Below are 72089 nucleotides of genomic sequence, written 5' to 3'. Positions count from 1 at the left end.
TGTAAGAATTGATTGCACCTTTGCAGGATCCATCTGCCCCACTTCTCTAGAAATCTCCTAGGCAGCAAGATCAAATGCCCCACTTTTCCAAAAAAGATGACTGAGAACCTTTGTAGAGGTTTTCATTCATCCAGGTCATGGTTGTCCCAAAGATGCTTTTTCAAGAGGCAATTGGACTTTCTGGTGTTTTTTTTCTTTTGAAGAAGTTTTGCTTCTCATCCAAGAAGCTTCTTCAGCTCTGACAGGATAGTGGGGAATGGAAGGATTTATATTCCTTGCAGACAGCTGGTAATCTTTTAGGGGGTCATTGAAGCACTTGGAGGTTTATCTGTGTTCTCAGGGTCATCTGAGTAGTTCTCAGTCATCCAGCTCATGGTTGTCCTAAGTTGTATACTAAAAGTCTGTAGAATCTCTACAGAATTTTAGCTATAGAATTTGGGATGAACAACCTTTGAATGGTGTGGGAGTAGGAATGGATTTCCAGAGGGAAAAAAATTGCAGACTACAGGAACCAGGAGCGCTACTCAGGAGATCCTGAGGACACAGATAAACCTCCAAGTGCTTCAGCGACCCTCTAAAAGATTGTGGGAAGTTATCATCCAGCCTTCTCCCAGAAAAATGAAATATCCTAGGAAATATTGAAAAGGCAGAATATTTCTCTGGATATGAAAAGAAAGAAACATGTTTTAAAAGACAGAATAGTTTCCTGTAGCTTCCTCCCCATCCCCACTGTTAATGGGCCATTAAGAAGGCCAAGCTAGTCCCTTTTACATAATAAAGACTTCTCCACTGCAGCCCCTGGGAGGATGGGAATAAAGGCATGATAATATTGGCCCTTTACTCAACTGACCACATGGCATCTGAGAAATGAACTAAACCTGGATTCAAAACACAGCCCAGAGAGTTGCCCCTGCATGGCCCTATGGGAGTCTGACAACCAATCAGAATACATTTCTTACACAGGAACAGGAAACAGAGAGGTGGGACTGAACAGGTTATAAAAAGCCTAGCAAGCCCTTTCCTCAGCCCTTCTCTTCTTCTCCACCAACATCAAAGCATGTGATCACCTTTTCTGTTCAGGAGCTCAAGCCATGTGGCCCTGTCCAACAATAAACCATCTTTCCAAGCAGCCTCCATGTCTCCAGTGTCTTCTTCCCCACTTAGAGCCGAACCCAGAAGGACATTTCTTTCATCAAGATTACCAGCTGTCTGCAAGGAATATAAATCCTTCCATTCCCCACTATCCTGTCAGAGCTGAAGAAGCTTCTTGGATGAGAAGTGAAATGTCTTTAAAAGAAAAAACAAAGTTCACTCGATGCCTGAAAAAGCACCCTTGGGAGGCTCATTTTTCGAACGTATCATAAAGCTTCTCTTTGCGTAGGCTCTTTAACGCATGAGTAGAATTCAGAAAAGGGTGTTTTGAAATAAGGAAGATGTCAGCCAAGTAAAGTACTACACATTTGTCCACAGAATATCTCTTTCATGAATCTGGAAAAGACATTTGGAGACTTAACTAGATCCAAAGGCATCACCATTTATTCTAATATGCCATAATGAATATCAAAGATTGTTAAGTATCAATGACTCTCCAAACAGTATGCTGCTTTCAATACAATTTAATGAAGACGCTTGACTTCTGAAAGTAACCCACAACACCTGAAATGAGAGCAATGGGCAGTGGCCTCTAATAATTATCAAATTGAGAAGTTGATGGTCAAGAAGTCGTGTTGAAGAGTTTCCTTTCTTTTTTTTTCTTTTTGTATTTGTATTTGTATTTGTATTTTATTATTTGTATGCCGCCCTTCTCCGGGAGGACAATTCAAAAGGGGGGAAAAAAGGGGAACATAAAAAGACAAAATACAAATAATAAAAGTAGACAACAGTCGCACAACCATACATGTCGAGAGGGGAGGGAACTCATCACCCCCAGGCCTGCCGGCAAAGCCAGGTTTTGACGGCTTTTCGGAAGGCCTGGAGAGAGGTGAGGGTCCGAATCCCTGCGGGGAGTTCATTCCAGAGGGCCGGAGCTGCCACAGAGAAGGCACTCCCCCGGGTAATAGCCAGGTGGCATTGGCTGGTAGATGGCACCCGGAGGAGGCCAACCCTGTGAGATCTAATGGGTCTGTGGGAGGTAATTGGCAGCAGGCGGTCTCTCAAGTACCCAGATCCGATACCATGAAGGGCTTTATAAGTTACGACTAGCACCTTGAAGCATATCCGGAGACTGATCGGTAACCAGTGCAGCTCGCGGAGGATAGGTGTAACGTGGGTGTACCGAGGTGCACCCACAATCGCTCGCGCGGCTGCGTTCTGGACGAGTTGAATTCTCCGAATACTCTTCAAGGGCTGCCCCATGTAGAGCGCATTGCAGTAGTCCAGTCTTGAGGTCACGAGGGCGTGAGTGACTGTTGCGACTGTTTTTTAAAAAACGGCACAGATGTAAGAGATAAAAAAATAGCGAATACATTCTTTCTTCAGATTGTAACCTGGAAATTCCTTTAAAGCTGCTAATACTTGAATAGCCATGGGCTGTTGTTATTTAACTGGGATTGGGGCTTGGTATAACAAGTTGGTAGTACAGTCGCATGCCTGGCTGAGGCAGCTTCCTGTTCTTAAACATTAGGAAAATTTGCATGCTTTTCTGGCAAGAAATGAGGTCTGGGCAACAGTTCAAAGGGGAGAGAAAGAAAAAAAAATCTAATGCCTGCAAGGGATATTGTTGTTGATATGATTGAGGAAAAAAAACTCCCTTGCTTCCAGCAAATATTATTTTTCTGCAGCCAGTTTATTGCCAAGACGAAAGGAATATGCAAGGAAACGAACAAATGCAGCTCCAAGAATCGTCTGAGGCAATTTCTCCTCAACCGCAGAGGAGATGGACTTCGCATCAATGGGGTTTGCCATTGCTGAATTCTGTTTCCCTAGGTTTTTCCAGTGATTGTGTAAGCAACTCAAATGGTGAGTCAGCGGCCTCATTGATACAATTAGAAGTTAACCCAGAGTTCAAGGGGGCTGAGAACTGGATCTCCAAGCCCTGTGACAATGCAAAGTCCAAAACACAATTGCATTGTGTAAAATATTAGAGTTACCTTGAATAGACTGAGCTCCCCGTCCCCATCAACCTCTTGAAGTCAAGGCTTTAAAAAGAGCGAGAGTCAGTTTGGTCTATTGGTTAAGTTACCAGGATAGAAAGTAGGAGACCGTGAGTTCAGGTCCTGCCTTAGCCATGAAAGTTGGCTTGGGTAACTTTGGACTAGTCTATCTCTCAGACAATTCACCTCACCTGGTTATTATCAAGGGGGAAAATATGTTTACCCCCTTGAGTTATTTATAAAAATAACAAAACAGGATACAAATAAATAAATAAATAAATAAAAAGAAAAAAAAACCGAGGTGACTCAAATTGTTATGCTTGAGATTTTTCAGCTGATTCAGAGTAAAGAAGTTTAATGGGGCAAACCGTGTGCAGTGTAATAAAAACACAACCCAAAGTTTCATCTTTGTTGTTTCTTTGCTGCGCAAAGCATCCCGTCGTGGCCCCTGTCTGCTTGGGCTCCCTGATGTTGATGTCTGACGAGGAAGCACAATGTTGAAATATTTCTTCCAAGATCTCCGGTGTGCCCTGTCGCATTAATTTCATATGTATAAGCACTCGTATCTTCAGTTTTTCTTGATGCTTGTCATTAAAATTCTCACTTATGAGAAGTATCATTTTGAGAGTTAGTTTCATGTCTGTCCAGGTAGACCTCGAGTTATGACTGCAATAAAGCCTGCCTATTGCCATTGCAAGTAGTCATGGTCATTAAGTGGGATGGCCTTGCTTAATAACCCTCCAGCCCTTACTCTCCCTGATGTGGCCGTTAAATTAATGCTTGAGTTACCAAGCATAGCATGGGGTGTCTCAGGGTGCAGGAAGCACTGGGAGGCCTAGCGCAGGGCCCTATTTTTAAGGAAGCCCCATGAACTATTCTATTATGTCATTGGCTTCTTAGTCAGGTTTGCCTTAAGGGGCTAACATCATTTGAGAATGCTTAGCAGGACAGACTCTTTGTAACCCCCATTTAGGAAAGAGTGGAACCACCACAAAATAGTGCCCTCTACTCTTAAACCAGTGTCAGTGGTACTGGATGTTATGTCCGTGGTTTTCGCCAATGTGCCCACATAAGGACGTTGCTAATTGACTAAGAGTTACCGCGTAGCTGACGTCATCAACAGCGCGACAACAGCGCGGAGACAGAAGCACGCTGTAAACGCTAAACCTAAAATTAACCCCTAAACCTAAACCTAACCCTTAACCTAACCCTAAACCTAACCCTAAACCTAATCCTAACCCTTAACCTAACCCTAAACGTAACCCTAACCCTTAACCTAACCCTAAACCTAACCCTAACCCTTAACCTAACCCTAAACCTAACTCTAAAGCTAACCCTAAACCTAACCTTACCTTAAGTTGAATCGGCTTGCTTTCAAAGTGCTATTTAAAGGGCCCTTCTTTCTCCGCGCTGGCTGTTGTCGCCCTGTTGATGACGTCAGCGACGCAGTTTAATCGGGAGCGGCTTAGTCGAGCGCGTTTTTGTCGTGCCACAGCAATGTGATTGGTTACCCATTTGACAGACACTATATAAAGAGCTGTCAAATGGGTTTTTCTCTCTTGCCAGTTACTTATCTTGGCTCTAGTGCTTTGTTAGCTGTTACCCTAATAAATGGGCATTCACCTCAAGCACCTCCTGATTCCAATTCTCAACCAGAGACTCAACTGAACTGCCTGATAAAAGAGTTAGGGGAAAGTGGCAAGTACCTCTGAATCCGCTAGGGCCATCTTAATTCTGCAGCTATCCATGGAGATTCTCGGTAGTGTAAAATCTAACCTGGACAAGAACGTGATCAAAACATGGCAAAGAATTCAGGGTATTTTCCATTGCAGATCACACATAAACCTATCTGGGACCAAAATGAGCTCAAGTACATATATTCAGCTATATGCATTAGGCAGAGATGATTTGGGATAAGCACATGGCTGTTGTGGAGATCATGAGCCTACTGAGCTTTCCCAGATCTCTAACAAGGCATTGATATCAACAGAGGTAGGGATCAATCCAAAACGGAGGTTGAGGAGCTCAGGAGGCATTCATTCAATGCCCAGAATGCACTCCCTGACTCTGTTATTACATCCTGAAATCCCTATACCTTTAACCTTAAATTGTCCACTGTTTTGACCTCACCCCATTCCTAAGAGGTCAGTAGGGGTGTGCATAAGTGCACCAGCATGCCTAATGTCCCTGTCCTACTGTCCCCACTTATTTGTACCCATTTTCTGTGTTCTTATTCATTTTTATTCTTATTCCTGTTATCTTGTACATGAGGGACAAACTAAATAAGTAAGTAAGTAAACAAACAAATAAATCTTGCAGAAGGCTGATCAATAGAGTATATGTCCAGAATCCTCAGGTTGACCCTAAGCTCAGTTTTATACACAATTATATGCCATCACCCCAAGAGCAGGCCTTTTGCTCATAGCTAAACAACCTCTTAAGTATATTGCCACGTTTAATCCTTTTGCTGTGACATCCAAGCTGCTGTAGGATCTAAAATTCAGAATGGTAAGGTAGATGTGATTGATTGATTTGATTTGATTTGATTATATTTCTATGCCGCCCTATTCCCAGAGGGACTCAGGGTGGCTCACAAACCGAGTAAGGGGGGGGGATACAAACAGGAAGAAAGACAATGGACAAACAACAACAACAATTTAAAAACAATCAACAGCCACACAATTCGAGTGGGGACGGGAACTCGTCAGCCCCAGGCCTGTCGGAACAGCCAGGTTTTAAGGGCTTTGCGGAAAGCCTGACGGGTGGTGAGGGTCCGAATCTCCACGGGGAGCTCATTCCAGAGGGCCGGAGCGGCCACAGAGAAGGCCCTCCTCCGGGTGGTAGCCAATCGGCATTGGCCGGTGGATGGAATTCGGAGGAGGTCTAGTCTGTGGGATCTAATCGGTCTGTTGGAGGTAATTGGCAGCAGGCGGTCTCTCAAGTACCCAGGTCCAATACCATGAAGGGCTACCATGAAGGGCTATAAAGATGTGCACCTTTACCCAACCTCTTTTTATTATATACTTATTTATATTTCATTTTTTTTCTTTCTCCTCCCCCCCCCCGCCTCCAGTGATAAGACATTGCTTAGATCCTTCTTGAGAGTGCATCTACACTTTTGCACGGAAACTAAGTGTTTCTGATTTCTGTCTTGGAAGATCCATGAGAATTTTTCTTTGATCTTATTTGAGATTATGATAAAATTCTGATTTATAGCTAAGGTTGTGACTTAATACATACTCGACTTCAAGTAACATATATATGCATAAAGTAGACTTTAATTAGCTAGTAAATTTCCACATTATGTAGAGAAATGTTAAAAGTTCTGTTCTTTGATTTCACTACCCTGTTTCCCAAAAAATAAGACCTCCCTGGATAATAAGCCCAATCGGGCTTTTGAGTGTATGCACTAAAAGCCCTCTCCTGAAAATATTGTAACATAGCAGTAGCCATGAGGTGACCATGCTCACCGCCTCATGCACCTCAAAAATAATAAGACCTCCCCAAAAATAAGGCCAAGTACTTATTTCGGGGGTCAAAAGAAAATAAGACCCTGTCACAGTGCTTTATTTATGTCTAAAGCGGGGACACTGATTCATGTGAGTTACTCTGATTGTAGGTTGATGAAAAAAATATTACTGGCATCACATCTCAATCTATGTTCAGAGATGGCACCTTTGTATTTAAATTTTGTGCATTTCGGAATTAGCTCTAAATAGTTTGATATTGCAGTCTTGTTTAGTTTGTGAAGTTTATTTCTACTCTAATTTATAGAGAACTGCAGGAAAGCTAGTATATTCTTTTGTGGCAATTCTTCATATTGTGCGCATAATCAATGTTCCTATTCATGGGAACTCTTGCTGCACCCTATCACCAGTGGTGGGATTCACATTTTTTTTACTACTGGTTCTGTGGGCATGGCAGGGGAAGGATACTGTAAAATCTCCATTCATTCACACTCCAGGGGAAGGATACTGCAAAATCGCCATTTCCTCCCAATCAGCTGGGACTTGGAAGGCAGAGAATAGATGGGGGTAGAGCCATCAGAGGTGGTATTTACCAGTTCTCCAAACTGCTCAAAATTTCCACTACCGGTTCTCCAGAAATGGTCAGAACCTGTTGAATACCACTTCTGCCTACCACCCAGTCTCTTGGCTCAAACTATCTTTCATTGCACTCTTTCCTTCACCTTCCCTGGCAAAAATTAGGCACCTTGGTTTGAGACTTTTTCATTCAATAAATATATTTATAACTTTCCTTTTCCTTCCCTAATATAGCTACTGGAGCAAATGTAACCATAATCAATGGCTGACTGTAAAATTGCCAGAATCATTTCACTTTTGCAAGCCCGAGAAGCATTTTTGAGGGAATTGGCAGTGCGGCAGCTAGAAACATTTAAAGAGTTTCAAAGTTTTTGTTTATTTTTTCCCCTCAGAACTGTGGAAATCTTTGAAAGGGATGGCAAGATCTGAGTGAAGCTGGTTCACAAAGCACCATGCCTCTTGCTTCTAGGAAGAAAGTAAAGTTACTCTATTATTTCATTTTGTTCTGTTTCATGGCTTTCTTCAGCACAAGAATTGACAAAAGCCTCCTCTGCTGGAGAAGTTTGAAACAGAGGTGGTATTCAGCACGTTCTGACCAGTTCTGGAGAATCGGTAGCAGAAATGTTGAGTAGTTCAGAGAACCGCTAAATACCACCTCTGACTGGCCCCGCCCCCATCTATTCGCTGCCTCCCAGCTGATCAGGAGGAAATGGGGATTTTGCAGTAACCTTCCCTTAGAATGGGGAGGTAATGGAGATTTTACAGTATCCTTCCCCTGCCACGCTCCCCAAGCCACAGCTGCCAAGCCACACCACACCCACCAAGCTGCACCGCACCCACCAAGCCACACCCACACAAACAGTAGTAAAAAAAATTGAATCCCACCACTGATTTGAAACTATGCTGTCTTCTTTAGAGCCGAGGTGGCGCAGTGGTTAAATGCAGCACTGCAGACTACTTCAGCTGACTGCAGTTCTGCAGTTCGGCTGTTCAAATCTCATCGGCTCAGGGTTGACTCAGCCTTCCATCCTTCTGAGGTGGGTAAAATGAGGACCAGGATTGTTGTTGGGGGCAATATGCTGACTCTGTAAATCGCTTAGAGAGGGCTGAAGCCCTATGAAGTGGTATATAAGTCTAACTGCTATTGCTATTGCTATTCTTAAATTTCTCCAGTAGGGCTTGCTGAATTTGTGGATAATTACTTAAGACAAGTTGCCTTACTTCTTTGCTTTGATAAAGAAAGCAATATTGAGTCAAAACTCCCCTTTCCTAGCTTCCCCTTATGGCAAATTTTTAATTTTTTCTCATAGTCAATATTTATTAATTATTGTGTACCATTCTCCTGGTTTGTGTATTGTGTATCCAAAGTTTTTTTTTATATTCATGGGTGGATCTAATATATTTGCAACATACCCTGAAAATTTGTTGTGAAACTGATCAGCTGAAGGAAATCTCATTCATTTTTATTACTCAACCCCAGGCATATATAAGCAAAGCTATTATGACAAATTCTCCTTAAACTTTATCAGCTGAAACAATGGCAAAACTATGCAGGGAATGAGATAAGAGATAAGATAAAACAATGTGGACAAAAAACTACTACAAAAGGCACACTCAACTGTAGTCCTCAATGGAACTGCATCTACATGGAGGGAAGTATGCAGTGGAGTACCCAAGGCTCTGTTTTAGGTCCAGTACTCTTCAACACCTTCATCAATGATTTGGATGAGGGGATAGATGGGGAACTCATCAAATGTTCAGAGGACATCAGCTGGCAGGAATAGCCCACACTCTAGCAGATAGGCTTAAGATACGGAAGGATCTTGACAAACTTGAACATTCAGTGTTTAAGAACATTGAGCAACAAAATAAAACATAAAGATAACAGTTGCAGGAAGTGGGTATGTCTAGTTTAATAAAAAGAAAAATTCAAGGTGATATGATAGCAGTGTTTCAATATCTAAAGGACTGCCCCAAAGAAGAAGGGCTCAACCTTTTCTCTCAAGGTATGACGAGAAGCAATGGATGGAAAGTAATCAAGGAGAGAATCAACCTAGAACTAAGGAGGAATTTCCTCACAGTTAGAACAATTAATTTCACAGAAGTTGTGAATTCTCCAACACTGGAGGTTTTCAAGAAGAGATTAGGCTACCATTTGTCTGAATGGTGTAGGGCAGTGTTGGTGAACCTTTTCAGCAACGAGTGCCAATATGGGAGCGTGTGTGTGTGTGTGTGTGTCAGAAACTGAAAGAGCAGCCGGCCAGTGTGCATGTGCATGCCATGAAGATGATCTTCCGGTTTCCAGCGTGTGCATGCGCACCGGCCACCCGGTCTTCTGGTTTCTGGCATGCATGCGTGTGGGAAGACCAGCTGGTTGGTGTGCATGCGCATATCGGAAACCGAAAGATTATATCCCGCGTGTACATGCGCACCAGATGGCTGCTCTTTTGGTTTCCGGCGCTCCTGCGCAAGTGAAGACCCGCTGGCTGGCATGCCAGAACCTGGAAGAGCAATGGGCAATGGCTCGCATGCCCTGAGGGATGGCTCTGCATGCCACATCCTGCATGCGTGCCAAAGGTTCGCCATCATGGGTGTGGGGTTAGTCCCCAAACGTCCTTTCCAACTCTGTTATTCTGTTTCTGTTATCTCCTACAGGAAACCTTCAAGCCAACTAGTAACTGGCTGGTTTTTGTAGGGCCATCATAGATGAGTCATTCTTATTGGCTAATGCAAAGATGTGCTGATTTAGTATCTCATTTAAAAAACTGTGGGCACCACACCTGCTCCACATTTCTGAAGAATGTATGCAACTGGACAAACATATAATTTGCTAGTTGATAAGATGATGGCTTTTACAACTCAGATCAGAAATTGCATGGGAGTGTTAAAAAAATAAAGATTTGAAATTTGCATATATAATAACTGCACCCGATTACATCTTTATTAGGTAACTTTTTTGATGTTACATTTGGAGCGTGTGTGGTAGGATAATACCTTCCTGTAATATTTTCCCAAAAGAGTATTTTTTGTTGGACCAAGATATAGCCTAGGAAAGTGTTAAGGATCTCAAATTTGTTCTGCTCTTCTTTTTAGAGGTGTCAGCTCATATATATGCAAAGCAACACAAGGATTTCACAATTAGTGTTGGGGAGACCACAATAAAATTACATTATTTCAGTCACTCCCGATTATCAGATTACAATGATTTCTGACCATGGGTACAATTATGTAGTCAGTGCAATGGTCGGACTCTGTATGAGGATATCAAAACTGCACAAAAATTTACTTGGCATTGCTGACATCTTATAGATTTGGACAATTTGATTTATGTAATTATTGATTATTTAAACATTTATTTTCCTTGACTAGGTGCTAGCATCTTTGAAGCTCTTCAGTTGGCACTCATATGTGCTTCATGTTTAAGGTGTGCTCTAAGGAAGGGTGTCAAATTCAGGGTGTTGGATGCGGCCTATGAGGTGCATAGATCTGACCCACAGGGCCATCCTGGAAATCGTGGCACGACAAAACCGCGCTCGTCAAAATAGCGGTGATAAAACCGCGTCGCTAAAGTCACGATGTCATCACCGCGACGTCATCACCACCGCGACAACAGCGCGGCGACAGAAGGGCGCTTTAAACAGCGCGGTGGCAGAAAGCCGATTTAAATTAAGGTAAGGGTTAGGATTAGGTTTAGGGGTTTGGTTTAGGGTTAGGTTTAGGATTAGGGTTAGGGTTAGGTTAAGGGTTAGGTTTAGGATGCTGAGTGCTTTGGAAGGCGCGGATTTGCCCTCCACGGTTATGTCATCGCAGTAGGGTTGCCTTTTTCCTTAGCGCTTTGGACGGTGCGGATTTGCCCTCCGCACTTATGTCGGCGCGGATAAGGGCTTCGCGGTTTTGTGGGTGAACCCCTGGAGAACTGACTAATGGTGCCCCTGCCAGCAAAAATGGAGCTCGGGAGAGCTGTGTGTGCAGCCCTCCTGACCTGTTTTCACTGGCAGAGGATTGCAGGAGGCTGTCGTAGCCAAAAACAAAGCTCGCAAGCCCATTTTCGCTGGCAAAGACTCAGGTTGCCATAGGCACCCCCAACATGAGTGACATTGAGCTGGCCATTCCCACCCTGCCCACGCCTACCCCAAACCTGCATGCAGCCCATGGGGAACTTAGATCTGGCCCACAGGGCTGCCCTGGAAACAGAAAAGGACTGGCCCATGGTGCCTCTGCCAGCGAAAACGGAACTCGGGAAGGCCATGTGTGGCCCTCCCGAGCTTCGTTTTCATTGGCAGAGGGTTACAAGAGGCCGTCACAGGAGAAAACAGAGCTTGGGAGCCCATTTTCCCTGGCAGAGCACTCAGGCTGCCACAGGCGCTCCTGACATGAGTGACATCAAGCTGGCCATGCCCACCCTACCCATGCCTACCCCAACAAATCGATTGTTACAACATCTGGAAAAACGTGCTACAATTTCAAAATGATGTGATGCTGTAACATACATTGAATTCCTTACTAATGGCTGTCCATTATCTTGGGTAATTAGTACATCTTAAAAATTTCAGCAATGTCAGACATAGCAATAGCAGTTAGCAATAGCAGTTAGACTTATATACCGCTTCATAGGGCTTTCAGCCCTCTCTAAGCGGTTTACAGAGTCAGCATATTGCCCCCAACAATCCGGGTCCTCATTTTACCCACCTCGGAAGGATGGAAGGCTGAGTCAACCTTGAGCCGGTGAGATTTGAACAGCCGAACTGCAAAACTGCAGTCAGCTGAAGTAGCCTGCAGTGCTGCATTTAACCACTGCGCCACCTCGGCTCTTAATCATGTAATAAGGATATGAAGCTTTCTGTTACCGTGTTTTCCCCAAAATAAGACAGGGTCTTATTTTCTTTTGTCCCATGAAATATGGCCTTGGAATTATTATAAGGGGAGGGCTTATCATTTTCTGGGGCAGGTGGGAAGCGAGGTGCGCCTTTTGCCATTCCAGCCCCGTCGCGTTCCACGCCATTGTGCTCAGGGAAGTGGCTGGTAAAAAAAACACCTTCTCGCAAGTTCAATCAAACTTCTTGAAATCGTGAGAAGGTGTTTTTTTTTACCAGGAGCTAACCTGAACACAATGGTGAAGAATGCAATGGAGCTGGAAAGGTAAGAGGTGCGCCTCATGGCCCAACACCACCAACCTCGCCCTAATGGTAAAGGCAGCCTGCCTGGTTCCCTTCCCCGCCGTCCCTTTAGCGAGGGGTGGCAGGTGGGAGGGGGAGAAGCGAGGCGCACATCTTATCGTTCCAGGTCTGTTGCGTTCCTCGCCCTTTCGCCCATTGAATCCCCTTGTAAAAAAATACCTCATGAGTTCAACTCGCGAGATTCAACTGAGACCAACTGAGATTCTTTCATCCCAGACTACATTCTGAGCTAGCAAAGAAAAGCCAATACTGTACCTTACCCACTAACTCTTACTTGGCTAATTCAATTAACTAACCCTCAGGGCAGGGGTAAAATACTACCGGTTTGGACCGGTTCGCCTCAACTGGTAGTGAAACTGCTACCGGTTCCGGTGAACTGGTTTTTCCAACCATCAGCTGTGATGGCCCAATTTCCTGCTTTCTAGTTAATCTAAATTGTGTGGCGTAGCGGATTGCCCCCACCTGCTGTTCACTTACCTTTTCAGGCGCACTCAGTAGCAGTCTCCACCCCCCCGCCCAGATGTCATCATGTCTGTTTTTGACGCTCTGCGCATGCATGGAAGGTCCTGCGTATGCGTGAAGGTGGCACATGTGAGCAAAGCGAGCTCACCTTGCTATTGAACCCGGTAGCCAAGGTAAGTGAATTTCACCGCTGCCTCAGGAGAACAGTTAAGTGTCTCGTTAAGTTGATAATCCCTCTATAAGTATTGTCCTAATCATATTTTTGCAATACAGGATTTCCAATCCAATGTTTTTCTTCCAAAATAGGTCAGCTCTCTTAAGCAAAACTAGGCCCATGATTGCTGTCTTATCTATTGTTCTATAAATAAATCGGTTCCTTGGTGCTTTCTGAACTTGGTTGTTTTCTTGCAGACATTTCATTACCCAAACTAGCAATAGCAATAGCAATAGCAGTTAGACTTATATACCGCTTCATAGGGCTTTCAGCCCCCTCTAAGTGGTTTACAGAGTCAGCATATTGCCCCCAACAATCCGGGTCCTCATTTTACCCACCTCGGAAGGATGGAAGGCTGAGTTAACCTTGAGCCGGTGAGATTTGAACAGCCGAACTGCAGAACTGCAGTCAGCTGAAGTAGCCTGCAGTGCTGCACTCTAACCACTGCGCTAATTACATTGTAAATCAGAGTAAACATTGGACTCTGCACAATTCAAAATAAGTACACCTTTCTCACATCTGAGATAAAGCTCTTCTCATTCAAAACTCTAGACAATTTCTCTTTATATTTTTATAAAAAGTTAATCTGCTACATTTTAGTAATAGTATTATTTTAATAAGAGCTCATGAATCAAATAATAATACCAACAAATATCCTTAGCTAGTCCTCAGTTTAAAGCATCCGTACTTAATTGCATAGGTCAGTAGAACAATAACATAGCAGAAATATATAACTTTTCTCTTGTAAATAGACACATTTGCAAAATGTAAACTGAGTATTATAACCGAACTAGAAGGGGGTGGGGGTGGAAACCACCTTTTCTCCGTTGTTATCGAGAACCATCACATTCTGAACATGCTGTGACGTATCATATATCACCATCCAATCTGCTCCTGGAGAAAAGTATTTTGAATGTTCAAGAATGAAGGGCCAGACAGCTTGACTGCTCCTACCAATAGAAATTACTCTCAGTAATGTATGATCACGGTGTGTGTGTGAGAGAGGGGGGGGGGGAGGGGAATTCAAAAAAATTACTACCAGTTCTGTGGGTGTGGCTTGGTGTGTGTGGCATGGCTTGGTGGGCGTGGCAGGGGAAGGATACTATAAAATCTCCATTCCCTCCCCACTCCAGGGGAAGGATACTGCAAAATCCCCAATTCCTCCCGATCAGCTGGGGAGTCGGGAGGCAGAGAATAGATGGGGGCGGGGCCAGTCAGATGTGGTATTTAGTGGTTCTCCAGAACTAGTCAGAACCTGGTGAATACCACCTCTGGTGTGTGTGTGTGTGTGTTTGTGTGACTTTCTTGGTGTCTGTGGTTAGATTCTATCGTAAGGCAGGCCTTGTCTTCATGTGTAAGTGTCAATCAGCAACCTACTCCCAATATATTGCAACAAACAAACAAACAAACAAATAACTGGCAAAGATAATATTTACTTCTGTCAACCCATTCAGCAGTGTCTGTAAATAAATACAAGTATTTTTAGCATCTTAACTTACTAGATTCTTCCAGGAAATATCACCTTCTTGTAGCCCATACATTCTTTGGATTATGGATCCTTCCACTTATTAATATTGGTCCTTCTGGGATGATGCAGGATATTGCTTAATTATGTTTAGTATATTAAATTGAAATTTAGTTGCTCACTAGGATTCAATAAATTTATGAGACACAGGTATTGAAAACTTTGTTCCATCCTAGCGTTTGTGCAATTACGGCAGGTGCTAGAATTCAAATGCACATAGCCAGAGGGACTGTGTTTATCACTGTAGTAAGTAAAAGCACTTGTCCGTGTCCATGAAAAACACTTCAACAAAGCAAAGATCTTAACATAAACACCAGCATTTCAAATGATTATGGACATGACAATGTATTTTGAAATGACTTCTAGAGTACTAATCCAGGCTGTCTGTGTATCGATAATCTTAAATGAAAGATATGCACTGGGACCGTGTCTTTACGCACATGCATACATCCAACACGGAGTGCCTGTAAATGATATTTAGGTCTGTACAAAGCATTCGTAAGAGTACTTTGTGAAATGAAGCTGTGCATGTGGGAGATTTCTCCCCCAAATAGCCTTAAAACAGCCACAATAAGCCTTCTGTGGGGAGCAGGGACAGGGACAAATAGTTTGCATAGCTCTTCTTACAGTTCTGCTGAAATATAAGATGAAGTGCAGAATTATACCGGAAGGATGTTATCGATGTCCTTAAGTATTTTGTCTCATTTTTGTTTTGTTTTTGTTGCAGATGTTTCATTACCCTAATTAGGTAACATCATCAGTACTAGTAGCACTATCTAGTTAGGTGTTCTGTCCCCCCTTCTCCGCTCGTTAAACAGACGACAGGCAAACAACTTAAAAGGAACTCTCTTTATCAGTTCTCGGCTCAAACTGGCTGCGGGCCCAAAAATAACATAAATACAGTCTCTGCCTGAAGATAACGGAATGAAAAACAAATCTTTCCTACGGCAACACAAGTTGAACAAAACGAAAGCAAAGCACTTCTTCCAAAGTCTCTACGAATCAGGGTTACAGAAATCAAAGCACTTCTCCAAGTGTATCTTCTTGAATCAGGGTTACAGAAAACAAAGCACTTTTCCAAGTGTATCTTACATAAACCACGACTGATGATCAATCAATGTTGAACGAACCAAGGAACGTTGACTCCTGAAACTAGGGCGTGGCACCATCCATCCTTTTATCCCCAGAATATGCCCCTAACGAGCCCCAGCTGCATAACTAATCTTGCATCTCGAAAAGACTCACAGAAGACTGCTGCTGAGTCACAACAGTTAGGGTAATAAAACATCTGCAATAAAACAAACAAGATCAGAAAGCACCAAGGATCCCTCATTTCAACCCTGAGCTACACGTATTCTCTTTTATTGGTATTTTGTCTCACTTAACAGCAGGGGCTGCTTGTTGTTATACTTTACTTCCTTGTTCTCAAAGCAAAGTTATCAGTGCTTGATGAGACAAGGGTTGTGCTTTTTTTAAATTAGTGGGCTTACCGCAAGACACAAAATCACGCAGCCACCTTCCTTTCATACCTAAGGCAGGATTGCAACCTTGGTCCCTACCTTCTTAATCCAAGACCTTAAGTACTATACTATGCTGCTCTTTATATAGGAAGAATACTGGAATAATTTTCCATTGTTTAAAGGTGGAGAGAGCAATCCCAAACCCCAAACACACTTCTATCTTCCGGGCCAGGGGTCCCAGAATTATTTTACCTTTCAGTACAAAAAAAATAAAGAAGAAATATTAGCTGAAAACCAAATAGCAATAGCAGTTAGACTTATATACCGCTTCATAGGGCTTTCAGCCCTCTCTAAGCAGTTTACAGAGTCAGTATATTGCCCCCAACAACAATCCGGGTCCTCATTTTACCCACCTCGGAAGGATGGAAGGCTGAGTCAACCCTGAGCCGGTGAGATTTGAACAGCCGAACTGCAGAACTGCAGTCCGCTGAAGTAGCCTGCAGTGCTGCATTTAACCACTGTGCCACCTCGGCTCTAACATGACCATAAATATACTTATTCTAGCTGGTGACATTACAGACATAATATGGGCAGATACACCAAGGTTAGGTATAGCCTTCTAAAACTCCATTAATATGAAGTCAGGTTTTGTTGTTTGTAAACACAGTGTATTTTGGTATATGATTTCTGTCACGTTCTATTGTGTTACAGTGAAGCTTTAACCTCGCCCCATCCCCAAACACCATCAATATAGTCCCTTGTATATATTGTCACTTGCAATATAGCCTTAATGGCAAACCTATGGCACGTTTGCCAGAGATGGTATTCAGTGCCCTCTCTGATGGCATGCGAGCTGTCGCCCCAGTTTAAGCTCCGCTGCGCATTTGTGCGTGCCTCTCACCAGCCAGCTGGTCTTCAGGTCTGTGGAGCGCATGGGGGGGATACATGCGGGTGTGTGTGTGCATACATGGGTGCTGGGATGCATGCAGAGGGACACACACACCCACATTGCATTTTGGGGGTTTCATGTGCACGCCCAGGCTTTGGGCAAAAGTTACCCATCATCGCAATTTAGTCACTTGTCCCACATAAATAATGAATTATTGCTCCCAACCAAAATTGCATTGTATCAAAACTGATTTGGGCTATCCTGTGCATGCCCAGCATATATCATCTAACTATTGAGATGGGAATGTTGTTGATCTGTCAAAAGTGAAAGATTAAAAGATCTTCAAGACACAACTTGTGCATGTTGGTGCTGCATTTTCCTCCCCAGCTAGTGGCAAAGAGAATGTGAAAAGGTAAGGTTGTTACAGGTTGAGAATTAATAATAATAATAAAGCTCTAGAAAAAGGAGTAAGTAGGCAGGATATTATAGGTACTTTAGGAGATTACTTGAGAATGTTCCAGAGGTGGGTTCCTATCAGTTCACACCTATTCAGTAGAACCAGTTCGTCAAATCTACCAAACCAGTTAGAAGAGGTTCCACCAATGGACCCGGAAAGCAGGCGACACCTACAGAAGAGGTTCCAAAAATTTTTGAAACCCACCACTGGTATATTCCCTCAAATCTGTTCTCAAAAGTTGTGGAGAACTGATGGGAGCCTAGAAATATAGAGGCTCCAGTATTGAACAATCAAAACATCGGGGTAGGTCATGTGGTATCTGGGGATATTTCCATCTACCTTAAGTTTTCATCAAAAAGAGCTTATTTTATGTATAAAGTAGGTAGCTAGGAAACTACCATCTGTGGCATTGTTTTTATTTCCAATGAAACCTTAAGCCTCACATCCTTTCCATATTGTTAAATAACAACACAAATAGGGGACTGTAGTCCCATGTTTGTTTTTAAAAAGTGCCCATCTACCCAGAAAAGACACAGTGGGAAAGGGAATAACCTGATAGGGTTGAACTGGTGCCAGGGTCATGGTTTGCCACCAAGCTGTTTTGTTCAAATAGGCAAACCTTTCCATGAGATCTATTTATGGAGTTATCTATAAGATGTCCTTTAAAGGTCTCTATTGGCCCCAAATGGTCATTTGTTCTCATATATTGATATTTAATAGAACTGAATTTCCGTGAGAAAGAAAATAATAAGATCAAATCAACAAATGCAAATGTTGTCTTTTTAGGCAAATTCAAGGATGCATTCACAAGTAAATGGTCAATGGGTGGTTTTCTAGCTGTTGTACCTCAATATTGATAGTCTTCCATAGTAGATCCATAGTAGAACTTGTCCACCACTACATTTGTAGGTTGTGGTTATAAAGCAGGGGTGCCAAACTCAGTCCATGGGGTGCTTAGAACTGGCCCATGGGTCAGCCTGGAAATAGCAAAGGACCGGCCCGTGATGCCTCTACTAGCAAAAATGGGCCATGGGGAGACCCCACACTCCCCCTCATTTTGGCCAGCAGAGTGCTGCAGGAGGTTGTCCAAGCCAAAAACAGTTCTAACCTCTTCTATAGAAGAGGTTCCACAAATCCACAGTGCTGTTTAGAACCGGTTCCAGCTCCTTCCTACATTGAACAGCGCATGCGCATGCAGTGCACACATTGTATGCCAGTTGCGAACTGTTGGTAAAACCGGCAGCAACCCACTCCTGATCTAAACAAATTTTACTTTATTTCCTGACACCTAAGTCTTTCTAGCTAAAATTATGCACACCGACGTCCTACTGATTTCAGTGGAAGAACTAAGGAACTTTAGTGAAGGAACTAAAGAACCAAGGAAAAAACTGTAATGCCCCTTCTCTGAAAACAACAAAAATTCAAGTTATTAGTATTTGGTTCCACATCAGTTCAGATCATAGAAGTAAAATTGAATTTATACAGATTTACTGCAGCGTATATGTATGAGAGAATTGAAGCTCATCAGTATTTTATTGCTAAATTGGATTACTATGGGTACAAGTCTAAAAGTTAATCTGTTACTACCTTCAAAGCCAAGCTATTTACCTAAATTATATTTGCATTTGAAAATTTTCAAGTCAGAGACATTATGAATATCAAGAAATGTGATTTTGTTTTCCTGTTGTTTATTGTAGACAATACAAGACAGGTAAAATAAAACAGAATATTCTGTGAGCTTCTTTCTCAACTAAATAACTTTATTTCCATGATATAAAATATGCGGCTAGAAAGAACTATTTCTGAAAAATACATGAGGAGTGGCTCTTGTATTTAGAACGGAGAAATCTAAAGACTTCTCTGGGTGATGCAGCTCTCCCTCAAAGTCACTCCAAGCCGGAGCAAATCATGACTTCTCTCCAAATTGCTATGGCTGTGGAAATGAAGAGTCATTGCTGTACTTTCTTCATTGTAGTGCAATATAATGTATGTAGTTCATAGTAGAGAAAAGCTTGAGGTACTCTCTCAAACTTTAGAGAGAAGCCACAATGGTGCAGCAGAAGGAATGAGAAGAGCATCTATGGAAATAAGACTTAGAGAAGCTGATATGGAAAGAATAGAATCTTACCAAACCATTAATTGTTCTTGCAGGGATGCGATTGCAAGAACCATCATTACATGCACAGAGCCTGTTTTAAACACATGAGTCTGGAGGTTTTACAGTACCAAAGACCAAGATTATTGTGTGAATGAACAGTTCACAACAATATAGGTACAGTGCATCTGGTCATGGCATTGAAGTGGTTGCTGCCACAATTAGATTCCAGTAAACTGTGGATTTCAAGCCTTCCAATGCGAAGTTCTTTATAATTATGAATCTCTCTCCTCTTTATATTGAATTTGTCCCATGCTTAATAAGTAGGCCATTAGCAAAGTAAAAAAAAAAAATGAATTCTATCCTTGATCCACCCACTATGTACAATCTGACCATTGAAAAAGCATCAACACCATGCATTTCGTGCAATTGGATACAAGAATTGTTAAAGATGTTCAAATGTGGTTTTAGGCTTGTTAATAAGAAAACACATTTTGTGAACGGGAGACAAATTTTTTTCTAAATAATATATTACGGGCTCCTTATTTCAGAAATGAATATTTAATAGTGGTTGTTATTTTTTTACCAAATAAAGAGGTAGGTGTATTTTCACACAATGAACAACAATGTAACAGGGGAAATTAGGGGGAAATTAGAACAACCAAATACAGCAATACTGCATAATTTAGATGAAGAAACTACAAATTATTAAAAAAGAGAGCAAACTTCCCTCTCCATATTTTCATCGAGGGCTTCTTTCTTTTGCTTAAAAACATTGATTAGAAATGGTAGAATTTGTAAGCTCTCTTTTTCGAAAAGATGCCTGTTTCAATAAATCAATTGTATCCATGGTTAATGGCAATTTTAACCGCTGGATTGACAGTAAAGAATATTTCAGCAATTCTCTCTTACGTTACCAACACCCGCAGTCTAAAAGTTTACATAAAGTTAACGAATCTCAATAATTACATAATTACAATAGGATTTTGTTGTTAAAACAATCTTCATAAATAATGTTTTCTATCTCTTCAACAACCTAAAGGTCAATTGGTAAAGACAGGACAGTATTTCCTTTTCTTTTATTATCAGATTGAAGAATCCTCACTGCTCGTAATGTTTAAGGCTTGGATCAAGTTACTCTCCTTTGGCTTTCTTCTGCACTTTTCCGTTTTCCATAATTGCACCGTTTTCTTGTTTGCATGTGCCATTTGCTATTACGCCGTTGGTGATCTTGCCGTTCTTTTCTTTTTGCTTGAGGTCCTTGGGCTCCTTGGGCATCTTGTATGTCCGATAGTAGAAGTTACCAAACAGAACAATAAAAGTGCTGGCATAGAAAATGACACCCCAGTGCATCCATTTAGGAAAGGGGCAATCAATATAAATAGACAGGGCGGTGTGGCCAATAGTCACGTGGAACTGAAGCTGAAAGGCAGAATAACAGAAGGTCCATTAATCCTGATTATTAAATTTCTCTTAAGAGTTTATGTGAGTCCCTCCCTCCACCAAAAATGTGTCTGAATACCAGGGGTGGGTTTCAAATTTTTTTTGAACCTACTCTGTGGGTGTGGTCTCCTTTGTGGGAGTGGCTTGCCAGCCATGTGTTTTCTTTCTTTCTTTCTTTCTTTCTTTCTTTCTTTCTTTCTTTCTTTCTTTCTTTCTTTCTTTCTTTCTCTCTCTCTCTCTTTCCTTCCTTTTGTCTCTCTATCCCTTTTTCCTTTTTTTTTCTTTCATCTGTCTCTCACTTTTTCTTCTTTTTTCTTTCTTCTTTATTTATTTCTTCCTTCCTTTCTTTCTCTTTCTCTCTCTGTGTGAGTCTGTCTGTCTGTCTGTCTGTCTGTCTCTCTCTCTGTGTCAGTGGTGGGTTTCAAAAAATTTTGGAACCTCTTCTGTAGGTGTAGCCTGCTTTCCGGGTCCACTGGTGGAACCTCTTCTAACCGGTTCGGTAGATTTGATGAACTGGTTCTACCGAACTGGTGCGAACTGGTAGGAACCCACCTCTGCTGAATACCATTCGTACATTTCTTTACTTTACTTAAAACCATTATGGACTCTCTAATTCAGAGAGGGGATTTAGCCAGTTCTGACTGGTTCTGGAGAACCGGTAGCAGAAATTTTGAATAGTTCATATTATATCATATTATATTTATTTAGTAGATTTATTGGCCGCCCAATCCCAGAGGGCTCCGGGCGGCTTACAAAACAAAAAGAAGATTAATTAATAAAAAATAAAAGAAAATAATTTAAAACATCACACATGCACTCAATCTGATGCGGGCTGGACCTCAACAATGAGGTCAACGGCCCCAGGCCAGCCGGAATAGCCAGGTTTTAGCAGCTTTTCGGAAGGCCATGAGAGTGGGCAAGGTCCGGATCTCTGGGGGTAGTTCATTCCACAGGGTCGGAGCAGCCACAGAGAAGGCCCTCCTCCGGGGAGCCGCCAGCCGACATCTTGTTGCCATTCTTGTAGTTCTCTATGTGCTGATAGCAAGAGTGGGTGGTAGGGAGTTTCTTCTTCCTTTATCTATATGAGTTTCCTCATGTTGGAAAAGATAGTCTCTAAAGGTGGTGTCTATGTTATTACTTTCAAAGTTCTCACACTGAAAAGACCCAAAATTAAAAATAACTGATTTTTTTTTAAAAAAAACCCCAAATATTACTTACTAATTGCATTATGGTCAAGTATCGTTTCCACCAAAGGTACTTTTGGATTTTTGGGCCACAGGCAGCTAGTCCATAGTACATGTACATGACAACGTGAATGAAAGCATTCATATGAGCTCCAAAAAATGCTGTTGGATAGAAGAAACAAAAGAAGCACATTAAGGAAATCATTAAGGCATTCAATATTCAATGATGTTTAATTTTTCTCACCAAAGAGAAGAAAGCACAATGCCTCAACAACAGTTTCCCTCATCATTTCTTCTTATAATTTTTGAAAAGCTATAATTTCTCAGGACTAGATCAAAGGACAAGAAGAAAAAAAGGAAGAGACTCCTCTTTTAACACATATAAAGGCCCACCAAAGGGACTCTACTTGAGAGACCGCCTGCTGCCAATTACCTCCCACAGACCCATTAGATCTCACAGGGTTGGCCTCCTCCAGGTGCCATCTACCAGCCAATGCCATCTGGCTATTACCCGGGGGAGGGCCTTCTCTGTGGCAGCTCCGGCCCTCTGGAATGAACTCCCCGCAGGGATTCGGACCCTCACCTCTCTCCAGGCCTTCCGAAAAGCCGTCAAAACCTGGCTTTGCCAGCAGGCCTGGGGGTGATGAGTTCCCTCCCCTCTCGACATGTATGGTTGTGCGATTGTTGCCTATTTTTATTATTTGTATTTCGTTTTTATGTTCCCCTTTTCCCCCTTTTGAATTGTTCGCCGCCCTCCTGGAGAAGGGCGGCATACAAATAATAAAATTCTATTCTATTCTATTCTCTATAGGTAGCCACTCTATAGCTTGAATGAGTTGCTCCAATTTTATTGCAACCATAAATTGTTACAAGTATTGGAGAGTGGAATCATATTCCCACATCACTTGTTCTACATGATATTTGTAATTTTACTAAACAACAGCACAACTAAGAGTAGAAATGTTTGGTGATTACATGTCCATTTTCAGTCCAACAAAGGATAAGCAATGAATAACTCTTCCATATTCCTAGTTGTACAGGTAGTCATTGACTTTGACCACAATTGACATTTATGTTGCTAAGCAAAACAGTTTTCTTGTGCTGGACTGAACACGCAAATGTAACACTTGATCAAGTCAGAAAACTGATATTTGAGATGGCTCATTTTTCTAGACTTGTACTGGAAGGATTATTGATTTGGGGTAAATGTGTATCCTTTCAAACTGTTATCGTTTACAACTATAAAGTATATAGGGACTGCAGAGTCATATGAACGGTTATACTATATAATAGAAATTATGAATTTATTATTTAATAAGAGCAAAAAATATCTAATTTATCAGGCAATCTATGGAAATGTATACACAGGGAAACATGCATTATTAAAGACAGAAAAATGAAAACTATGGCCAAGATTCTGATTTAAAGTAAGAGAGTTGTATGACTTAAGAAACCATAAATTAAAAAAAATGAAAAGAAAGTGTGATAAGTATTACAGTCTGATCAAGGGTGGGTTCCTGCCAGTTCTAACCTCTTCTATAGAAGAGTTTCCACAAATCTACAGTGCTGCTTAGAACTGGATCCAGCTCCAAGATGAAGAGCGAGAGGAGGAATTCTGGGAGTTGAAGTCCACAAGTCTTAAAGCTATCTAGTTTGAAGACCCCTGGGGTATTTTTTTCTAAAGGGTTAAGGGTGCAAGGGTCTTGTAACTTGACTGCTTTAAGACTTGCACACTTCAATGCCAGAGTTCCTGAGCCAACATGACTGGAGGAGGAATTCTGGGAGTTGAAGCCCACAAGTCTTAAAGCTATCAAGTTTGAACACCCCTGGGGTTTTTTTTTTCTAAAGGGTTAGGGGTGCAAGGGTCTTGTAACTTGACTGCTTTAAGACTTGCACACTTCAATGCCAGAGCCAAGATGACTGGAGAAGGAATTCTGGGAGTTGAAGTCCACAGGTCTTAAAGTTTAAACACCCCTGGGGGTTTTTTTCCCCTAAAGGGTGAGGGTCTTGTAACCTGACAGCTTTAAAACTTGCGTGCTTCAAATGCCAGAGTTTCTGAGCCAACATTTTGGTTGCTAAGCAAGAGCGTTGTTAAGTGAGTGTCACCACATTTTACAAGTTGGCCATGCCCACCCAGTCACATGGCTGGCAAGCCATTCCCACAAAGCAGGCTACACATACAGAAGAGGTTCTAAAAAAATTTGAAACCCACCACTGAGCCTGATATAATCTTTATGTACAATTTTTATTCACAGAGTAAAACGAAGCAGTTAAATCTAGTTTTTACAGTACATAAAAATAAAATAAATACAGGTGTTCCAAGCATAAATGGAAGTTATTGAATTTATTATGACTTGGTCGACTAGATTCTTTCATCACCATGTTAATTAAACAAGGCACAATCAAAAAATTTATCTGCCTGTGGTTGCAGAATTTTAGTTAGGCAAGTTAGATCTATCTGTTGCTTCATGCAGTTCATAGACCTAAACACAAGGGGAAGAATATGGATTTAAAATCTGAATCATGCACTTATGCCAGTGTGAAAAGTGTTTCACAAGATTATAGTAATATATTTTTCCTCCCCCTCATTTCCCAGACAAGGAAGAATATACCTTTAAACTGTTAGCACCACAGAATTAATCCAACTTATTTTTATAACTGTAGTATAGAAAATATGTGCATGCTAATACTCTATATGAATATTCATTATCTTTTCAATATTCACTTTCCACTTAGTAGACAAGTTTACTCACCTTGTCCTCCTGCAACCCATTTGATGCCAACCCACCATAAAGTAAACATAGTGAAATGGTGATAGACATGAAGAAAACTGATTTGGTTAAATTTCTTTCTTAGGATGAAGAATATTGTGTCCAGATACTCAATTCCTTTTGATATGTAGTACCACCATAAAGCTCCTGCTATCTGTGAAACGAAAGAAGAATATAAAGACAAGATCAGACCAATGAATCACGAAAGACAAGATCAGATTAATGCACCATGTAGGATAGGATGTGCGTCCCATGGAATCTTTAATTACTCAATTTGTTCTTCTGGGTTAAGAAGTTCCTGCACAATTTGCACAGTATTTATCTCTTTTCGTTGACTGTTTGTCTCAGTTAGTAGGTATTTAAATAAAGAGTTAAATATTATTTTGTAATGCCAAGACAAGAGATGTGAAACCATTTTGTATATTATTCTCCCCAAAAAGTATTTAAAAAAAATCTCCCACATTTTCCTGAATTTAGCCATTTGAAGTCTTATTTGGAACAAGCATCTTTCATGACTTGGAAATTAAGATAAAATCAGATATGCACACAACTTCATCAGGCCTAGCCATCTTATACTACAAGTGCAGAAATATGATTAATATTCTTATTTTCATTTATTTATTTATTTATTTCATATTCACAAATATTCTCTCTCTCTCAAAAGACAATACTGTGTGTGTGTGTGTGAGAGAGAGAGCGCGGGTTGTGGGGTTGGGTTAATGTGTGTATATAATTTGTTTTTATATTGCTATTTTGATTATTTGTAAGTCACCTAGCATCACTCTGGACAACAACATGGGCAGCATATAAATTACATAGTAAATAAATAAATAATGCTATTGAAACTTTCCAAAACAAGAGAAAAATACAAACAAAAAAAGAGAGTAAAAATGAAAAAGGAAGAAATAAAAGAGCCAAAGTTCAAAAAACAAAGGAAAAAAAGGTAGAAGAAAAATAGAAAAGAAAAAAAAGAAATAAAGAAGTGGTTTCGGATCTTCTTTATAGCAGCTATAAGTATAATTGTAGATTCTTAAAGTTACACTATGAATCTATTCTGTCTAGTCTGGCCTATTTAAACATTAAAACCATACATTTTTATGTACATAAATACAAGGTTACAGGCAGCAGCAAACAGATGCTGTCTTTTCTCTAATGAAATTAAAGATACTTCAGTGTTCTAATCATTGTGGTTATAACTTCTTAACTGTTTTATGAACCAATATTAACTGCTTAAACATTTACTACTTTTCAGTTTCTGCTCAGAGTATAATAACTCAGTGCTCTCAATTTATAAAGTGAGTAGGAATGATGTTTATATATAACACGGTACCACTATGTGAAACTACATATATTTTAAAAAAATATGAATTCTAACACACTATGCACGTATTTAAAACTTTCAGGAATCTATAAATATTTCTGAAAAATATGAAGTAAGAGTAGAGAATATAAGATGTTATTTAAGCAGTATCTCTAAAATGTGAGTCTTTCCACAGTGGACAACTGAGAGCTCTCTTTTTCTTAAAAACATAAAAGTTACAGTTTCATATTCTCCCAATGGAAAGCACTTGATGATGATCTTTCAACTTGTGATTTGCAACACATGAACTAGAAGAAGCAACCATGCTTGGGAACCCGCAGGGAACACAAGAAGGGATGAAATGGCAAAATGTGTGCAATAGCATCATTCAAATGTCAGAACTTGTAACTTGCATCAGATGCTGGCGTGCAAGCAAGTAATGGGAAAAATCTGTACAATGCTACTGCACCCATGTTGTAATTTTGCTGTAAAGATTTACTATGGACAGTGTTGCAATTACTCTCCCACCTTAGGATGTGTTTCTAATAATATTCAAATATCATTTAATGGCACAATGAAGGCACAATTAATCCTAATCATGGGATTATGAAAAGAATACTGATAAATGGATGAATCTTTCCTAAATATTCCATGTCTCAGAAGACAAGTCTATTTAATTCTGATTATTTTATTTTAGGAAAGCATTATAAACAATTGGCTTCTGCTGCTCCCTGCTCCTTGGAAGCACACTGCATGATTTTGCCTTCAGTCAATCATGCATTAATACCTTGCCTAGTCATAATACCCAATTATGGTTGAACTGCTTTGAAAGACAATTCATGACTACACAAATGGCTTCTTGGGCACTTGTCAGGACTACAGATTTATGACCACAATTAGGACTGAAACTTCCATTGTTCAGTGAGATGATCATTAAGTCAGTCGTGATGATTTGACCACATGACCATAGAGGTGCTGCGATGTCCATAAGCATGACTGGTTGCAAGTCACCTTTTTCAGCACCACTATATCTTTAAACAGATATAGATATAGAAACAAATGGTCATAAGTCAAGGACTACCTACGAACATTTAGAACAGGTTGTATTATACTGGTATAGCAATAGCACTTAGATTTATGTATCACTTCATAGTGCTTTTACAGCCCTCTCTAAGAGGTTTATAGAGTCAGCATATTGCCTCCCGCAACAATCTGGGTCCTCCTTTCACTGACCTCGGGTGGATGAAAGGTCTTGAGCCGGTGAGATCTGAACTGCCGAACTGCAGCTAGCAGTCAGCTGAAGTAGCCTGCAGTACTGCACTCTAACCACTGCACCACTTCAGCTCAGTATAATATTCAGAATAACATATTGTGTTATTTTGTATTAATTGCAGTGGGATTAATGCATTTCTGGCGTAATCTAAAGCAGATCTGGGCATTTTACGGCCCCTGGGACATATCTGCCCTTTGACTATCCCCATCTGGCTCACATGGCGTCAATTGGTCATCAGAAATCAAATGTAAATAAATGTATTGCAGGGGGCAGGAAAAGCATCCGAGTCAGGCCGAACTCTGTGCAATTGCTTTGTACCCCTTCAATCAGCTAGTGGTCACGGGAGGGGGAGGGCTCACCCCCCCACACACCTAGAGCAGCCTGAGGAGTTGACAGAGTTTGAGGACATCAAATCAGGGTATACATTGGTTCGGCCCTCCACAACTGTCCCAGTTTCTCATGTGGCCCCTTGGGAAAATAAATTGCCCAGCCCTGATCTAAAGGATTACTACATTTGTAGAAATATATTTTTTAAAAAATTAAGATTGGTATCAGAGACCCTATTTGTTGCTTTGCCTATTATTCACATGTCTTATAATTCCTTGAACGACTGACATTTTTCAGTTTTAAGTACTGTAGTTTTTAATTGAGATGATGCTATTCAACATACTGCAGAGATTAAAACTAATCATCTGCATAATAATTTTACCATTCTCAACTTTTGAATGAATGATTCTATGATAGCGAGCATCGGTTTCAAGTTGATTTAAAAAAATACTAAATTTGTTTTATTGTTGTACTATTTAAATGTTCATATATCCTTGTTCTAGGTTGGTTTTATTATTGAACTGAAATAATGTTTTTATACGTCTGTAAACTGGGTTGAACTAGGTAGCCTGGAAAGACAGCATGAAAAGCATGTGACTAAACAAATCAAGTTTTCCAGTTATTACACAGCAATCTAGAAAGTTGATGTTCTGCTACTATTTGAAAAAAGCCGAAGTAATCTCTCCCTGCTTTCTAAAACAGTATTTCCTAGCTAACAATATTAATACACAAATGAAGGCAAATATATGTGTCCCCGGATAACGTTGCAGGATCCAATCTGGGACGGTCACGGGGACCAGTCTTCCAAGCTTTCTGACTCATGTTGGAGCCCATCTTCAGGGAACTTCTTTCCAACAGAGTGTATGCTTTGGGCTATTCTGTGTGTGGTATTCATGTGGCGCCTGTTGTTATACGGCTTTTTAGATGTTGATTGGGCTGTTGATATGCCAGCTATGATTGACCACCAGCTAAGGAGGTGAGGGCTTGGCAGCACAAGCAAACAACAGCCAGTGGCTTAATAGCCAGCCATCAACACCCCAATCAACATCTAAAAAGCCACATACAACAAACTTATGGAGATTGGATCCTGCAGTATTAATACATCCCATTTTTTTCAAATGTAAAGATAGCCACCATGAAACTGTAGAACATGCTTGTTGGTTTAGATCAAAATCTTCCAGTTCAGCACTCTGTTCCCACATTTGCCAATTCAAGTGTTGCCTGAGCTGTTGCCTGAGGGAAACAGCCAAGCACAACAGCAGAATAGACTCTTCCAATTTGTATTTTTTCATCAACCGGTATTTAAAGGGCAGAGTGCATCTGAGACTGGAGGCAAGATACAGCTCACACAAAATAATAGGTATTTTAGGTGCATTTGCTCATTGCAATGAATTATGTGGTTGACTGGCTTGGGTTTTTTTTTATTAGAAGGGCATGATTTCCATCGTTGGTTTGTCATTAACAATACATCAGCAAGCCACAGAACAGTATTTTTGAAACTGTATTGAACTCAACTCAAATCCCTTTGAGTTTAAACTGACAACTTGTTAGTTGGGATCAGGGAGAGAAGGCTGGCTTACAGTCCCACCCCCCCAAAGGAGTTCCATCTGGAGGCATCTGCAATTATCCACAAACACTATGCAATGACCCCTGATAATTTTTTTTAGCAGGGTAGTTTGATGGAATATTTGGGGGGATATTAACTTTGGGCCTGTTAAAACAATTCACAAAATACAATAGTGGTACTCTCAGATGAGGAGTATCCCTATAGTCCCATTGTGGTTTGTTGTTTTAAAATTTCTCTTTCTATGCTATACAGAATTGGTAGGCATGGTACGGCATGGCGGAAGGAAGGGAGGGAGGGAGGGAGGGAGGGAAGGAGGGAGGGAGGGAAGGAACGAATGAACGAAGGGAGGAAGGAAACTGCCATTTACCTTCCCCAGATGAATACATTAGGGAAATTTTTCTCTTTCTCTGCAGATTGTAGTTTGATCAGTCTCTCTTTCAAACATGACTATTAGTTTGCTAATTCCCCACCCCCCTATCAAATTGGGCCCTTTATTGTTCTGTTTTTTTCCAAAGTTTATATTTATACTGCGGATAGTTCCTGATATCGCTGTAAGGAATGCAATAATTGCATGAAAAATAGTTTATGCTTTTGCTTAAATTACTCTTCCCAACCTCAAAAAATGTCGGAAATAAATTATATAAGGAAGTTCAGGACTTTATCTGTGTCTGTTCATCAGCAAGGTAACTCTCCAAGAAACACAATGAGAGAGAGAGAGAAGTACAACAAACATTGAGTTAAAGAACAACAGACCCAAGAAATTCATTGTGGAGAAAACCACAATTGCTCCCTTCTAAGCCCCTCCCTCCTGGTCATGTGATCCAAAGAAAGCATGCACAGTCTATTTATGCTAAAGCGCATACACCCACAAAACACAAAGACACAACATACAGAAAAAGCAGAAACACACAGGTTACATTATAGAGTAGAAAAATACTTCTATGACCTCTGCTATCCTCCATGGTTTCCGTAATTTATTTTAGATCAGATACTAAATGGTTGCTACTTGTCTTAAATATCTATGATACTGATTTTCAAAACTATTGTTAATGCTATAACAAAATAACAAAAAAGGCAAAATAACAAATATGGCACAATAAACCTAAAACTAAATAAAAACAATAAAATTAAAAAAATCAACAAATTTAGAAAACAATGCCTCTACTGATCATAAAGAGAGACCCAATTTAATCTTTAAGGAACCTGGAAACTCTCAATTGAGAAATATACTTTATGTGCATTGACTAGCCACACTGCTAAAGGGAATAGAATACAGAGCATGAATTTATATTCAGTTCAACTGTTGCATAACCTCCACTCTCAGTATAGAACGTATTTTTAATTTTCAATATGGAGTATATTCAGTATTCATAAATTCAGTGAGAGCCGTAGTGGCACCGTAATTAGAAAGCAGTACTGCAGGCTAAACTCTTCCCACTGCCAGGAGTTCGAACCTGACTGGCTCAAGGTTGACTCAGCCTTCCATCCAACTGAGGTTGGTAAAATGAGGATCCACATTGTTGGGGGCAATATGCTGACTCTGTAAACTGTTTAGAGAGTGCTATTGCTATTCAATATGGAATATATTTTAAGATTTGTGCCTTCATTTTGAAGCTGTGAAAAGTATGCTGTTGAAAATAAATTTGGATTAGAAATGTAAAAATAACATTTACATTATTATCAACCAATTTATTGTGGAAAGTACTGGCATCTTCTAAAAAACATAATCTGTGTCAAGAATGATTAAGACAGGACTGCCAAGTTTTGGCCTGCAAATGTCTGGATAATGATTTGGTGGGAGCAAACAAGAATAAATAATTTCAGCTTTTTGCTGCCATCTAGTAATGGTACGGATGCAGATCAGACTTCCTTAATAAAGTGATCTTTAGGACATAGAAATTCAAAAAAAAATCTGAGATATGTGTTATCACTACTATTTATATAAAGAAATTGTCTTATAATGTATATAATCTTGCTATTTTCTTCAGGGTAAACCTGTCTAAACAAATTCTAACAGAAGAGTAAGTCATACAAACAGCTAAGGTAAATCTTTGACATAAAGAATTTGAATAGGTGATAAAATTCATAAATCAAAGTTCCAAAGGAAATATGGCCATCTGAAGCAGTTCTGTGAAAGCAGAATTAATAATCATGATAAAAATCCAAAAATTAGTGATAGAGAAAGTTCTTGAAAGTTCTCCAGATAAAGAGAGGACAGGAGATCATCCACAGGAATTCGGGATGGCTGCTCCACATGAGAAAACTGTAGGACAGCAGTTTCCTGTGAGTTTGAGTGTGGGAAGATGATAGAACTAGCCATCTTGTTGCAACCATGATGGAGACTTTTAAAGGATGCTAAGCTCACAAACCTCACTTTCCAATCACGTTGTTGATTAACTATTGCTAAGCTGTTGTAAAGCCCTTTAGAAAGACAAATTTGAAAGCACTGGGTGAGGCTGTCTTTAATCCCGAGCAAAATAAAAAAAATAATCATAAGCATAGGAATTTAAAGAATCTGAAATAAACAGCAAAAACCTAAAGAAGATTTTGATCCTATAAAGTTATAAATGGACTAAGGGGTCAGATAAAATTGGAAACTTTTACAATAAATTTTGGAATTAATTATCAAATACAAACAGCATCTCATGGGAATATAGAATATCAGAGTTAGAAGGGACCTTGGAGGTCTTCTAGTTCAACTTTTCCTTAAGCAGAAGACTCTATACCATTCCAGACAAATGGCTATCCAATCTCTTAAAAACATCAAGTGATGGAACACTTATAATTTCAGGAGGCAAACTATTCCACTGATTAATTGTTCTAACTGTTAGGAAATTTCTCCTTAATTCTAGCTTGTTTCCATTTGTTAATTCTTGTCCTGCCTTCAGGTGCTTTAAAAATAGGTCAATCCCCTCTTGTTTGTGACTGTCCCTCAACTATTGGAAGACTGCTATCATGTTGTCTCTAGTACTTCTCTTTGTTAACACTAGGCATACTGTCTTTGCAATTGTTCATCATATGCTTTAGTCTCCAGTCCCATAATTATCTTTGTTGCTGTTCTTTGCACTCTTTCTAGCATCTCAACATCTGGATGTAGCATTCCAAGTGTGGTTTTACCAATGCAGTATTAAGCAGTACCAGCACTTCATGTAATCTTGATACTATCTCTCTGTTGATGCAGCCTAAAACTGCCTCGCTTTTTTGGCAGCTGCAGTACACTATGGGCTCATACTTAAGTGGTGGTCCACTAGAACTCCTAAATCCCCTTCACTGGTACTGCAGTAGAGTCAGATAGGTTGAGCCAATTCTATACCTGTGCATTTGGTTTTTCCTGAATAGGTGTAAAACCTTGCTTTTCTCGCCACTGAATTGCATTTTGTTGGATAGAGCCCAGTCTGTCAAGATTTTGTGGATCCTGAGACTGTCTTCTAATGTATTGGCTATTCCAGCTTGGTGTTATCTCCAAATTTGATGAGTTCCCTTTCTATCTCCTCATCTAAATTGTTTATGAAGATGTTGAAGAGTACCGTGACTAAGACAGAACCTTAGGGTATTCCACTGCATGCTTCCTTCCATGTCAATGTAGTTCCATTGAGAACTACAGTTGTGCACAGTTGGTCAACTAGTTACAAATCCATCTGGTGGTTATGCTGTTTATCCCGCAGTATCTTACCAAGAAGTAGGCTGTAGTCTACTTTGTCAAATGACTTGCCACAGTCCAAGTATACTAGTGTACTATGCCCACAGCATTTTGCTGATCCAATAATAAGGTTTGTCTAGCATGATTTGTTTTTGATCAATCCATGTTGGCTTCTACTAATAGCTTAGTTTGTTTCATTCATTCACTCACTCACTCATTCATTCATTCATTCATTCCATTCTGAGCCTTAGCTTTCCTGACTTCATCTTTGGGCTATATGCTGCTTTAGTTATGTCTCCTCTTTCCAGTTTTTATACTGTCCTTTTTGTTTTTCAGTTTATCAGAGTTCTTTATGGAACCATACTGGTTTTGTCTGGATTCTCTTTTTTCTTTTTCTTTTTCAGTGGTATTGTGCTAGGCTGGGTTTTTATAATCTCAAGTTTCCCAAGATTCTTGAATTGTTTTCTCCTTTAAGATTTCCATCCAGTTATCCTACCCAAGCTCTCTCTAAGCTTGTTGAAATCAGCTGTCTTAAAGTGTAAGACATTAGTTTGACTTTGTTTTAGTATCTATGCCTGCATTATGTTGAATTCCAATATGATATCATCACTCTCTCCCAAAGTTCCCACAACTTCAACCTCTCTATTATTTAATATTTGTTAGTAATGATTAAGTCCAGTATAGTTAACCCTCTAGTTGTCTTCTCCATCTTTTGGGTGACAAAGTTGTCTGCTAGCTTTGTTTTGAAATTTGTTAGATCTCCCATTTAGTGCAGACTTTGTCTCCCAATTCATGTCAGGGTACTTTTGTAGTGGGTTTCCTGCACATCTTACCTAACTAATTAGCAAAAAGATTCCATCTATTTCATCTGTTTGGTCATCTGTAATATACACTTTTGGCAACGTCATTTCTTTTTTCCTTTTATATTAACTCAAATGAGTTCAAGAAAGTTTTCATTCTGTTTTGCATTTCTATAGAGATGTAGCTATTTCTTATCTATAATGGAACTCCACATCCTCTTTATAGATCCTGTTTTGCTTTTTACAAGATATAAGACAGAAACAAATTTCATGATTTCAAAAAGTGGACACTAGAGGGGACTTTAGGTACAGGAATCCCATAAAGATCTGCAAGATTTGTTATAGATAAGACATAGCATAGGGTATGAAAAAAGAAATGTTTGTAAATTTAGAGAGAGTGAAGAATTACAACATTTGTTTATACTTATTGTGATGAAAATTGGAAGTCACTACTTTATATATTTCTTTTTTTCCCTAACACTATTTTCTTTCTTTTCATTCTTTTTCCTTTGCACTTTTAACCCTTTCTATTCTGTTTTTTCTTTTAGTTTGCATTAGATTTACACTCTCTCTCTCTCTCTCTCTCTCTCTCTCTCTCTCTCTCTCTCTCTCTCTCTCTCTCTCTCTCTCTCTCTCTCTCTCATCCATCTAGGAAATTAGTAAATATTGAAGGACATCAGGTTATTACAAATATATTAAAGAAATAAAGCTGTGACTCATACAAACAATGATTACATATAAAAAACTGAAACGTGTAAAATATGATGTTTTCTTCAAATGTGAAACAGAAAGATCCTGGGTAGTCGGAACGAATAAAGCTGATGTCTTACATGTTAATTAAGAACAAGTTCTGAAAAGCATTATGAAAATTATGATGTTACCGGTACGGCTAACAAATTATTAGATGTAAAATGACATTATCTTAACATCTTTCTGCCTAAGAACATTTAATAGCAATAGCAATAGCAGTAGACTTATATACCGCTTCATAGGCCTTTCAGGCCTCTCTAAGCGGTTTACAGAGAGTCAGCATATTGCCCCCAACAATCTGGGTCCTCATTTTACCCACCTCGGAAGGATGGAAGGCTGAGTCAACCCTGAGCCGGTGAGATTTGAACCGCTGACCTGCTGATCTAGCAGTAGCCTGCAGTGCTGCTTTTAACCACTGCGCCACCTTGGCTCTATATATAAAATATATATTGGCTCTATATTTAAAATATGCAAAGTCTGCCTTTAATGCTCAATTACATATTTTTTAATCTACTAGCTGCTTAGTTTTAAAGAGAAATGCAAATAATTCAATTAGCAATATTCTAGGTAGAACCTATAAACAACTATTATTATCCTACTTTTCATCTGAGAAGAAAATAAATAAAATGATAAACCTCAAAGCACTTCTTAAGCAGTTGCTCAAGCCAGAAAATTAATCAGTGTCACAGATGAGAAGAAAGCAATTTACATTTGCCAGGTGTGAATAGATAGTTTGCAATCCCCAGTCGACTCCCTGGCGAAAGTTCACTAAACTGAATACGAGTGGCATGTGGGGAGCACAGCAGCCAAATGACTCAAAGAGGATAAAGAGATTGGTTAAAGAGGTGGCAGGGAGGAAATCACCATTCTTGGCAGCCAATTAACCCCTACATGGGCAAGGCCACTGGTGAGCAGATGGAGATTCTATCTACTATGGTGTGCTCCTAGTTCTTTTATGTGGAGTCTCCAGGCAGGTTCAGTGGCACACTTATTCTCCCTTTTGTTTGTTGTTAAATGCATGAACAACTGGTTTTCTTTCTTTTTTCTTTCTTCAGTTTGAAGTACGGGGGGGACGACACACTTGTTTAATACAGTACCGTATATACCCGTAATGGCGAACCTATAGCATGTGTGCCACAGGTGGCACGCACAGCCCCCTCTGTGGGCACATGAGCTGTCACCCCGGCTCAGCTCCACCACGCATGTGAGCACACCTCCCACCAGCCAGCTGGTTTTTGGATCTTTGCCATGCATGCGTGTGTGTGTGTGGGGGGGCAGGGTACATGCAGGAGATGCATGAGATTGCATGGGAGGGGCATGCACAGGGGATGGGTTGCGTGGGGTAGGGGTTGCGTGTGCATTCTATTATGGGTTGGCAAGCAAGATTTCGGCACATGATGACAAAAAAATTAGCCATCACTAGTATATATATATATACTGTATGTAGGGGAAGGAATTGCAGAACCTGGGGATGCCTGAGTGAATAGGGGGAATCAGCCTAGAATTGTTAGATAGCCACAGGTTTGCTGTTGGCCCTTATCTAAATCTAGATGTTGATTGTTAGTTATTTATTGCTAAAGACTATGTGCCTAGGCTTTAGCAATAAATCAGTTTAATTGTTACCTTCACACATGGAGTTAGTCTTTCATGCCTGACATTACAGTAAGTATACTCTGGAATACACAATTTCTGACTGGGATAAATCCATGATTGGGGAGCCAGACATTATACAACCAATAACCCAGAATATCAATTTTCTCATAATGGACCCAAGAGATACAACCTCAGGTGTTTCCCCTAATTTAGGCCTACTAATTGCCCTATCTTGCACCAATTCATTGTAATTGTAATGAGTAAATCTGTGGCCTCCTCAGACCACAGATTATTGAATAAACATCCACACTAGAAAAAATTGTAAGTACTTATTATTATATTCTGTTGTTGTCTTCAATTACATATTGTATAAACTACTCGCAAAGACTGTAATCATGTCAACATTGAAGAGTCATAAAACGTAAATAACCTAACCAAATAAGAGCAGAAATATAAGACTATTATCAGCAAGCATGGCTGATGGATGATGTTATACATCCCTAATGTGTCTGCTATTATTGCTATTACTGTAGCAGTAAGAGAGCCGAGGTGGCACAGTGGTTAAATGCAGCACTGCAGGCTACTTCAGCTGACTGCAGTTCTGCAGTTCGGCTGTTCAAATCTCACCGGCTCACGGTTGACTCAGCCTTCCATCCTTCCGAGGTGGGTAAAATGAGGACCCGGATTGTTGTTGGGGGCAATATGCTGACTCTGTAAACTGCTTAGAGAGGGCTGAAAGCCCTATGAAGCAGTATATAAGTTTAACTGCTATTGCTATTGCTATTGCTATTGCTAGTGTAGTTGTTATAACTAAAGGCTAGAATGATACTGGAATTTTCAGATTTTTTTTAAAAAAACTATTTTTTTGTACAATTTTGCTTCACAGTTCCCTTTATCTAGTTTCTGAAAAGACATATGGCTATAAAAACACAACATTTATAAATAACATTGAGGAGAGAGAATTCTTGACCACGGAATATTTCTTATCATCAAGCTTTAGTATTACCTGCACCAGAAATATTTAAGAAATCAAATAAAAACAAATGCCACTAAATTAATAGCCTCACATTTACGTGTTCTTTCCTGAAGGCCTCTGTAGCCAGTAACAAAGCCTTGTTATCGGCTATAGAGGACTTCGGGAAAGCCTTGCTGGCTGCAGAAGAAATGGGCTGAGGTGTGCGAAGCTTGGCTGCAGGTATCCAAAGCTGAAGAAGTTCCTGAAGGCCTCTGACAGCGAAAAAGAGGCTGGGGGCGACCTGTACAAGTGAGTGAGTCAGTGGATGACATTCCTACCTGAAAATAAGACCTGGTATCTTTTTTTGGTGGAAAAATATTGTAAGAGAGTCTTATTTTCAGGGGAATACTGTATTGTGTTATCAATTGGTAATAGGTGTGATTGTTATTACTTTCTAGAAGGAAATAAATTACTTTAAAAAAAAATCTTTTAAAGGAGGCAATGTTGAAATATTTTAGCCAAATAAACTTTTAGGATTCTTACAACTTTTTAGCCCACGTAATGAGCTGGAAGCAGTCATTTTTCATGCATCCAGTAACAGGGCATTCCCTTCCTTTGAAAATATAAAGTTGCCTGCTTGTTGATATCTATTGCTCTGATTATTTTGCAAAAATCAGTGCTTAGAAGGCCTGATTCACACTGGCAGCCTGTAGCTTAGCATGTTAACTAAACTTTGTTTCCTGCACGGTTCAGCACATTTTCCTCATAAGCCTAAAGAGAAATTGCAAAGGTATCATGAAAACTGGATGAAGCTATCACTATCTTACTTTAAGATGTGAAACGTGTTTAGCATTTAAATCTGAATCTGCATCTCTAGGCTAGCTCTCTTGAGTCGTCTCTAATTGCTCTCAGAATAATCTCAGATGTCTTCATATCAGAGACAGTCCATGACATTCTAAAAAAAATCAGTGTGAATTATTGTGTGTCTCCATTTGGGTGGAACAAAGGGCTCTGGAAAGGTGTAAGAATACAGTATAGATAGTTCTTGATTTCCAGCCGGAATTTCCACTGCTAAGCAAGGCAGCCATTAAGCGAGTCAGGGTTCAATACAGGCAAGTCCTCGACTTACAACAGTTCATTCAATGACTGTTCAAAGTTACAACAGCACTGAAAAAAGTGACTTCACACTTGTGACTGTCGCAGCATCCACATGGTCATATGATCAAAATTCAGACACTTGGCTACTGATTCATATTTATGACGGTTGCAGTGTCCCGGGGTCATGTGATCCTCTTTTAGGAACTTCTGATAAGCAGTCAGCAGGGAATCCAGGTTCACTTTACCACTAGGTTACTAACTTATCAACTGCAGTGATTCACTTAACAACTGTGGCAAGAAAGTCATAAAATGGGGCAAAACTCACTTAACAAACATCTGACTTAGCATCATAAATTTTGGGCTCAGGACTTCCTGTATTGTGACCATTTTTTTGCCATAGGTGTTAAGCCAATCCCCGCAGTTGTTAAGCAAATAACACAATTGTTAAGCAAATCCCCCCATTGACTTCACTTGTTGAAAACCAGCTGGCACAAATGGTGATTACATCACTCTGGAACGCTGCAACTATTGTAAATACATGCTGGTTGTCAAGCGCCCAATTTTTTGTCACGTGACCATGGGGATGCTGCAACAAACGTAAATGTGAGGACTAGTCGTAAATCATTTTTTTTTTTAGTGCTGTTGTGATTTTGAATGTAAGTTAAGGACAACCTGAATTGGCTAAGGCAAAATGTGACTTAGTTGTAAAATAAATTATATTAGAGACATTTCCCATGTTCTCAGTTGATGATATTTAGATGATGTACCTTTTAAATTGCACACATTCAACTTGCAATTCTTAAGTATAGGGGAAATTATTTGTTCCTAAGCAATAAAAACACATACTTCCAGAAGCAGGACATTTTACCTGTTTCGTGGTATTTCTCATATAGTATTTAAACCAATTTGAAGTACATAGAAAAAGTCATGGAGTATAATTTTAAATTGAGGGGGAGGAGAGAGATGGAAGAGATATGGCTAGAAACAAGGGAATAATCCCAATTCTTATAAGGTCCTGCATGTTTCTTTAAAATAAAGTGATGAGTTTAAATACACTTTTAAAAACTTCTTGAAAGTAACATGTAGCGAAGCTCTTACATTATCTGCGTGCTGAAATAGTTTTTCACTAGGGGACAGGAAGAGACAGAGTAATTTCAACCTATAAAAATAATTTAAGTGATATAGGAATAATTGTTATTGCTACTCACCCTAACTTCATATTCATTATCAGAGTAATCCACAGACTGGCAGATATAGCTGTATCCTCGAGCTCTTGATGACAAAAACAGCTGAAAGTAGGAATTCACAAATTAATATTGCAAAAATTTCTTTCTAAACTAACTAGCACCATTTAATAAAGCTTGAGTTTAAATTTCTACTCTCCTTTTCCTCTCAAAGGATCACTTAAGCTCAATGTGCCACATAAATCCTAGGCTGTTTCCTTTGATCTGGGGTACCCAATCCCCATGGAGGTACTATGGAACACCATCCCAAAGCTTTTGGTGTGAGAGAACATGGAAACTTATGTTATTTATTCATTTAACTTAGTTCTTGTGTTTTTTTCTATTCCACTGAAGGCATCTCACAACTATTAGCACAAAAGAAAGCAAGAGCACAAAAGAAAGCAAGGATACTGTAAAATCTCCAATCCCTCCCCATTCCAAGGGAAGGTTACTGCAAAATCCCCATTTCCTCCTGATCAGCTGGGACTTAGGAGGCGGAGAATAGATATGGGTGGGGCCAGTCAGAGGTGGTATTTACTGGTTCCCTGAACTACTAAAAATTTCCGCTACCGGTTCTCCAGAATCTGTCAGAACCTGCTGAATTTCACCCCTGCTCTGCAAGAAAACAAGCAAACTCAGAGAGCACCAAGAGCCCCTCATTTCAATCCTGAGTTACAAATATTCTCTTTTATTGGATTGGAAAAAACAGCTATTAGAGCCAAAAGATGTAATCCTTATTCTGTTGCAGTTCAGTTTCTAAGCCATTTAAGACTTTCAACACTAAGACTTTTTATTATGCCTTAACCCAACAATCATATTTCTTGAATTTATACATATGAAATTAGATCTGTCTGTCGGTGTATATTCAAATCAAATCAAACTTAAGTTTTTGTCCTAAGCATATTCCTTCTCCTGGTCCTTCACAGTTTTTTGGAAGTGGCTTTCAGCATACCATAAATTAAAAAAACCCAAGCATATCCTTCAACCTGAAAAATACTGCTAATCCCTGTCTTAACTTGGAAGTTTGTGAATGCTGCTAGAAGGCACCAGGTTGGAAAAAGGGTGCTTCAAGCAACTTGTTCCTTTGGCAAAGCCCTTCCCCTCATGTGCAGATTATTCAGCAGAAAGAGGATTACTGCTGTAACAGGATCTGAAGAAAAGCAAGCTTCTTAATACTCTGTGATGAAGTGCAGCCTTGCCTTCACATCAATAATTTAGAAGGACTGTGGTAATTACTGCAATAAAACTGGACATTGAATGTATTAGTGAGGGATCATACCTGTTTCATTATACAGATACAATACCAGATAGTTGCCTTTATGTATGGGTGAGTTCATGCTAACTTTGGTATAAACCAGGGGTGTCAAACTCACATCGTCACGGTGGTGTCCTGTGACTTCCTTTCGCTAAACTGGATGGGCGCAGAGCGAGCACATGATGCATCCGGCCCACGGGCCGTGAGTTTGACACTCTTGGTATAAATCATCAGTGATACAACTGCTTGTATATCTTATCAAAATGACATTATAGACCATGAACAGCTACACTTTGATAGCTATTAATCATCGTATTGGTATTCCAGCCATCTTTGTGATAGCTACTTAATGCACTATGTTTGATTTTGTTGGTTTTGGATTAAATAACATAATATGATAATGACACCATAACTAGGTTATGAGACATTGTGTGCAATGTTACAGAATATTGAGGCTCTTCCTACAGTAATTGGCTCTAGACATTGTTATGGCTGAAACCGCTGTCCCTAAAGCAACCAAATCACTTTGAACTGATTAAGCAGGGATCAGTACGGTGTATACCCAGCTCCCAGCAAAGCAGAATCACAGTTTATATACCTCTGGCTTACTACACTTCAAAGACAAGAGAAAGGCAAACACAGTGTAAATAACAACATGGCAATGGAATGTCTTTGATAAACCCATCTGAGTGACCTTCTCATTATTTACCCCTTCCTACTAGGTTAATATGTTATAGTACCTCTGAAATATGGTCAGAGAATAGAAATGATTTAGTTTACTGAACTACAGGTTTGTGACTGATTCTTCTCCCTGTTGCTACTCAGGATCAATTCAGCATGATGTAAATGTTGTCATAAAGCCCCTTTAAGCAATTCACATGCCGGGGCGGGTTTGTGTGTGTGTGTCATCTCATGGCTCTGGCCCTAATTACAACACATACGGTCCCTTTTATCACCACTACATAAAATGTTTACATCAAATAAAAACACATTCAGGAATCCTTGCAGAAAAAAAAGAGAAGAAGACAAAAAAAAACTTCACCAAAAATTGAAGCTAACATTCCAAAACGATTGTTTATCACATCATTTTAAAAAAAAAAAACATACCAAGATAAACATCTAATTATCTAAACATTTAATTATCTAATGTTTCTTTCAAGAGTCAGGCAAGATTTTTTTAAAAATGCTGGAGACTAAGAGCAGCCCTAGATTTGCCTGCTCAGCTGGTAGAATTTGGAGTGCTGAGACAGCCATAGCCACCTGCTCTTCTGGTAGATGGCTCAAGATGTCTGGTTCCTTAGTGAAGGCAAATTTGTTATGCTTTTGCATACTCTGCAAGATGCAATTGCAAGCACTGTCTGCTTATATTGTGCTTTGCTATAAGAATGTACCGAATAAAAATACTGCTGGAATATTGTGGCAGACCTGATATTAATCTCTGCATTTGTGTTATCTTCAACCAAGGTTTGTTGAAATTAACCTTAAGAAATGAATTCTCACATAATTCTAGACCATAAGCCATGGTTTAGATAGATTTCATGTAACTATGCTAAGCTAAAACCAAATAAAACATGTCATGACTTAACATAATTGGTGGTGCTAAATAATTCATGCATGTTCCTGAGTTTCGAATGGGCGTTATTGAAGGGAATTAATATTGTTTCTTGTCCTTCACAGTAAGAAGCCACAAGCTTCAAGTCGGCATACTCCACTCAACAATTTCAATGAAATTGATAACTGAATGCAAATCAGGCTGGCCAAATATTTGTATTTTCCCCTGTAATAATGAGTCACAAGAGCAAGTTGTCCTTGAGTTATGACTGTTCATCACAACCGTAATTCATGACAGGTTGTAAAGTGGGCCAGTCATGTGACTGACGTGATTTTATTATCTTTTTTGCAGCAATCATTAAGTGAGAACCAAAGGTTTGCTGAGGGGATAGAGCCGAGGTGGCGCAGTGGGTAGAGTGCAGTACTGCAGGCCACTTCAGCTGACTCTATCTGCAGTTCAGCGGTTCAAATCTCACCGGCTCAGGGTTGACTCAGCCTTCCATCTTTCCGAGGTGGGTAAAATGAGGACCCAGATTGTGGGGGCGATATGCTGACTCTATAAACCGCTTAGAGAGGGCTGAAAGCCCTATGAAGCGGTGTATAAGTCTAACTGCTATTGCTATTGCTATTTGCTATGGGCATGGGTTTTGCCAAAAATGGAAGTAAATGCTGGTTTTCAGCAAAGCCACTGTAATATGCAGCTATGTGACTGAGGGATGCTGTAAGTGACTGTAAATGCGGCTTAGTAGCCAATTGCCTGATGTGAAGTAATATAATCGTGTGGGGTGGGCACATCAAAACTTGAAATCCACTTAAGTATCCCCTAGGTCAGTGTTTCTCAACCTTGGCAACTTGAAGATGTCTGGACTTCAACTCCCAGAATTCCCCAGCCAGCAAATGCTGGCTGGGGAATTCTGGGAGTTGAAGTCCGGACATCTTCAAGTTGCCAAGGTTGAGAAACACTGCCCTAGGTATGTCCACTGGAAATTTGAATGATGACTAAGCAATAGGCCATAAGTTGAGGACTACTTATAGCAACTATGGCTACAGTCCTAAATAGAACTCCCTTGCAATTAGACATATTGTACTCAGTAGGATTGACTTCTAAGTATAAGACCGGATATACAGTATATGTAGCTATCTTTATATAATCTGTCTGTGCACTACAGGCCTATCTAATATGTGTCTTTATCCATGTACAGCACGAAAGTAGAAATACCTCTTTGAAAATGTAGAAGTTAAGTAGGACCATTCCAAAGTTGTAAAAAATCAACAAGAAGCGAAACTGGAAAGGCTCCCTTGTCTTCATCCATTTAGGCCCAAGCCAAACAGCAAGGAGGTAAAGTGTGCTTATTATCAAAGTTGGAATAGGAGACTGCATCATGAGCCAGTTGTCAACACGTTTATCTGGAAGGAAACAGAAAGAATATGTCTGAGAATAGGCTTTTGCATCATGTTTTAAAATAAATTCACATACATGGAGAGCCTGGAGTGTTAACGTTTTAGCCGGCCGGTGGCATTTTCCCTCTTTCCCCTAGTTTTCGGTTTCCTCCCCTTTTTTGATGGGACAATAATTGTGTACACTATGTGTCAATTTTTGCTTTCTCCCCGAGGATTCATTTTTTTCAAAAGATGTTTGATACTCCTGCAAATTCAGGCTGCCTTTTTATTTTAACAACGAAACAATGTTGCTTTGGAAAACTGATATTGCCGTTTCACGCTAAATCATATGGACAAAATTGCAGACTTAAGAGTTTTATGCTTTGGATTACATTATAAATGTTATGTAAATTTACAAATGAGTACCACAAATATTTAAGTGGCTTTATGACTTTAAAAAAAATGTTTGAACAAAGGCTTGGTGTATAACATTTAATCCAAGAACCAATCATGTGCGGTGGTCTTATATGCATTAATATTTATACGTTCAGATCATTTTACAGTATTAACTCTGCTTTTGACATTAGAACTGTTATGTTCTGTTGAACTGATGTGAGAGGAAAGAACTTTTTCTATCGCATATACAGATATGCATGCTGATTGGCGGAGCCCCATCAAAGCTGACACACTAGCCTGAGCATAAAAGAACTCAAAGAAGTAGTGCAACATCAAAAGATGTAGAGAGACCTGGCTCACAAAATCGTCAAGAGTCAGACATGAATGAATGGATAACTTCATCATCATCAATTGGTGGAGGGGGGAAAATGCTTGGAAGAATAGTTATTCTTTAACATTCCATTGGACTTGCTTAAAGAGGACTTCCTTTGACACATGTTTGAAAGTAACTATAGCAAGAGGGGATGTAAATTCTGGGAGTATCCAGGAAGAAAAAGTTAATGCATTAATATATATAATCCTAACAGAAAGGGAAAGACATCAGTAGCACACCGTTAAGATAAATGGTGAAGAAAAGAGAGATTGGGACACAATGGTGCTGATAGAGCCGAGGTGGTGCAGTGGGTAGAGTGCAGTACTGCAGGCCACTTCAGCTGACTATAGATCAGCAATCAGCAATCTCACCGGCTCAGGGTTGACTCAGCCTTCCATCCTTCCGAGGTGGGTAAAATGAGGACCCGGATTGTTGTTGGGGGCAATATGCTGACTCTGTAAACCGCTTAGAGAGGGCTGAAAGCCCTATGAAGCGGTATATAAAAATCTGCTATTGCTATTGCTATACCTGGGTACCTGTAGTAGTAGGGTTACCTTGCTAATAATGTTCACATGCTTTGATTATGCTATGTGAGTTCTGGAGGAGAGTGGGGATTTGCTAAACCTGATAACAGTTCACACAATCTAACTGGGATACGAGAAATCAAAATTACTATATTTGAGAAAGAAGGAAGGATAGATTTCACTCAACAAATATTGCTGGAATAAAATGCTGTAGTCACCTCTCAAACAGAAATTGCTGTCAAATTCCATGCAGCTGGGCAAGATCAAGGAACCATGAAAACAAAGATTGTTAATCTAGAGTCAATTTATAATTCAGGAAACTGTAATAGGAATTCCCAGCCTAATTTATAATGAATTAATTAAGGTGGAGTCTCTTTGAATTCTTTAAAACATTTCTTCCCTTGGGCTGAATTGTCATTCCATAGAGAGTGCCTGCTCTGTTTTATGATATTATTTCTGTCTCTTCTCTTTCTTTCCCACCCTCAATTTTTCACATTATGGCACCCATTGATAGATTAAAGAGGAATGGGAGAAAGTTGCAACCTTCTTTGATTCCCCTGTGCAGCTGGGACTTTTTTTTTTAGATAACCCTTTTAATAGAAAAAACTTGTTACTTGAACATTGACTTTTCAAGTGACATTTACAGGATTTACAGGATTATGAAGGATTAGGTTTGATTAAAAGTATTTCTATATAAACTGAGCTGAAGTTTGCCTACAAATGTACAACTGTAACGTACAGTTTCGATTGACTTTTTGGAAAATGTAAGTTGTGTCCTTTCTTTCAGCCGCAAAAGGGACCTTTTTAAAGCTGATTTTGTTCAGCTGACTCCATATCTATCCTGATACACCTGATGATATCTAAAAGGAGCTGCTGAGGAAGAGGTATGTAAATATACATGAAGGAATATAAATATGTATGAATGAAACACAAAATTTCTTTATAATTGGCATACACATTCAATGGGATAGATTCACAGGGAAAATTGCTGGGGGAGGCCAATCTGTGGTGGCTTTATGTTTACACTAAGGCTCATTTGATGTGATGTGCTCGGTTCCAGAATTAGCTGAAGTCTGGAGGCTTCTTTGTTACAGCAACAGTTGTCTCTGCCATAACTATTCCCAGGCTCCAAACATAATAACGAGAAATTAGGCATGTTTAAAAAATGTCAGCTCTACGTTTTGGTAGTATACAGTTAATTTTTGACCCATTAGAATGGGTCCCATTAGAATAGTTTCCCATTAGAATGGGAAACAAAGACAGTAGTAACAACAACAGTTGACACTGAAACATAAAAAGAAAAATGATTTGCCTCCTTTGATTTCATCTGAAAAAAGTCTGGCAGTTTTCTCATCACAAATTTCTCCTCATTCTGATCTCCATAGGATCGATCTGTCTAAATATGAGCCTGTCACTTGATATTTTCAGAAACCACAGAAGAAGAACTGCTTGCTTGCTTCCTTTCTTCCCTAAGACAATATTAACTATTCCTTCCTTTGGGGAGGCAGCAGAGGTGAAAAAAATGACAGTCAAATAGGAAATTGATGAATATAATTTGCACAGGCTGTTTTCCTTCCCTTGAACAGAAGAGCTCAAATCCAAGGAATTACGTTAAGCAATTATCAACTGCTGCAGGCCCAGCACTATATAAGGAAGGAATATCCTGTCCACAGGGATTTGACAGATTTTCAGCACCTAAAAGCTACCCAGATCCACACAAAGCTATATAAGGTGGGGACACAAAATGCTAAGGGCAAAATGGGAACATGATTTAAGTTATCTAAGTCTCAACTACAAAGGGAAAGAAAATATACGTTGTGATTCATTATTCTGCATCCCACAGCAATTGATAAAAAAAAAATCAGGTTCTGATATTTAATCACGTTCATTTTGTGACTTCCTTTGCTGCCACAGATGATGATAAATGCTTCTGATCATCACTCACAGATGTAGTTAAAACTTGATTTTGACCTAGAGAACTCTGATAATACAGGGGATATATTTGCACTCTACTTTTAGGTTGGGCAAACAAAGCAGATTGAAAAGTTGAATTGAACTTGTAAGAAAAAAAAAGAGAGTTCAGATATCCTCTTTGTTTTGGAAAATAAAGCTTAATTATATAAGTATTTACTAAGGAATAAATGCCAAGCTCGGTACTTATTCCAAGTACATGAATATAGGAATAAAGTCACGTTTTTTGAGATGGTTGGTTATATAAATATGTTAAATGAATGAATAATGGGCCTTATTTGCTGGAAGTAAAGAACTCTAAGTACATTGATTTATCTTAGTTTTCCCAAGCAGGTCTCCTCTTCATTGCTGACTGGGAGTGCTAAACCAGTCAAGAGTTTTCTTCAGCATTAGCTGACAGATACAGAGTTACTCAACCCAACATGTCAACACTGCATTTCTCTGTGCTTGTTGCTATTTCTTTCAAAGAATAGATTTCAACGGTTTCAAAGAAGCAGCTACATTACTGTCTATTTTAGTATCTTCATCACTTAGTTTCAAGGATTTTTTTAAAATATTTAGCATACCCATTTTAATGTAATATAGCAGAGTTGCTCTGTTCATATTTTTATATTTTTTTATAAATCTTAACTATAAATACTTTTAAATATGAGAGATATTAAAATAGAATTAGCATGGACTCTTTTGTTACATCTTCTTGCCATCTGATAGAACTTTTTCCCAGGCATTTATCAAACTTTTGTCATTGTTCTGGTTTCCTACAGTTATACTTTTCCCATAATTGTCCTTACTATATTCCGTGCTAATTTTTTCTATTTTAGGCAAAAAATTTAGGCAAAAATCAGCAGGGTATCACATATTCTGTCACACAAGTAGACCTTCACATATGACTGTAATAGAGCCTGACCATTACTGTCTCATATATCATTATGGTAAAAAAAAAATGATTGGTTATGTGACTGACCTGATTTTACATCTTTTATGAACATTGTTAAGCAAATGCAGTGGTCATTAAGGAAAACAATGGAAGTAAATGCCAGTTTTGGGCAAAACTACCATAACAATAGCAACAGCAATAGCAGTTAGACTTATATACCGCTTCATAGGGCTTTCAGCCCTCTCTAAGCGGTTTACAGAGTCAGCATATTGCCCACAACAACAATCCGGGTCCTCATTTTACCCACCTCGGAAGGATGGAAGGCTGAGTCAACCCTGAGCCGGTGAGGTTTGAACAGCCGAACTGCAGAACTGCAGTCAGCTGAAGTAGCCTGCAGTGCTGCATTTAACCACTGCGCCACCTCGGCTCTAACACACAATCACAAAGCACTGCAACTGTCCATAAGTCAAGGACTCAGGATGAATTAGTACCTTGAATCCCTTCAATGCAATAGGTAAATAGGCCTATATTTTTTAGCTGGCATCCACTTTTTTATAATTCAAATGCAGGTATGAATGTATAGATTTCTATTCTATGTTGCCCTCGAAGTTTGGCTTCCTGTAGAAGCCAGTGCACCAGGCATAAATCCAGTAGCTTTTGCAGTCACAAAGTATATGCTATATAGAGGAAAGAAGCCTCTCTCTCCTGCTTGTACGATGAGTTATGAAGTATGACTAAAGAGTGTTTCTATTGTATCCCATGTGAATGAGTTTCAAATAGTTGCAGCTGGGATGGAAAGCCATTTGTTTTTCCAAAAGTACTTTATCTTTTGATCTGATATATCAAAACTGTGAAAAGGCTATCTTCTTTTAAAAGATGTGATACTGAATTCGAAAAAAAATACAAAACCAAACAAAAATTTATAAATTTACAAAACCAAACAAATATGAAGACAGAGAAGGGATGAGTGTTTAAGCATTAGCACCTCATTAACTCAGAAAGTGAGTTAATAATTGACAAGCGAACTCTGATGGACTGCTCTAGAATTGGTTGGAGTTTCTGGCAAATTGTATAAATTTACAAATTATTAACAAACCTTTGGGTTTATAGCAGTCCTCAGTTTGTGTAGATAAAACTGCTTTGGGATATTTTAAATTGGATTCGGAAGAACCATGGGATGGAAAGACTGGCTTCTCGAAATGCATGTTTACTATGCCTCACTTCTAATGTAGTGGTGAAGTCTAAAAGACTTCATCATATTCAGTCTCTGTACCACAGCTTCCACATGCTAGCCAAATCCTAATCACTTCCAAGCTTTAACCTGGCCTGATTGTAGTTCAAATATCTAAGTAGGGCCAGAAGTTTGGACATGAATCATGTAAACATTCTTTACCTGATTTATCTTAATTCACTTCCCAATCGTTTACCAAAACTATTTCTCAACCCTAAATTCCAGGTAAAGCATTTCACTGAGCATACTGTACCTAATAGTTACTGTAATTGTTTATCTTTTGTATTTTTGTTATCTTTTTATAAAGTAAAATGAAAAATACAGAAAATGTATTCCCTGAATTACTTTTAATTTTCTAACTATTACTTTCTTTATGATAAATATCTTCCTCAGGTATACTGAATCTTTTGTTTGAAGCAATCTACTGTGTTCAGATTGCTTCATGATAAGCAATGTTTCTGACCACACAAACAGGATGACATTAAATACTATCCCATGGAAAACTCCTATTCAGCATGCCAGCCAGCACATTTTACTCTTTCCTAAGCAATTTCAACCTATTACATTGGGCAGAACAGTTTTTTTTTTGTATTTACAGTATATAACACCAGAAATATGAGTGCTCCCTAAACCAATAAGATTGTATATTGTAGTAATAATACATTTAGTTGCCTATAACATTCAATCTATATTCTGTTATTCAGACTTTGTTTATAATTGGTTTGTTAAGGAATTCCAAAATCCAGCTGACCTCTGAGATAAATGAAAAAATAAAACCAATGGAGCCTTCTCAGTTGTAATCCTCCTTTATTTTTTCCACACTTTTCCCTTTCATCCATTTTTTAAAAAGGGCAGAATAGTTAAACAATTTGTTTGGCTGCTAGTGTTACCAGTTGTTTAGAAGCAGTATAATGAGTTAAATAAAAGAAATAAAAACCTTAAGCTGAGCATTTAAATGTTTAATAGTTTGGGGAGATTTAAGCATGGATATAGTTTTTCTAACCAACAACTGAAAATTATTTTAACGATTGAGGTAGTGTATAAGTGAAATAAATAAGTTAATAGAATAAATGCTGAATTCAAATGATGCCTGTATTAGAGCTGGAAATTGCACCAGGCATATTTTTTTTTAAAAAACTCTTACTTCCATTATCACTCAAAAGTTAATATTTTTAAAAATGCATTTGGCAAATGTTAATTCAGAGTTTGTTGGTTCAATTTTAATTGAAGTAAATAAAGTCCTAACCATAAACTTCTACCTGCTAATTCACACTGGAGCTTTACCAAGTATTAATAGCTATGGCTGCTATTTTTAGCATAAAGGCATTTACGGGCCCAATCTAGCACACCCTTTTATTCAATCAGCATGACCTCTTCTAATGTCTGCAATTGAATAACTAAGAGGGAAACATTTACTGTAAATGAATCTCTATAGATAGAGTTTGTTTTTTTCCTCAGGAACTGCTTTTTAAAATTGTTGAATTCCTCCCAGCAGATATTACAGGTCAATGCAGAAGTTCCAATGAGTTGGAATACCTTAAAACATTTTATAATACTAATATACAAATGCTGCTTAGATATTTTCTGATTCTTTGCATTAATTTTGTAATTCTACTGGAAATCTGTAATAAAAAGATTATATCCAGATGATTCATGATAGTACTGTATTCATTTCACAGGCAGAAATGAATATTTGCAGTTAACTTCAATACAAAGTTTTACAAGTTTCAACTAGCATTCCCTAAATAATTTTACATATTGTAAGAACATATTTTCTTACACTTCTGAACAATTGGGCTTAATATGCAATAACAGTAATAAACCTTCACAATAACTTCTACATGATTATTTTAATCTAAATAATTAGAGAGAAAAAATCTTAATGATAAACATTTATATGGTTGCCCTTCCATTTTCTTTCTAAAGGAACCAGTAAACCTGGCACTCATGCCAATAAATACATGATATAATTTTATCTTGGCACAGCTCTTCTGTGATCGATATTTTATTACTTATTTTCTTTTATTATCTTATTTTGTAAATGACTACTGCAGAGAAAGTTTGCTACTGTATCTACACCCTATGGTACCTCAGAAAATAAAAGCTACGATATCTATATTCTATGTATCTCAGAAAATAGGAGCTCCCTCAACAGGTTAGACTGACGATACTGAAGCAGATTCTTTATGGCAAGATATTGCCCAAGTAATCTGATATTTCACTGTTTGTGGCATTAAGATGAATAACTAGTTTTTTTTTAAAAAAATTAGGCCTGGAATTCTACCTGCACCCCAAGCAATGATTTTAAAACAGGATGTCTGCAGTTCTGGTGGGATTGACCGAGTAATCTTCTAGCCTTGTATTTTATACCAGCTACAGTTCTAAATTATCTTCAATGGAAGCCCCACACAGAGCATGTTGCAATAATCCAGATGAAAGGTGATTAAGCTTGAATAAGCTTTCATGTACTATTTAAATAGGAAACCCAAGATATGACCAGGGGGACCTCTGGCTAACTTTGATTGTTGTTCCCTTTAAGATCCTACTTGGATTAGAATGTTCCAGAGGCAATGTCTCATACCATACTTACTACTTCGGCAAATATGCATAGGAACAGATACGCACCTGCAAGAGAAAGTTCATTTTTTTCTATATCGATCCAGAGTAACTAGTGTTCTTAGGGTAACCAGAGTTGTTAGAGTGCCACGTTATTTATTGACGAATAGTAGGTTCCTCTATTGTTCATTTGTTCATCTGTTGATGGACAGCCAGTTCATCATTGAAAGAGTTAATCTAAACTGTTTTGCTTTATCCAGTTCCTCACAGCTTCCAGGAACCGGTTCAGACTTCCCTAGCATTTCTAGCTCAGCCCAGAGGGAAATCTACTGGTGAATGTCATTAGCATATTGATGAGACTTTATCCTGATAGATCACCTCCACTATTGGTTTCATGTAGATGTTAAATGGCATAAAAGACAGCTCTGAGTAACCAAGGACATGCAGCATCACAGGGCAGAATTGCCTGCTCATATAGCAGTGGGATCACTTTACTGTGAGACTTGTCTACTTACCTGTCCCTGGGATATTCTAATCCAAGTATGACTATACCTCTAGCAGCAGTCAAAGTTGGGCAAAGGTCCTTCCTGGCTGTGGCTTGGGCTTCCTATTTAAATAGCAAGTCAAAACAAATGTCCCTCTTCCAATCCTTGAAAAAAGCCAGAGGATCCCATGGTTGATGGTATCAAACACCATGAAGAGGTATAGAAGAATCAAGAGGAACCTGTCTAGGTCCTAATGTTAATGATATATACCTGACTGATCAGTACTGCTTCTGCCTCAATGACTTGCTTGGAATTCTGAGTGAAATCCAGATAGGTTGTTTTATGAAGAACCCTCTGTAGATGTATCCCATTTTTACTACTGCGAAGTTCCAGCATCAAACATTACGAACTATTAAAATAAGCATTCCTGTTGTAGCTATGCATATATGTTCCAATGTATATTTGCTGAAAATAAATCCTGAATTATTATTAATAATAATGTAATAATTATTAATAGCATCTTATTGGATGAATACAGAATTATCCTGACTGGCATATACATATTCTCCCCAGAGCAGTTTAGTTTACATAACACGCTAAACCAAAAGTAAGAAAGTAACGGAGTGTGATTTCTAGCCTTATTGCTAGAAATCTAGACCCATGTGTATAGGAACACATCCTCAGTTCCAACTTGGCCTCAAATAAAAACTCGGAAGCTTTATTTCCATTTTTTGATAACCCACACTTTGTCAATTATCTCATTCAATATGAGAATGTGACCATTCAATATGGTAATAATAGTAAAAATAATCCAATTGTTACGATGAAATTAGCTTGCTCCTAGTCATCAAACAAAAATAGAAAACATTCACATTCTTTTTTGTGGATGTGCTAGATAATGAAGTATGTTCAGGAGCCTGAGATTTGCTGCAGCTTGTTCTTAAACATTTAATGTTTAAATCATACCCATCACCCACAAATATACATGGCATAGTGAAGAAAAACTTATGCATAACAAGCCTGCAGGTGCCAGAAGAGTCTTGTTTAAAAAAGAAATTCTACAAAAATTTGGATCAGCTTTAATACAATAAACTTTTAGATGAATAAATTCAAGAGATGTGGTTTGCTTCTAATTAACATATTTTGGTATAATTTAATATTTCTTAGCAAACAACAACAAAGACCCATGTCTATGACTGATTTTAAGATACCTCAGGAACCTTATACTACAATTAAAGTGTAGCATATACAGGTATTATATATTGCTTAGTAGTATAAATGAGCATATCAATAATTTCCTTTATCTAGTCCAGCAATTAGTTTTATACTACTGAATATAGATGTTATATTCATCAAAAGTATGAGCAGAATGTTAGGTGTGATTTGTTCGCTTATCAGAGGGTATTCCACATTATCTCTCTAATAAATTGAAAGTTGGAAGCCAAGTTGTTGGAGGAACAAGAAAACAGAGTTGAGTTATCTAAATACTAATTTTTGCCTTACCATCTTGTCCCAACTTTCATTAATTTAAATAAATTCTGGCTTTATGTTTTATACATGTATGCTACAAGCTAATTATAATAAAAGGGAATAGGGAATATGGAGACTTTATGAGGGTAGAACAAGAAGCAATGGGTGGAAACTAATCAAGGAGAGAAGCAACTTAGAACTGAGGAGAAATTTCCTGACAGTTAGAACAATTAATCAGTGGAACAGAAGTTGCCTCCAGAAATTGTGAATGCCCCAACACTGGAAGTCTTTAAGAAGATGTTGGATAGCCATTTGTCTGAAACGGTATAGGGTTTCCTGCCTAGGGAGGGGGTTGGACTAGAAGACCTCCAAGGTCCCTTCCAACTCTGCTATTGTATGGTATTGTATGTACCTCTGCATCCATAATTTTTAAATGGGTGGCAACCTACAGTCATGGACCATATGAAACTCTTCAACATTCTGAGATGAGGATTGGATTCTGCAAGAGCCCTGGTGGTGCAGTGGTTAGAATGCAAAATTATAGGCTAACTCTGCCCATAGCATGGAGTTCGATCCTGACTGCCTCAAGCCTTCCAGTCTTTCAAGACTGGTAAAATGAGGACCCAGATTGTTCGGGGCAATATGCTGACATTGTAAACTGCTCAGAAAGTGCTATAAAGCACTATAGAGGGATATATAAGTCTAAGTGCTATTGTTATTGCTACTGGATTCTGTTATGTCTTGCATAGGTCTTACACAACCAAATCAGCTCATTGGGTTAAAATAAAGCTGATGTTAAACAATACCAATAATATGAACATAACAACACAAGCTTTAAATTATTTAACTTTTATTGTTTATGTATTTAGACAATACATAAATTAGCTATATTTTCCATCTTTTTTATTTTCCATCTTTGGCCTTTTTTTTAGGAATTTGAAGATTGAATTTGTAAACTTACTCTTCTCCTTTCCAACTTTTTAAGAAAGAAGACACTTGTTATCATAGGAATCAAGCAATATTTTAAAATCATAACATTTCATTTGAATTTTCTGCCGCATTCTCTATACTTCAACAGGCTAACGTAGTACACTAATAAAAAGACATCTGGAGAAACTGAAAAATATTTCAGTACCCAAATAACAATTAGCAAATTATATTCCACATTAGTTCAGAAGAAGGCCCAGTAAATATAATGGGAAGTACTCCTGACAAAAACATGCATAGGACCATTTGATAGCAGGGATGTAAAAGTTGCCTACCAAGGTTGGCATCGGCCTTCAAAGAGCTGCTCTTTCAGGGTTCACTGTTGAAAAGTAATTTTTATTGGGACAAAGCAAAAATCATTAAATACTGTGGACCAATTATATTAACTGCATTTATTAATTGCAATTCAATTCAATTTAATTATATCCAATTAATTGCATGCCAATCATATTAGTATCTGCACTAGCCTCACTGAGTGCCTTGTTTAGCATATTCACAAAAGCTAAGAAATCAGCTATGTACCATTTTTCTAAGAAATAATTCACAGTGGCATGATACTAACTGTCAGTTTCTCAAGGCATGCATTTTGTTCAATATTTATAATAGTGGAAACTGTTCCCAAGATTTTCAAGTTTTCTCAGCTGCTCTCAGTAGCAATAAAGAGACCCTGAATATGCTTTCTTTTTTCTCACTGGAAATAGTTTCTCCACACCAGGCTGGGTTCTTTATGTCAAATGTTGCTATTGTATGCAATAGCTGAATGGTTTGAGCTGTTGAGCAGAAACCCACATTAAAGGAAGATCCAAACCTCTACCCAATTCACAGAGAACAATAAGAACAAATGATTTCAACACAGAACAGAAAAGAACAGAACAATCTTAATAATTCTCAGAAGCATCATTATCATATGACTCATGGCCAAATGCATGTGGCTATAGGTATAAGGTGCATATATATATATTTTACAATGGTCAGAAATTGGGAGTATGAGATGTCAATTAAATTGTGGCATATTTTGCATGCTTGCTGATGGTGTGCACAAAAGTATCAATGTCTATGTAGATTCTCAGTCATCCAGGTCATGGTTGTCTCAAAGGTGCTTTTTCAAAAGGCAGCTGAACAAAAAAAAAAAGACTTCAAGGAAAAACAAATGAAGTCCAGTTGCCTTTTGAAAAAGCACCTTTGAGACACAAAAGTATCAAGTTTTTTTTAGGAAACCCTTTTTCAAGAGGCAACTGGACTTTCTCAACCAGAATGTTCAGTTGTCTCTTTAAAAAGAACTTTCAGAACAACTATAACCTGGATGACTGAGAATCTCCACAGACATTTTGCGAGAAACATTACTGCATTTTACTCTGTTTTTCCTGACAATGGAAACTTAGAAGTGAATTTAAATGAACTTAAGAGTATATTGTCCTTTGCAGCAAACAATTTTAAATTAGATATTTAAAATGAGGCAATTCTGCAAATTAGCAGAAATAAATAATCGAGATATGCATATTTACAAATATTTTCATGGAGTAATGTTCTAAGTACATTCAATAAATGAATAAAATATGATATTTTACAAAGTGCCACAATAATGTTTTGCACAAATTAGCCCCAGACATGCATTTCCCCGAAGAAAAAGTTTCATTCATAATGACTTCAAAAAACAAAATCAAGAACAAAGGCATATTGTCATCACAAAGTATTGTGCAACCTCTTGGATAAGAAAATATAGATGATCCACTATTAACTCTGAAAAGTACTGGGGGAAAAAGGAGATGGAGGGTAAATTTGCAGATCAGTACTAGTTAATCTAGCACTTGGACAGTGCCATTAATGCTATTCCTGTTTTTGTCTGGGAAAAGAACACCTGCATCCGTCTCTAGAGCAACTATAAGATTCTTTGCAAAATGCAACTGATTGAACAAAAGGGATAAAGCAGCTGCACACAAAGTTATGTGTGTACTGCTTCAAGTATTGTTTTTGGTCCCAAGCTTTGATCCCCACACATTGTTTCTCCATGGCAGTAAAAACTGTCTAGAAGTCTCATTGTCATCGTGTCAAGTGTAACGTAAACATCTTTTTCATATGTGCTATTCCTTTCATTTTGATGCAGAGAAAGGGAAAGTGATGTGTACAAACAAATTATTGTGTGTTTTGATTGAAATGAATGGGAAAGATTCTGCTGCTGGGGTATCACATTAACTCAGTGTTTCTCAACCTTGGGGACTTTAAGTTCTGTGGACTTCAACTCCCAGAATTCCCCAGCCAGCTATGCTATGCTGGCTGGGGGATTCTGGGAGTTGAAGTCTACAGGACTGAAAGTCCCCAAGGTTGAGAAACACTGCATTAACTCTTACGTTAGAACTCTGTAACTTTGACCCATGCCTCGAGTTTCATAAGAGAAGGGTTCAGAAATACTTTGGGGCATAATATCCTTAGTGTGGCATTATCTGATGGAGAATAGTTCGAATATTTATGCCCTGCATAACATCAGCCTAATGGTCCTCACTGATAGACGTTAGGCATTTTATTTGCTCTTTATTTATTTTATTTACATCCTGCCTTTATTATTTTTATAAACAACACATGGTGGTGAACACATCTATATTCCATTCTCCTATTTTGCCCACAATAACAAATATGTGAGGTGACTTGTGCTGAGAGAGGAGGGGGAGGGAGGGGGAGGGAGGGAGAGACTCTCTCAAGGTCATCCAGCCAGCTTTCACACCTAAGGCAGGATTAGAACTCAACATTGTCCTACTTTCTAATCTGATGGCCTAACCATATTCTTTCTAATTGTGATGGGTACCTACATTTTGGATGTTACTATCTTTATTATTTTTAAAATAGAAAACAGGTTACTTTGATATTAACAATGAGGCAATTAATTGGGTGACATTCACCACAAATGTCACTTTTCTTGCAGAACAGAGTTTCATTTTTTATTATTAATTTTTCGGAAAATCATTGTGATTTGTATTGTTGCCTATATCTAAATTATTCATTCCTGAAGCTAATTTCAAAATGACTTCTGATATTGCTTAGAATTTTGGTTATCTGTCTTAACACTACTGAAAGTGATCTTATTAAAAAAAACCCTCTTAAATGTTTTATATATTATGTTATACCAGTTTTAAACATAGATGACCTATGTTTTTCAAAAGACTGTTTTCTGGGCCGTTTTGAACACATGGAACAAAATCAATCTTGTATCACTTCAATAATGTTACAAACCCACAGGATTCCATTACTGACATAATCTGTAAACCATTGAATATTTTCCCAGATACCTTTTGATTATCTGGAGTTTTTAATTTACAGAAACAATGGGAAATAAATAAATTTGAAAATTAAAAAATGAGCTATCTATAGATTTGGGCAAGAAGTAAACTTCAAAACTTAAATACTAGACTCAAAAGAAGAAAGTTCTCGCATTGGATTCACTTTCATCCCTCCTATTTCATCATAAAAAGGTTAGGAAGTACAATAATTACTTGAGATGCCATTTTAAGCCTAGACCAAAATCTAAGCATGGAAGATAGGCTGAAATTACAGGGAAGCGGAACCAATGACACATTCTTTGTAACTAACTTCCAATTATTACACCATCACCTCACCCCCACAACTTAGTGAGGGCACAGTTGCATGAATTGGCCCTCCAGCATCTGATTAGAGTTGGGAAGAAATAATTTGAGAATCTGATTTTAGAACTATAAGAATGTTGAAAACAATGGAGAGAAACTGTGTAGGTGTCTTAGTAAGAATAAAATTTCTTCATTTGTTGTGCAATGTGGTGAAATATTTCATGAGTTAAGCAATAGCCAAACATGGCCAGGCCTTTATGATAGGGTGCTGGGAAAAGCCAGAAAAACGTCGTATAATTTCAAGATGTTATTGATTGAAAATGCTGTGGTACACCACTAGATGTACTGATTCATCCGTTTGGCTATTGCTACCATTGCTATTATCAGAGAATCTTATAATCAGGTTAGTTTGGGTATTTTGTTTTCAGAAGATTATATGGACTGTGTTTCTTTTTTTTTCAATTGGTTGAAAGTAGAAGGTGGAATCCAAAAAAGCTGTCTGAAGGACTAAAACTACCATCTGTCCAACAGAAACTTCATTCAGATTAGTCTACTTTTCTAAACTCTCACAATAAATAAAAAGAACTATAGGACCAAATCTATAGTTAGATTAGAGGAGAGAAGGAATAGAAGCATTTCATCCACTTTTTTTTCTGAAAGAAGATTTAGATAAAGTAAAATTGATAACAAAGAATAGCAGTTAAGAATATGAAATCCTAAATAAAAAATATATTTTAGCTATCAACTCAATGGGAAGAGTTAATAAAACTATTTGTCCTATCCCCTCTGCTAAGCCCCTTGGTAAAAATATATAACAACGGTAATTAATGAATTATTGTTAACAATTATGTAAATATGCATTTAAAAGAGTATTAAGAGACTAGGTTAATAAAGTTAATAAAGGCCAACATTGTTATTTAAAATAATAGGAAACAATCACTTTATTACTGTTCTTCACACAAACTTGTTTGGATTTTTTTCAAATTAATATCATTAATTTCAAGAGTCAATGATATAAACAGAAGTCATATAGCATTATGGGATCATTATATTTTTCTAACTCTACTGAATAGTACAAATATAGTTTTGAATATTATACACATTTACACATCTCTTAATGACTATAGAAACACACATGTGTATGGCCTGAACCTAATCATATTGCTAATATAATTCCTTCATAATTAATCTAGAGTTTTTTCCTAGCAGTATTCAGCTTTAGACCTGCTCTGCTTGCTTCCATCTTCAGAATGAAAGGATTTTTTTTTGTAAATATCCTACTCTCTGCAACCATACCATCATTTCCTTTATTTTCTGGAAGCTCTCCAAATCTCTGGAGCAGGCTTCCAGAGGATTGCAAAGGAAAGGAGTAGCTGAATAAGTATGATTTCTTGCCCACTTCAAGTAGTGGAAATGTTTTATCAGATCAAAAGTCTTCCATAGAACACCCCCCCCCCGCAAAAAAAAGTTTTTTCTGCAATAAAATTTTGTTAGATCCAGCCCATTCCTCTGCCTAGGAATACAATGAAAGTTCTATGCTTTAGTCCATCTAAATTATATCCACCTCATTTCAAGACCTCCAAGATAACCAATACACTGAAAAATGTGTTATTATTGTAACTAAACATAAAGCCCTTTGGGAACATCAGATTATGCCAGATATACCTATACCAGTCTTAGATGTTGCCTTACCACTTAATGTAGTACAAATTAGACAGCTCAGCACGAGATGTTAGGCAACTTTTTCTAAATTAATCAGATGACAGCTAGGCTTTCTAAAGAGAAGAAAGTAATAAAGTGGTTTTTTTTTCTTAAGCAGAAGTCTATATTATACCATTCTTGGCATTTTAGAATTGTTAAAATTCAGTGAGATTCTGGCTATGTCGTATGGAGTACAAAGTAACAATCACGAGGTAAAGCATTTATTTAAAAAGTTGATAATTCTATACTATTAACAATTTGTTTTCGGAAATAACTAATGTAAGCTGTGCCTTCTAACAAGAAAGAAAGTGGTTCTGTGTAGACAGATTCAATATTTAAAGTTTTGGATTAGTAGTGATGTTGGATGAATATATCTGAAGTATGATTAAAAACAAAAATAATAGGGAATAATTAGGCAGATGGTACCCAAAGCAAAGTTTCTGATCTTTGAGAGAATGGCATTGTCCGATAAGTGCTAGCATTTACTTACGGATTCTCAAAATTTATAACCCACACAGTATGAATTTTATTATTCCCTGTAGTGAAATCCATACAGTATGTTGCAGAATCATCCCAGCATTTAAAATTAGGTATTGGCCACTCAAATATAAAATGCAATCCTGGCTCCTGAAGAATATGTATGCATACCATCTGCAGTCATAAGCATGAAAATGTCAAACATCCGGTTATCCATGTATTGTTTCATTTATCATGCATGCAGAACAAAGCTATTTGCTGATGCATAAGACAAGAAGCAATATAAGGCTGCAACCTTAGGTAATTTATCTGGGGGTAAAGCCCACTGAAAAGAAAGTTATTCTTCAGAATAAACAAGCCATGCGATCATCTTGTTCTACTGTCTTCTTGCACCTGCTATGGCAATCCTAAGTGATACCTTTCTGTATCAATTAGACACATTCGATATAAATCTACTAGCTAATTTTTATATTTTTCATCCCCTTTTTGAAATAAACTGTTAGTTTGGGATTTAGACTTAAGGAACCACACCATGAAACTTGGAATGTATTATCAGGAAAGAGCTGACTTCCACAAAAAAGGCAAATAGATAGAAAGACAAAAAAAAGAAGGGGGAGAGGAGGGAGAAAGAAGGAAGAAAATTCCTAAAGATTTATTAACAGTGCATTCCTTTTCACAGTGCAAATGATGCAACTGGGTCGTACTTTTAGTCTCATTTCCCCCAATTTGCACTGGCTACCCATTTTCAGATGTATTGACTATCCACTTTCAGTCCCTCTCAATCAGCATAGCCAGTCAACTTGGCACCTCCACAGACACGAGATTAATGGCTGGCGGAGTTATGGTAAGCATACTTCAGGTGTTACACTTAGAGTAAGCACTTTCCAAACTTTTAAATGCAGAGCAGCTTGTCGGCAGCAGCTCCTTCTCCTTGGTTATGTTCACAGTTAAAAGGGTCAATACTTTAGAACAGCTCTGCAGCAACCACCTCCAGTTCGGTGCTCACCTGGCTTTGATTTAGCACCAGCTTTCAGGGGAAGAATTTAGGGCTCGTTCTAAAATACTTGGTAAGCTTCCACTATCTACTCTCATTAGAAGGCTGTCTAATATTTTAAAAAAATTAAAAGGAGACGGAACAGCATCTCTGGAAATGGTGCGGCTGTTTCTTCTCTACTTATGACTTGGGGCTCCCCCCCCCAAATGTGGGGATGAGGAACTCCCCCCCTCCAATGTCTAGCAAAAGGATTCCGTTTGAGTTTGCCGCCTCCTGTCACGCAGCCACTGGCTTTAGACAAGATAAGAGAGAGACAGAGAGAGAGAGACGGAGCCATTTTGACCGTTGTGTGACAGTGACAAACCAAGGAGGAATTTGGGGGAATGGGGTGGAGAGGAGCCCCCGTCTCGAGAACCTGGATGGGAAGGTGATGAGGACGGCAGAGACGCCGTCGGCAGCAAACAACAGCGGCAGCCGGGCCGGCGGAGGTGGAGAAGAGAGAGGCAGGTGCTGCATAGCCAGGAGCGCTAACGGGAAAGCAGGCCAAGTGCCGGCGCATCGGGAGGAGGAGGAGGAGGCTGATAAAGAGGCTTAACAAAAATAAAGAAACGAATAAATAAAAAGAGGCTTGGCGCTTGCTTTACCTCGGATGGACCAAGTCCAGCGGTAAAACTCCAAGGTGTCGTTCACCACGTTGGCTATGAGGCCCGGCTCTCCGGAGTGACCCATGGCTGGCCAGCTGGCGGGCAGGCAGGCAGGCGGGAGGGCGACTTTGCAGCAGTCGTAGCAGCGGCGGCGTCGGCGGCGGCAGCAGCAGCAGCAGCAAAAGGAGGAGAAGCCGGCAGGCTTAGCTTAGGTCAGCTCAGAACAAGCGAGTCTTTGGCTCCTGGCCGGGGCTGCTGCTGCTGCTGCTGCTGCTCCCCTCCTTCCAGGTGGAAATGAAATTTAAATCTCTGTCTCTGGGTGTCTATCTTCAGGCTCCGCCTCTCCGGGGACGACACCCGTGCCCGGGGCAGGGAGATGGCAAAAGGCAGAAGAACCGGCGCCGAAGCCAAGGCTGCAGCACCTTTGGGGATGGACCGTAAGCGCTTAGGCACGTGACGCTCTCTCTCTCTCTCTCTTCCCGCCCCCTCTTTCCGGGTGGCATCTCCCGGCGCAGGCGCCCGCCCTGCACATCTTGGAGAGTCGATTCGCGCAAGGGATGCCCGGGCGCAGGGAACGGGTCAATCCCGGTCGCCTTCACTTAGGGTTGGAGGTGGAGCCCCCAAGGTACCTTGCGGTATCTTGCAAAGGCTCGCAGGGTGTGTGTGTTTGTGCAGGCGGCCCTGCCAACCGAGAAGCTAAGGCCAGTTACACTCCCCCCCCTCACATAGCTCGTGCAAATCCATTTATAAAATCTCAATGAAATAATGTTTAGTTCTGTATTGATTAATATGTTTGTAGTGATTGAAAAAGGGGAGGAACCTTTTTTTGGGGAGGGGGGGAGATGCCGGATCCCCTCTGTGTAATTGTTTCACCTTTTCCTCCGTCTCTGATCGTAGGAAAGGCAACAGACCATACAAGATACAATAAAGCAATACATCACATCTATGGACAAATATTGTCTTGGCAAAAGCCCCAGAACATCTTCTTAGAACGGATGTTTCATCCTTCCGCCCACTGCTTTAGCTCCACCTAAACTTAAACCTTTTAAAGCCTTTAAATGGCATAGCTCACCAATGTGATATATACAGGGTAATGATATACCAGAATTCAATGACACCTCCTGGTCCTGTCACAAAAGGCCAGCTGAAAGGAAGTCCGGTTCCCATTCTGGGGCACGGAATAGCCTCCCCCCCCCAACACCACTTTATAGAATGCCCTTCCCCGCCACAAAGTATACATGGCTTTCGCCTTTCCACAGTTCTCTATAAATGGATTAAATCTATTTTATTTCAAGATGCTTTTGGTTCCAAGTGATGGAGGGCGCCAATCTTGCAGTTGATCCTTGTTTTTCTTCGTTGTTGATGCTCATTTGGATTTATTTTTTTTATTGTGGGGTACAGGCTTTTGGGATTTCAGTCATGTAAAACAAATAGAAAAACCTAGGCAGCCATCAAAATAATAACCCTAACCTTCACCTCCCTCCCTTAAAGGGGCTCATTTAGGTGTTTAGGACTTTAATCACTTATAATAATATCTTAATTTAAGATAGGAAGGCAATAGACAGCCCACATTTGTTCATCAAAATTGGTGTAATGTAGGACTAGTGAAACATGCTTGAATTTGTGCCCTGTTTTGAAACTTGCTGGCCTATCAAAGAAGCAATGGAGCAGTTTGCCAGGAATGGTTAATCTCTGCGTTTTTGCCTCTTGCCAGTGCTTATTGGTGGAAGAAAGTACACCTGGATGCCATCAGAATGGTTGAGCAAGAGGAAGTTGGTAATAGCTGTTTATGATTCTTTTGCAAAGCATTTGCTTCAAACTTAAATCAATTTTATTCTGCTTTAATTTGAGCAGCTTTCTTCTTGACTTGGGCCTCTCAGAATCTAGTCCCTTTACAAAAATCTAATAGGGAGACTTAATTCTTGATTCTTAAGAAATCAATATCATGTAGCTAGGACTATATTCTAAGACATTAATTATTTTCACATCTTAAAGCAATAAATTCCATTAAATATACAATGTAATTTGGATTATTTGGATGATGCTTATCAATTATATTGTGTGTCCATGTAAGCCTTTAAGATGTAAAACCATTCAATTATGACAGTATAGTAATACTTCAATCAACAGCCCAGGTATCAAATGCTGCCAATTACCTCCAATAGACCTATTAGATCCCACAGATTAGGCCTCCTCCGAATTCCATTCACTGGCCAATGCCGACTGGCGACCACCCGGAGGAGGGCCTTCTCTGTGGCTGCTCCGACCCTCTGACACGAGCTCCCCGTGGAGATTCGGACCCTCACCACCCTTCAGGCCTTCCGCAAAGCCCTTAAAACCTGGTTGTTCCGACAGGCTTGGGGCTAAAGAGCTTTTGCCCCCCCCCAATGGTATGGTTGTTGTGTGCTTTTAAATTGTGGTATTGTTTTGTTTGTCTTTTTTATTCCTTATTTGTACCCCCCCCCTTGACTTGGGTTGTGAGCCGCCCTGAGTCCCCTTTGGGGAAAAGGGCGGCATAGAAATATAATAAATTGAATTCAATTTAATTCAACATAACAATCAAAATCAGGTTCATGATAAGATCCTGTGTGTGTTTGTATATGCATTTTCTACACAAACATACAGCAACATTGTGGAAATAAATGGGTTTTTAATTACCAGAATAGTACTATATCTATCTTGATATGTGGTTTTTTTTTGCCTTTTTCTAAACTGGGCAAATATACAATGCAATGTTGAATTCCAATTGCACAGCAGCAGAAGCGTATTAAATGGCTTAATCAGAAATTGGTTTAGTTTGCCCAACGTTCCTTTAAATTAAAAAGTTTAATAGTAACCACATTACATTTCTATATTCTTATGGAAATAATTCTTGTTTCTCGTATATCTTCTCATGGATACATATGATCTTTCCATATTTATTCTAGTCTAGTGATATTTGTGTAATATCAACGCTATTACTGAAGATTTCGAATAGTTCAGATTTCAGCAACTTAAACCAAAATACACTATTCAAAGTACAGTTTTGCTCTGATAACATCAATTAAACTAAATACATATGGACCAGTTACTATATATAGGCCTTTCTCAAATATAAACCTGCCTAACTTTAAAATCTGCTTCAAGGTTCATATTCTTGGTCTTTTTCCCTTTAAAATATTATGCAGAGGATTATTAGAAACCGCCTCGCCACTTTTTGAAATATCTTCTTAAGATATATTTGTATAACCTCAAGAATTGCCGTCTTTTACATTACAAGTTAAAATTGTTTTTATTTGTTTTGCTCAACTACATATTTCTGGTTAAGCTGTGTGCAGTGTGATTAGGTGTGATTAGGTGTGTGTGTGTGTGTGTGTATGTGTGTATAAAAGCGAAATACCACTCATGCATCATCACGAAATCTCCAGAAGTGTAAAGCCTACAAACTTGAAATTTGGCACGTATGTTCTTTTTGGCTTCTAGGTGCTCACTAAGAATTTTTTTTTTGAAATGACCATCAGATCATTAATATTTCTTATTATTAACACACGCTGATGCTAAGGAGTTAGATGTTCTACTCCCCCTCCCCACCTGAAAAAACTCTGTTCCAACTGCTACTTGGGCATGGGCGTGGCCAGCACGTGACTCATATGATCTGCGGGCTGGGAGTTTAGACATTCTACTCCCACTCCGCACCCGAGAAATGCACTCTGATGCTAAGGAGTTAGAATGAGGGAGAGAAGGGGACAGGATAAGATAGGAGACGCCTCTATAGGGCAAGCCTGAGGGAGAGAAGGGGATAGGAGAGGCTTTTGGAGGGCAAGCCTGAGGGAGAGAAGGGGAGAGGAGAGGCAAATCATAACTACTCATTAATTTTCAAGCTGTAAGTGTCGATTTATTAAGCCCAATCATGTAGTTTCGTAGCGGAGAACGGTTATCCAGCTAGTAAGATAATAAATGAGGACTGGAAAATTTCAGATTCATACAGGCCTAAATATTACCTATCAGCTCAACCTATCTTATAAGTGATGTGACAACAAATAAATTGGAGGAAGAAATGTTATATACAGCTTTGAGCTCCTGGAAGTAAGGTGGGATATAAAAGTAACAAATGCATACATAAAATCAGTTAAGAAGATTGCAACAAAGAGGCCTAGGCAGAAACATATGGAAATTATTTTGTCCATGAGGAGAGCAGCACTGTTGCATTAATGCTCCCCATAAATACATAGTGTTTGGAAGTATACTGCCTCCGGCCATAGTTATAATTTATAATCATATAATCAGTAATAGCCCACTTGACATGAGAGGTTAACAATCTCCTGGTTTCACCTATCCTGTTGCAATAGAAGCCAAGGCTTGAGTATTGCTGTGTACCATTGCCTAGAACAGAAGGACACAAAAGACTTAAAGCACGCAGTGACTGAAAGCCCAGGACTGTAGTGGAGCTGGATACTGATAACACCAAAGTATCATTTGATACCTGGGCTGTTATTTCAGTTGAACGACCAGCCCAAAATCCTGGTTGATATGGTTTGGAAAAGCTATAAAATTTAAACCGGAAATCAATTGTGAGCGGGCAATTCTGTCAAAGATTTTAAATAAATAAATAAAAAAGAAGCAGAGACACAGGCCAGTAATAGGAATAAAAGAAGAGATCTAGGGAAGTTTGCCAGTATTTAATGTAGGACATAGGCCAGGAAAAGAATAAGAAAGAAAATAGAAGAAAGAAAGGGATTAGTGAGGGATGCTGTATAGTGAGGCTCCTCCATAACAGAAAGATGAATTCAAATGCAAAGGAAGTGAGAGAAGATAAGACAAATAAGGAAGGAGAGATAGTGGAATGGAATGGAATTCTTTATTGGCTAAATCTGATTAGATACACAAGGAATTTGTGTCCCATGCACATGCAAAATAACGAATAATAATAACAAAGGATAATAATCATATTATTATTACATACTTTATTCATTGAACATGAAACTCCGTCAACTGAACATTTAAAAATGTATCAAAAATATTATTAACTGGCACTGACGGTTGATATGGGTTGCTGCCAGCGTCCTAGGTATCAACCAAGTATTTTCTTAAAATATACGACATTCTGAGTAGCACAGTTTTTTGCAGTTCTGCTGGTGTTATTGCAGGAAGCTGCAATTTCTTGATGTACTGTGCAAAATTCTTAGACATGGTGTTAAGTGCCCAGATGACAATGGGTATCACTGTCACATATTTCATCCATAATTGGGTAGTTTTGATGGCCAGGTTGTGATATTTCGTGATTTTTTTTCTAGTTCTTTTTCTTCGACTCTGGCATCTCCTGGTACAGTGCTATCAAAGCTCACTTAACAACGCTCCTGCTTAGCAACCAAAATGTTCGCTCAGAAACTTTGGTATTTGAAGCACGCAAGTCTTAAAGGTGTCACGTTACAAGATCCTTGCACCCCTAACCCTTTAGAAAAAAAACCCAGGGGTTTTCTAACTTGACAGTTTTAAGACGTGTGGACTTCAACTCCCAGAATTCCTCCTCCAATCATGTTGACTCAGGAACTCTGGCATTGAAGTGTGCAAGTCTTAAAGCTGTCAAATTACAAGACCCTTGCACCCCTAACCCTTTAGAAAAAAAAACCCCAGGGGTGTTCAAATTTTACAGCTTTAAGACTTGTGAACTCCCAGAATTCCTCCTCTCGCTCTTCATCTTGATGATATGCGGACGGGCGGGGGGAGGGAGCTGAAACCGGTTCTAAACGGCACTGTAGATTTGTGGAACCTCTTCTATAGAAGAGGTTAGAACTGTCAGGAACCCATCCCTGATAAAAAGCATGGTACATATTCAAAAGTTTACATGTTTTCTGGTCCAAATTTTCCATTTCAGCCAAAGTCCAGTTGATTCTAGCTGGGTAGTGTATCACTGGAACTTCCCATGTAATAATGGCTTTATGTTTCCAGCATTCAATTTTGAATTTAGTATTTTGCGGACCCTCCTGATGTATTCAATTTGTGTTGACTTTTGTATTTTCCATTCAAGATGTTATCTGCTTCCAATATGCCTAGGTATTCATAACACTCATCCTTTGCTAATGCTTTCACTATGTTTCCATTTCCCAGTTCTATTCCGTCTATTTTTTTCCATTTTTCCTCACTGCATGGATAATATAGCACATTTTTCAAGTCCAAAGTTCATTCTGATGTCACTGCTGAATAGTTGGTCTGTGTTTAGAATTAATGCAAGTTCTGTGGGACTTTTTGCATACAGTTTTAAGTCATCTATGTATAGTAGATGGTTTATCTTGCCATATTGGCTTGAGATTTGGTATCCCATTTTGTGTTTCATAGGATTATTGTCAGTGGAATTAATGGGATGTTGAACAGTAGTGGCGAAACTGAGTCCCTTTGGAAGATTCCTCTTCTGATGTTGACTTCACCAATATTCTCCCCATCTGCTGCTAGAATTGTTTCCCATTTTTGAAGATTTGCTTTCAAAAATGTATAAATATTTTTGCTGATTCCAAAGTTTTCCAGACAGGCATTAATCCAACTGTGGGGTAGTGAGTCAAATGCCATATTCAAATTCATTTTTCTTCGTCATGCATTTTTAGTACCATTTTGTCAATGAGCAGCTGATCTTTTGTTCCTTTCAATTTTTTATAATTTCCTTTTTGTTCTACTGGATATAAGCTGTTTTCTATCAGATCATTGAATATTGAATTTGCCAACATTCAAGGTTTGAATGTTGTTGGCAGACAAGTAATTGGGCGATAGTTGCTTGGTTCTGTGTCCTTTTCTGGATCTTTCATTATCAAGTATGTTCAGCGAGCTGTTAACCATTCTTCACTTGTTGCATTTTGAAGCATTACATCAAATTGAGTGGTCAAGCAATGGTGGAGGCTGGTCAGATATTATTATTATTATTATTATTATTATTATACAATTGTATCACAGCAGCCAGTTGTTTTGCCGGATTTGGCATTGGTTACTAGTTGGGCCCCACCCAGGGGCCTAGGAAGTCATAACGTATTTTTGTAATATGCCTGCAGATCCAAGCAGTGCGGCTTTTTGCATTTGACTGATGGTGATTTTGTCAATTTTTAACTGTTTTAAATGTAATTCCAGTGCTTTTGGAATAGCACCCAGTGTGCCAATTACCACTGGAATTACCACTGCTGGTTTGTGCCATAATAGTTGAATTTCAATTTTTAAGTCCTGGTATTTCGCGATTTTTTCATGTTCCTTCTTGTCGACCCTGCTATCACCTGGTATTGCGATGTCTATGATTGTAACCTTATTTTTCTCAACCAGTGTGATGTCTGGTATATTATGCGCCAGTATTTTGTCCGTTTGTATGCGAAAATCTCACAGGATTTTGACCATCTGATTTTCGGTGACTTTTTCAGGCTGATGTTCCCACCAGTTTGTTGCTGTTTTAATATTATAATTTTTGCACAAATTCCAATGGATCATTTGTGCTACTGAATTGTGCCGCAATTTATAATCAGTCTGCACAATTTTTTTTACAGCAGCTGAGTATGTGATCAACAGTTTCATCAGCTTCTTTGCAAAGTCTGCATTTGGCATCATCAGAGGATTTTTCGACTTTGGCCTTAATGGCATTTGTGCAGATAGCTTGTTCTTGGGCAGCCAGGATTAGTGACTCTGTTTCTTTCTTTAATGTACCTGCTGTTAACCATAACCAAGTTTTTTCACTGTCCATTTTATCTTTTATTTTTTCCAGAAATTGGCCATGCAATGCTTTGTTCTGCCAACTCTCCATTCTTGATTTTATCACATCTTTTCTATATTCTTGTTTCGTCTGTTGGACCTTCAATAGATTTTTGTTCTTTTCCAAAAGCACTGGAATTACATTTAAAACAGTTAAAAATTGACAAAATCACCATCAGTCAAATGCAAAAAGCCACACTTCTTGGATCTGCACGCATATTACGAAAATACGTTCCAACGTCCTAGGCCCCTGGGTGGGGCCCGACTAGTAACCAATGCCAAATCCGGCGAAACAACTGGCTGCTGTGATACAATTGTACAATAATCACCATCAGTCTGAGTAAAAGTTTCCTTTGCTTATTGCCGATAAAAATACCTATCCAAACTATCTACAGCCTATGCCTACAGTCAGAGGGGAGGGAGCTCCATCTAAATGTCTTTTCCTTTATGACCGAACATTATGGACACTGATATATCTTACAGTAATACAGTATCTAAGATAGCAATAAGGACAGATGCATTTTTACACTGAAACTAAGTTTTAGTGTAAAATTATCAATTAAGAATGCTACGGAAATATATTTTCTTGGCCATCCCATAACTCCATAATGAGGTTGCAATTCAGGGGTGGGTTTCTCGCCCCGTTCCAACCGGTTCGGTTGGAACGGGGCTGGCGGCGTCCTCGTGCACGCGTGCGGTGCACGCATGCGTACTAGCGTCTGCACGATGCTCCAGCTGCTCCTGGACGATCGCGCAGGCGCTGTATGCGTCCTGCACATGCGTGGAAGCGCAGAACTCGTCAAAACCGGGTAAGGACCGCGGGCGGGCGCGCCCTTTGCCGTTCCCGGAAGTTACTTACTTCTGGGTTCTGCGACCAACCAGTTTGCAGGGACCGCCGCAAACCGGTTGAAACCCACCCCTGGGTTGCACGTAGTTGAATGTAGAGTTTATGATCAGGATAGATGGATTATATGGAGCTATCTTGCACAATAGCCCAATTTGGACAACATCATTTCTCCAGGTACCCATTTATAACTTGCTTCAACTTCATTATAGTCATCACTACCATTGCAATCACCTCCTCCTTCTGTCCTGAATGTTCTGAGTTTTATAATTATTTCCCTATGTTGCTGTCATAAAAGGCAACAAATCCCACAAGCTCTTCCCACAACTACTCCTAATTATAGGTGGTAAACTTAACATGGTCAATTAGTTACCCTAATCCATACTGCTATATTGCATAAAGCTGGACATACTGTAAGTAATTCAACTGGTAGCAAGCAATGATCCTAATGTTTTCCATCCCCTGTTGTAACATTCACTATACCTTAATTAAGATGGCCAGGCATGTATCCAGCTCAAAACCACTTCAAGGCTATAAACACAGGCAAATTATTGGCAGCGCTTCAAATAATACTCTCAAAATATTTTTCTTAAGAGCGTTAAACATACAGGTCTAGTCTAAAAAAAAAAATACTGGTCTATTGAAAGATGAAAAAAAGGAGTTTGCAAAAAATCCCACAGCATATCAGCAAATGAACACAGTGAGGTGGGGTACTTTAGTAAGAATGTGCAAATCAATGCTTCCCAATTTTTCCCCCTTCATTACCCAATAAAATAAATATTTTATTTAAATGTCTCTGTTGGGTAATGGGTTTCTATCAATGGTGAAATTCATTTTTTTTTACTATGGGTGTGGCTTGGTGGGCATGGCAGGGGAAGGATACTGCAAAATCTCCATTCCCTCTCTACTCCTGGGGGAAGAATATTGCAAAATCTCCATTCCCACCCACTCCAGGGGAAGGATACTTCAAAATCCCCATTCCTTCCCCACTCCTGGGAGAAGGATATTGTGAAATCTCCATACCCATCTACTTCAGGGGAAGGATACTGCAAAATCTCCATTCCCACTTCACTCCAGGGTAAGGATACTACAAAATCCCCATTCCCTCCTCACTCCTGGGAGAAGGATATTGCAAAATCTTCATTCCCACCCCACTCCAGAGGAAGGATACTGCAAAATCCCCATTCCCTCCCCACTCCAGGGCAAGGATACTACAAAATCCCCATTTCCTCCTCACTCCTAGGAGAAGGATATTGCAAAATCTCCATACCCACCCCACTCTGGGGTCAGCCAGAGGTGGTATTTGCTGGTTCTCCGAACTACTCAAAATTTCTGCTACCCGTTCTCCAGAACCTGTCGGAACCTGCTGAATTTCACCTCCAGTTTCTATGTCATTAACCAAAGAAAAACACTTTTAAATCAATGTTGGAAGCATGATATGAAATATCTACTAGCTATATTGAAGGCCTTAAATCCCCAGGCCACGGGGAAATGCATTCTAGAATACTGAAGGAAGTGGTTGGGACCTCTGTCTCATGTCTGTCAGAAGAATTTTGGACTGGAGAGGATTAGAGAAAAGCAAATTCAGTCTCCCTCTTCAAGAAAGGAAAGAAAGATGATTTCTGCAATGATTGACAAGTGAGCCTAACTTCATTACCTAGAAAGATGTCTGGCCAACATGCAGGAATACAGAAAAAGAGTGCCATCTCAGCTGGACATGTTTCTGTTTAAGTGGTTGTTAAGAGTAGACACCAATTTGATG

General features: G+C 39.0%; 1 protein-coding gene across 1 annotated transcript; it reads right to left on the bottom strand.

Annotated features, from left to right (window-relative positions):
- Positions 1 to 19956: 19956 nt before the first annotated feature.
- ELOVL4 (ELOVL fatty acid elongase 4) lies at positions 19957 to 62229 on the bottom strand. Its single transcript, XM_087718824.1, has 6 exons — positions 61786 to 62229; positions 43364 to 43551; positions 39324 to 39404; positions 24795 to 24966; positions 22076 to 22203; positions 19957 to 20836 (listed from the first exon to the last, which is right to left on the bottom strand). Exons 1-6 carry the CDS (start codon positions 61868 to 61870, stop codon positions 20549 to 20551), a joined length of 942 nt encoding a protein of 313 aa, XP_087574950.1. The 5' UTR covers positions 61871 to 62229; the 3' UTR covers positions 19957 to 20548.
- Between the last annotated feature and the right edge of the window lie 9860 nt (positions 62230 to 72089).

This window comes from Thamnophis sirtalis, unplaced genomic scaffold (assembly GCF_051295495.1).
Source record: "Thamnophis sirtalis isolate CommonGarterSnake01/CBP01778 unplaced genomic scaffold, rThaSir2_p1.2 scaffold_6, whole genome shotgun sequence".
NCBI lineage: Eukaryota > Metazoa > Chordata > Lepidosauria > Squamata > Natricidae > Thamnophis > Thamnophis sirtalis.
This window is presented reverse-complemented; position numbering and strand designations above follow the sequence as displayed.

Excerpts from the sequence above, each read along its gene's own strand:
- ELOVL4 (XM_087718824.1), bottom strand. The coding sequence starts at position 61,870 with ATGGGTCACTCCGGAGAGCCGGGCCTCATAGCCAACGTGGTGAACGAC. Across the intron at positions 43,552-61,785 it reads CTGGACTTGGTCCATCCGAG|ATAAACGTGTTGACAACTGG; the intron begins GTAAAGCAAGCG and ends GTTTCCTTCCAG. Across the intron at positions 20,837-22,075 it reads ACTTGACCATAATGCAATTA|CTTCAGTTCCACGTGACTAT; the intron begins GTAAGTAATATT and ends TCTGCCTTTCAG.